The following is a 53,921-nucleotide window of genomic DNA, read 5'->3' on the forward strand; positions in this document are numbered from 1 at the left end:
CTGGGCAGCACAGTGTACAGGCACCATGGATATTGTTGCGATTAGAAAGTTTTGGAAAAGATTCAATAAGACCAACAACAGGCGGTTGATGACAGGTTTCTAAATTAGATGGAATTATAGTTTCCCTTTGAGCATCTATTACAAAAGTTTTTGAAATCTTATTTATGTCGACCGGGGGTGTGTTAGCCAAAGCAAATGGAACGATATTGCATCCCTAAAATGTGACAGGTTCTCCACAAACATCAATAAGTGCCGAAAATTCATGTTGAAAATCTCTTTCAATTACAATGTCATATGAAAGACCGTCTACAACTGAAGCGCTGCGCAATTAAGAATTATGCCCAAGAATCAATAGGAAAGTAACAGTCCCTGGAACACTAATAATAAAAAATTTTTCGAACCAGTTGTGTTATTTCCTTTTGAAAAACATAACACTTAAAAACCTCACTATTATAAGGTAGTTTGTATGTGGCACACTTACATTGAAAAAAAATATTACAAGTGCAAAGAAAAAAACGGTTTTACACAGCATAAATATAAGCATGATGTAATGATGGTGACGATGTTACAAATGCTTATGAGGATGACAAAGGTAGCAACAATGTTGATGATGGCAATAAAGATTGTAGTGATGGTAGATGATGGTAAGAATACTAGATGGAAAGAAGCTCTGAGTTAGGCCAAGGTTTGTTTCTACGGCAGAATACAAAGTAGGTGCATCGAATTATGACCTTTAATAAACCAAGATAGATGTAGCGACGAAGAGAATTTTGAACACCAAGATCGTCCAGCACATCTGTATGGGTAGAACATGATTGCCCAAAGATGCCAAGGGAACTAATTGAGAGGTTAACAAATTTAACAGACTTGTACGAACTGCTAAGAGTTTTTAAAAGAGATTCATACTTATATTTTTTGTGAGAACTATTAACATTAAAATTTGTGTCAAAGCCAACTGTAAGTTCAATGATGTAAATGATTTTCCTGGAAGCAATCAGTAGCATATCGAGGGGTGTATCACGAGCCAAAAAAGTGTACGAGATTTTCCGGATTTCTGAAATCCCTCAAAATTTTGCAAGGATTTCCGGATTTCTAGTGGGATTTCCCCAGATTTCAGGGATTTCCGAAAATAATCTTTTCGAGCTTTTTCACTGTGTTTTCAACGATTCCGTTCATCTACGAAAATTTCTATATCAACTATGAAGTATCAGGCACATTTAGGTATCTACTGTACAATAGTTATTGGTAATATTAGTTAACTCAAAACAAAAACCACCTCTAAGGAGAAGTTGCTAAATACCACATGAACACAGAATTCTCAACGTAGCTAATATTTTGTTGACAAAAGAAAACTCAAACAATAAAAACAGAACTTTGAGTCTACATTGAATCGAAAGTCATCTTTGACTGCCACAGAGATAGCACCTTTTTTAACACAGCAACTGAAATGGAAAATGAATATTCTGCGCTTTCTATCAAAGAAGAATCATCAATTGTAGCTACATAATTTTCCATAGAAACATATCCTGGAGCAAAAACCAAGTATAGTGGCTTGAAATTTATTATCTCAGCATTCTCCGTAGAAGTTTTACGGGTACCTTCAAACCAATTTGCAAGTACGCCTATTCCTTTGTATGACTCCTTCGTCATGTCCACGTACATAGAGTTGTACTGCCTCTCCCGTTTATTTCCGGTGAGGTAGGAAAATTGAATGAGCCTACCAATCAAGCACTTAGAACTGTCAACTCTTTTGAAAAGGCACAAATCTCCTGAACTCACTGCATTCTGAAGGCCAATTTTTCCATTTTCTGAGCTGCTGAATATGTGGCTTGGTTGCTGAGCACGTACACGTAGAAGACGGTCGTTTGAAACTACAAAGCTCTTATCAGCCTCGTTTTCATCCCAAAATGGCGCAATATGAGGCTGAAGATTTCGAAAATTTTGAAAAGATTTGAGAGATTTCCAGCAATTCGGGAAGATTTTTCTGGATTTCGTAAAAATCATAAGGATTTTGAAGATTTCATCAGGATTTCAGGGATTTGCTGGATTTAAGAAGGATTCAATGGATTTTCGAAATCTTGAAAAGATTTCCGGATTGGATTTTGGATTTCTGAGCAAGGTGTACGAGATCTCCACTCGTAATACACCCCTCGTAGCAAATCAGGTCGCAAAGAATCACCTGTTATAATTGATGGGGTATAATGAGACGGAAGATTAGCATATAAAAATGTGTTGGAGAGATGCTGTATCTTTTTTACCAGAAAGTTTACCTTTTCTGGAAGGAGGCCAAAAGAACACGTGGAGGTTAGCAGGAGTATTATAGTGGCTTGTGATGATAGATGTTTTAAAATCGGTGTAAAGGCTAGATATAAGAAGCTTTATGTTGTCAGTTTTGCAGTCCTAATACTTCCACCGTAATTAAAGCAAGCCGGACGCATAGAATTTCAATATAAAAATTTTCAATCACAACGATAATTACTGCACTAGAATCACCCAAAACTTTAAAAGACTGTTTTTCAACGACTTCCAACTAGAGAGGTTATATGCGGTTGACTGAAAATCGTAGCTAGTTAACCAAATCAAAAGAGTTTGTTGAGTTAAATCAACATTTTTATCGTCAGTAGAATGTTATGATGCCAGTTAATAAAACTAAAAGAAGCAGTGTCATTTTTCTTAATCGCATTGTCTACCTTTTTCCAAGAAATATTTGACATTGGTTTACGCTGTGCAGTCCATTTCTGCAAGTCAATATCCCTATCAAAATTAGATAAATTGGGGTTTCCACCAGAGTTGTTTGAAGGAACCTTCACTGACCCCACTGGAAAGGTCCTGACCCGTTTAAATTTGCATAAATGATAACAGTGGCATAATGACATTTGACTTGATTTGTGGTTTTTTGGCTTTGAAAATTGTTGGCTTTCAGCCTTGAAAGATTGCAAACGACAATTGCGTGCCACATGACACACACTGCCGCAATTATTGCAAACAGGTTGGCCATCTATCATGCTTACACGTGAAAGATGACGATTGTCTTTATGAGAAAAAACTTGGGCCTGGCATTTGGTTGTTCTGAGAAGAAAATTTTGCATCAATTGCTGCCAAAACATTGTTTTGAAAATCAAGCAGCTCACTTGATTTCATGCCCGCATGAAAGTGTCGTGTAAACAGATCAGTTTTTCATATCGGGAGGAATCAGTGATAAAATTGCCTCCGTTGCACAAATGCTGCACAGTGGATGCTATGGATTGATTTTTGCACCATTTCTCTATTTCAGCTCGTTGGTTGCAATCATGTCGGGGAAAAAACACTGGGAATCTAAAAATGTAAGCGCCAATTAAAATTGCTTCACTAACAGTAAAACAGAGACAACTAAAACAAGCAGATGTGTGCGCCTTTTAAACAAAAAGAAATATTACAATGTATGAAGAATTAAGAACCTATCATGCAAAAGAATGTGACAGTTTCGTGTCAGGTTTCATGTAACGGCAAGCAAACTTCACAGAATTTTCATGCCGGCATGAGTTCATTTTGGGTCTCATGTAAAGGGCCCCGTAGAGATTCCTTTCTGTTTTTCAATATGCACAGATTATGTTGTTACCTTTTTTCTCTCTTCCTCAATTCCATCTGGCTTCTCAGTTTGAAATAGTTCGGGCCATCCTTGTTCCCCTTGACTCAACCACTTAAGTGCTTGCCACCACAAGTCACTTTCCTTTAAACGCTGTAACTCCTGTGGTTTCCAAGTCTGCTGGGTTTTCTACTCATGGTACGTGGCCCCACTCCTCTTTCTTACTTAAACTTAGAATTTCATTAACCCTGTGCTGCACAAAGGTTTTCCATTCATTGTTATTCTGAATCCAGTACAAGGAGATTTTGTAGTGATAACATCTAAGCTTTTGTTTTGTTCCCGCTGTGTTTTTCATGCTACGCTTCGCTGCTTGTATATACCGCTGTGTTTATTTAGAAATAGTTAGTTGGTTCGAAATAAGATAATAACACGACGTACGTCTCTTACTATCGACTTCGCTCTTCAATAATTCGTCCTTCGAGACTGCTACGTTATTAACAACACAGGTTGTTAAATTGGTGACCACTTCGTTTATTTCTACGTCTACAATTCGACATGAATACAGACGCCAACACGCCACCGTCAGCCAGCACTACTGCAACTGCCGCCATCGCCACGACTTCAGAACCAGCACCAGTTGCTTCGGTAAGTGTCCAACTTCCACCTTTTTGGCCTAACGATCCCCTTGTTTGGTTTGCTCAAGTAGAGGCCCAGTTTTTCACAAGAAATATAACTTCACAGGCTACAAAGTTTGCTTATGTAATCTCCGCTCTCCAGCCTGAAATCGCACAGGAGGTACGCGACATTTTGATCCACCCCCCTCAAGCAACGCAGTACGATATACTCAAGGCCGAACTCATACAGCGTACTTCCGCATCTGAACAAAAGCGGCTTCACCAACTGCTGACTGCAGAAGAACTGGGTGACCGGAAGCCCTCTCAATTACTGCGCCATATGCGACAACTGCTTGGAGACAATACACTAGAAAACAACATTTTACGACAGTTGTTTTTGGGAAGGTTACCAACCAATGTCAGGCTGATTTTAGCCTCCACTGCTGACTCCCTTCCCGTTGAGCAGGTTGCTTTATTAGCAGACAAAATTTTAGAGGTTGCGACCCCTCTTGGCATCTCCTCTTTAACACCTACCGTGTCAGCGCCGGCCCCCACGCCTGTTACACCGCCTATCGCATCTGAAGTTCATGCTCTCAAATCTCAAGTAGAGGAACTGACTTTTCAAGTCCAAGCCCTCATAAGCCACACACAGTCAACCCATAATTTCCCAGGGCGTAGCCGAAGCCGCTCTATCAGCTGTAATCGCCGCACCAGCCCAGCACCCTCAAACTCTACCTACTGCTGGTACCATCAACGTTATGGTCGACTTGCTCGCAATTGCACTCCACCATGCAACTTTTCAAGCTTCACCTCAAACCAGGGAAACGACGCCACCAGCAACTAAGGGCGACTAGTTCTGCTGGTCCTGCTCCTTCCAGTCGCCTCTTTTATATTACCGACTGTATCACTGGTACACGCTTCTTGGTAGATACAGGTGCTGATGTAAGCGTTTTACCTCCTTCTTCTACTGACAGACAAACTTCTCAAAACATTTCTTTACAGGCTGTGAATAAGTCGCCAATTCGTACTTTCGGAGAAAAGTCTTTAACGATAGACCTCGGACTTCGCCGCACGTACAGGTGAATTTTTATTATTGCTGAAATACCGTTTCCTATTCTTGGCGCTGATTTCCTTGCTCATTTTGGCCTTAAAGTTGATGTTAAAAATCGGAAACTCATTGACACTACAACAAATTTGACCATTCAAGGTATTTTGTCCGCCGACAGCTCACCTCATCCTATGCTGGCAACCCCTGATACTACTTCGCCATACCAAACCTTACTTCAAAAGTATCCTGACATTGCCCGTCCTTCATACAACGAATCAAAGGTAAAGCATACAGTCACCCATCACATCACAACTTCAGGCCCTCCTGTATTTGCTCGTCCCCGTCGTCTTGCTTCTGAACATTTGACCATTGCCAAGGCTGAATTTGATCACATGTTACAACTTGGCATCATTCGACCGTCAAAAAGCAGTTGGTCTTCTCCGTTGCATATGGTTCCTAAGGCTACTCAAGGCGACTGGCGACCTTGCGGTGATTATCGTGGCTTGAACAATGCTACAGTTCCCGATCGCTACCCCATCCCACACATCCAAGATTTCTCTTCGTCTCTGCATGGAAAAACCATTTTCTCAAAAATTGATCTCGTGCGTGCCTATCATCAGATTCCAGTCGAACCTAGTGACATTCCTAAGACTGCTATAACAACTCCCTTTGGACTATTTGAATTCGTTCGCATGCCATTCGGCTTGCGTAATGCAGCACAGACCTTCCAGCGCTTCATGCACTAAGTACTTCGTGGTTTGGATTTCGTTTTTGCTTACATTGATGATTTACTTATCGCAAGCAATTCTGAAGCAGAACATTTGTTGCATCTTGAAATTTTATTCTCTCGTCTTTCCGATCATGGTATTGTCATTCATCCTACCAAATGCATTTTTGGCCAATCTCATATTGACTTCCTAGGACATCATGTTTCACCACAAGGAATCTCACCGCTTTCCACAAGAGTTCAAGCAATCGAAGATTTTCCTCCTCCTACTTCGCTCAAAAAGCTTCGCGAGTTCCTGGGATTGATCAACTTCTACCGTCGTTTTGTGCCTTGCTGTGCTCAATTAATACAGCCTCTCACCGACCTTCTCTCTGCCAAGTCTACCAAAGAACCGTTCCAACTAACTGTGGATTCGTTATCTGCATTCTCAGAGATCAAAACAGCACTTTCCCGGGCTACTCTTCTTGTTCACCCATCACCAGTAGCACCATGCAGTGTAGTTGTTGATGCTTCGAATGTGGCTGTAGGAGCAGTGCTTCAACAATTCCTCAACGGTGCCTGGCAACCTATTTCTTTCTTTTCAAAGCGCCTGCAACCAGCCGAAACGAAGTACAGCACATTTGGACGAGAACTACTCTCCGTCTACTTAGCTTTCAAGCACTTTCGGTACTTTTTGGAAGGACGCGCATTTCATGTTATGACAGACCACAAGCCATTGCTCCATGCACTGTCTTCTTCCTCTGATCGATATTCGCCACGGGAAATTCGCCATCTTGATTTTATCTCTCAATTCACCTCTGACATACGACACGTAAAAGGCCATCAGAATGTGGTTGCTGATGCTCTTTCTCGCATTGAGCTCAATTCCTTGCTCAATATTCCAAGCCTTGACTTTTTCACACTGTCTGCAGCTCAACAGCAAGATTCTGAATTCCACCAGGTACAGTCAAACACCTCTCTTAATCTGAAAGAGTTTCCTTTACCGGCAGATTCTGGAACCATCATTTGTGACATATCAACCGGCACTCCTCGCCCATATGTTCCTGTCTGTTATCGCCGCCTTGTGTTTAATCACCTCCACTCACTTGCACATCCCGGTATTCGTGCAACACAGCGACTTATCAGACAACATTACATCTGGCCTAGTATCAACAAAGACATCCGCAATTGGACTCGGTCCTGTATCCCATGCCAACAGGCTAAAGTCACCCGTCACACGTTTTCCCCCATTGGAACTTTTCCATCTACTGACACACGTTTCGATCACATACACATAGACCTTGTTGGCCCTCTACCACCATCAAACGGTTGTAGATATCTTCTTACTTGCATCGACCGCTACACTCGTTGGCCAGAGGCGATTCCAATTTCAGATGCTACCGCAGAAACCGTCGCTCAAGCTTTTGTTTCACGTTGGATGGCAGCTTTCGGTGTTCCTTCAACGATAACAACTGATAGAGGAGCTCAGTTTGAATCAGCTCTTATCCGTTCCCTCGCTGATTTACTGGGAATCAAACGTATTCATACTACTTCTTACCACCCTTGTGCCAATGGCATGGTTGAGCGTTTCCATCGACAGCTTAAAGCTTCAATCAAAGCTCAACCGGATTCCACAAGATGGATCGACCTTCTTCCACTCATTCTCCTCGGACTACGGACAACGATTAAAACTGACCTCGGTTGTTCACCCGCCCAACTTGTTTATGGTTCCACACTTCGTCTTCCAGGTCAATTCATATTTCCGACATTTGATGTCACAGCCCTTGATCCCTCTGTTTTCGTTGATCGTCTACAAAGTTTTATGCAACAACTAAAACCAACTCCTCCCCGTTCTCAAGAAGCTTACACATACATCCCCGCTAATCTTCCATCTTGTACGCACGTTTTTGTTCGCCATGATGCTGTTCGAAAGCCGTTTCAACCTCCCTACGACGGTCCTTTTAAGGTTCTCAAGCGCTCTGACAAACATTTCCTCGTAGATGTCAATGGAAAACAAAAAACAATAAGCATAGATCGTCTTAAAGTTGCTTATACCGATGCAGATAACCAACGTTCAACTGCCAAAAACACATCATTCCCATCAAACCATGCTTCAGCGAGGGCCAAGCCGGTAGAGAACCAAGTACCTGGTACTTCTTGGACACGTTCAGGGAGACAAGTTCATTTTCCCGACAGATATGGACATGCCTGAATATTCTTATATACGTTTAATTAACTTTTATCCCAAATGCTTTTCTCGAGCTTGCATTCTAGGGGGGAGGTACTGTAGTGATAACATCTAAGCTTTTGTTTTGTTCCCGCTGTGTTTTTCATGCTACGCTTCGCTGCTTGTATATACCGCTGTGTTTATTTAGAAATAGTTAGTTGGTTCGAAATAAGATAATAACACGACGTACGTCTCTTACTATCGACTTCGCTCTTCAATAATTCGTCCTTCGAGACTGCTACGTTATTAACAACACAGGTTGTTAAAATTTTACTGTCTATCCAATACCTCACTGTATCAATATAATCTCTGACTGAATTGCTTGTCTGACTGCATCTACCTTTGTGTAACTAAGATTCTAGTCGACATAAGCTCTAATCTTAGTATAGAGAGATTCTTCAATGGCGCTACTCTTGTTTTGGCACATAGAATTTTGCTATATACCCCTTTTGTGGTTTCAATAACAAGATAAACCACTGCACAATATGATTTTTCGCTCGCATCACCAAACCCGTGCAATGATGTTTTCAAGATTTAAACTTCAACTCCTGCTAAAATATTTCTTGGCACTGAAACGTGACTAGCTTCTTGCAAATCTTGTAACCATGCTTTCCATTTAGAAAATTTTTCTACAGGGAGAGGATCATCCCAGCCATAGTTGTCTATGCATAACTCGTTAAAAAGGATTTTCGCTGCTACAAAAAGTGAACTTATTAACCGCTGTTGGTCAAACAACGAAGCTACACTCCTGGCAAAAAATAGCTGAGCCATATGAACGAAAAGGGAATTTGCGTGCTATATCTTCATATAATGTGCGCTGGTGACCTGAGCCCCTTTCCCCCGTGGTCAATGTTGTTTAGAATGGTTACAGAATAAGTGGGGATTACAACATTAGTTACCAATCCAATCACAACATTGATTCAGGGGGAAAGGGGGTGGGTGATTTGTAAGTAGCTTCTTTTTTGCAATTGTCTCAGCATTTTTTGCCAAGATTGCAGTGCCTTTAAGATTCCTCTCTTGGTTGCAGCATAGTTTGTCTTTTCCACCTTCTCAAAGTCAATTTGAATAGTGTCAGTTTTAGCATCCCAAGGAATACCCAATACTTTTGTCTTTAATAATGGAATAAAAGTGTTTTCCCATAAAGAGTCCTTTTTCACTTGAAAAATTCTGCAGTCCACATTTGTTCAAACCACAAAATCTGCCCATGAAACTCAAGCTGCTGCCATTTCTCCTTGTACTTGATGCCAATATTCATGTCTTCTATTAAGCTCGTTTTTCGCTGTAAGGTAAAAGCTTTTGAGTTCACTTTTACCTTTCAGCTCAGCTTGAATCATCTCATCAAGACTGGAATTTCTGTATGCCCATGGAAATTTGATTTGTATGCCCATGGACAAAATTCCTTTTGTGTTTGTATCCTCCTCATAAATGATCCCATCTGGGCTACACCCCAAATATCTACAAGGAAACAGGAAAAGACCAGCTGGCTCAACTTTGTTTCCTGCTAGCTCTTTGTATTTTTCAGTTGCTACCTTCTCAAGCATTTTTCCCCACATAATCAAGTCTTTAGTGCCCAATTGATATTCTACTCTCAATTTCTTTAATAAGAAGGGGGGATGGGATTGCCTCCTGTCATCTTCCTCTGACATGCCTGAATAACGTGACCAAAATTACTGCCAGTTAATCCGGTTTTGAAACCCATGAATTGGGTAAGTCAGTTTTTGACATCCCTTTTTATTGGTATATATTGCTGCAGCTGTCATATGCCTACATATCCAATTTCCCCTAGGGCATTCACACCCCCCCCCTCTTTGACAATTCCTCCACTTCCATCTAACGTAAGCTTCACACTGCAACTCTTATCTTTCATGGAAGCTCTGACTTTAGCCATGATAGCATAGTCTATAACCCTCAAGTCCAATACAAAATCAGCCTTGCATTTAAGTCCTCCTTTATTTACTGTGTTGGTATATTCCAAATAAATCTGACAGAAAAATCTGACAATGCCAAAAATTTCCCAGTAGAAAGATCTTTATTACAAATTATTAATTCGCAAGATCAAAGAAAACTGAAAAAAGCAGTACAGCAAGCAACCAAGAACATCCTATCATTAAAAAGATTAGATTAGATTTGATAGCTGTCAAAATCAAAGGTATAATAGGCAATTTAGATACCTTCGACTTAGAAGAAATTCTCTTCGCACCCTTCAGAACCAAAGGAATTCGGCAACAGTCCAACAAAGGGTCAGGAAAACCATGCATAACATGAAGAAATATAACTGCAGAGAGGTAAACACAAATCGTAGACAGCTGACAAGAATTGCAAAGAGAACCAATAGAGCACTCCAAAACCATTTTGATTCAAGAGTTTGAACTGAATACAAAAATCCAAGAATTTTCTCTGTGCAGAAGCATAAGTTTTCTGTGTAGAATCTGGCAGTAAAATTTCAAAATTCAAGAAGTCCAAAACAAAACCAAGATAGGTTAATTTAGTAGACGGACCCTCTGTTTTTATGTCAGCCAATGATACAGCCAATAACTTTATGTCAGACCAGCATAGCGGTCAAATCTTTGATTGCCTGAGAGCTCTGTTCGCTACCATGTTCTAAGCCAATCAGCACACAGGATTCTCACAACAAAATCGCTTCGCAGCTAGAATTAGGCCCGATTTCGCCATTTCAGCGTGTTTTTACCACATTGTCTACAAAAAACATTGCACGCCTCTACAAAGCGAATTTCCACCTTATTTTTTGTCCAGTTCATCAGCATGCGTTGCTATTTAACCTATATTGGCGCCACTGTTGGATGGCAAAGAATAATATAAAATAACACCTTGCAAATGATCGATATATTTGGTGTCGAGATTCGGGTAAATTACTGTTTTTACCCCTCCCCACCCAAAGCACTTTAGACATTTAGACAAAATTAATTATATACTTACCTTAAAACTAGGAATGGTTCATAATCCCGTCATAGATGCACTCACTGTTCAGCCTTAGATTCGGCGGTGATCGTCTATGTAATTATTACAACGGCACGAAGGCTTTCATATTCACCTTCGAACTCAATAGATGTATCTTTCTCCTCTGGAATCATAATTGATTTCATAAAAGTGAAAAATTTCAGCAACAGCCCAAAGTAATTTCAATCATGATTGTCCAAAGACAATTGACCATTATTACTAATTTTATGTGATGAAAATGGCGAATACACTCACGCGGTAAGACTGGAACCTAATAAAATTTGAAAACGGCGGGATAATTTCGAGGATGTATTTTAGTCAATTTTTCCTGCCGTTTTCAAATTTTGTTAGATTCCAGTCTTACCGCGTGAGTGTATTCGCCATTTTCATCAGTTTCATCGTTACTCCAGTAGAAGATTGCTTGCTTATTCTGTAAGCTAAAAGAGCGTGTGGAAGCTGTTCATCCCAATCGTTTTTGTCCTGGTTTACTCTCATTCTCAACAACGCTTTTAATATTGCATTAAACCTTTCACATAGACCATCTGTTTGAGGATGATAAGCTGTCGTTCTCCTTTCTCTATTCCAAATAACTGACACATAGATGCAACTAGATGTGACTCGAAGTTTCTGCCCTTATCTGTAAGTAAAACAGAAGGCATACCATGACGGGAAAGATTTGTTCAAGAGCTCTGACGACTGTTTCTGCTTCTTGATTAGGAAGGGCCTCAGCTTCTGCATATTTTGTATAGTAGTCAATGACTGACATGATGTATTTGTTACCTGAACGTGTAGTTTTCAAAGGTCCGATTATATCTACACCAATCTTATGAAACGGAATGGGAACGACTTCAATTGGCTTTAAAGGCCACCGCAGTTTGGGAACTGTTTTGTTTTTGGCACATCGCTCGCAACTTGCACAATATTTCTCTACAGATTTGAAGAATGCAGCCCAATAAAATGTCCTCTGAATGGCATCAAAAGTCTTAGCTATGCCCTTATGACCAACTTGCTCGTGAGCTTCTTCCAAAAACCTAGGTGTAATAAACTTTGGTAATATGATCTGTAATCTCTCATCTCCAGTATCATCTATCCACTTCCTGCAAAGAAGATTATTATCAATGCACAGGGAATCAAATACATTGTACAAAGCATGCAGTACAGTCGAACTATCTTTTGGTCTTTGCTCAGGGCGAGAACCTTTCATAACCCAGCTCTTTGCTTTAGATAACTCCGCATCTAAATCTTGTAATTCTTCTAATTCACTCGCTGAATGTCTGGCAACCTGTATGCTGGAAATTGGATCACGGGAAAGTGCATCAATGAACTTTGTTTATGCTCCACAGAGTAATCATATTCCTCTAGTTTCATTATCCAACGCGCCAGTTTGCCATTAGGGTGCTTCATTCCCTTTAACCACTGTAGAGCTCTGTGGTCTGTAAAAACCTTAATTTGTCTTCCATAAAGGTATGGATGAAAATATTGCAAACTCCACACGATAGCAAAGGCTTCTTTTTCTGTTGTGCTCCAATTCTTTTCTGCACCTGAAAAGGCTTTTGAAGCATAAGAGATTACTCTTTCTGTGCCATTTTCATCATTCTGCGTCAGAATGGCTCCTATTCCAATATCACTTGCATCAGTGTATAGTGTATAGTTACGGTTTGTATCTGGAAATCCAAGTATAGGTGATGTAATTAGCTGTTCTTTTAGACTTTTGAAAGCATCTTGACAACCTTGGTTCCAGATAAATTTGACGTCTTTCTGTAGTAGACGGTGTAGTGGATGCACCATATCACTAAATCCAGATATGAATCTTGGTAATACGAGATCAAACCAAGGAATCTTCTGAGCTCTGTCAAATCAGTTCGTACTGGATATTCTCCAATCGCTTTGACTTTCTTTGGATCTGGAGAGAGACCTTCATTTGAAATCTGAATTCCGAGAAATTTTACATTTGCGTATCCAAAATGACATTTTGAGGGCTTTAATTTTAACCCAGCGTTTTTAATGGCACCCAAAACTTTTTTCAAATTACTCATATGCTCTTCAAAATTTCTGCCAACAATCAGTACAATGTCCAAATAGACGAGACATTTGTTCGGTAACAAACCCTCTAACACATTTGACATCAGCCTTTCAAACGTCCGAACAGCATTAGCTAGTCCAAAGGCCATTGGCTTGAATTGATATATATCACCCCCCAAAATTACGAAGGCAGTTTTCTCCTGGCTTGATTTTTCCATTGCTACTTGCCAATAACCAGAGGCTAAATCCAAGGTTGTTAAATATTTGTGACCAGAAAGTGTGTCTATTAAATCATTTACCTGGGGTAGTGGGTATGCATCCTTTATAGTAACCTTATTCAATTTCCGAAAGTCAATACCAAACCTCCAGGTACCGTCTTTTTTCTTGACTAACACAATGGGGCTTGCCCAGGGTGACTTACTTGGTTCAATTACGTCATTTTGCAGCATTTCGGTAATTTGTTCATCAACTACAGGTCTTAATGCATGTGGTAAACGACGGGGTAGCTGTTTTATTGGAGTAGCATCACCTGTTTCAATTTTGTGTTCTGTGACAGATGTCAGACCTAATTCGCTTAGGTTTGCTGGAAACAATCTCTGATATTCTTTTAAAACATTTGTCATTCGTTCCCTGTCCTTTGTTTCTAAATGTTCGAGATTAAACATGGTTTCACATTCACGTTTTTGAACTTGTTACCCCCTGAATCTAAAGCTGGATCATTCACTTCAACATCAACTTGTTGCAAACAACCTACATTTGTGCCCTTATACAACTTTACTGCATCGTGGCTGGGGTTTATGATTTGTATCGGAACTGTTTGTTCTTTAGGCCGTACAAGCACGCTAGCAACAATTACGCCTTTTGCGGCAAGCGCCAAATTTGGTTCTAGCACACTTTCTGTGCTAATTGGATTTCGAATACGTGCTGTTTGAATTATTTCATACCTGGCTGGTATTTCAATGTCATCACCTAGTATGACAGCAAAAGGGTCTTTTAAATAGCTTTGAAAAAAGCAAACAGCTCCCTACGTTTTGAAAGCCAAATAAAACAGGCCATAACAAATTATTCCTTCGCGGTTAACCCACGTGTTGTTTACAGTACAAAAAAGGCCCTTCCGTCCATTCAAAAGGACTGCGTTCCTGCCACAAAAAAAAAGTTCTGTTGTGTGTGAATTCACGTGCCAGTGTGATTCTGGCTACGTAGGACGCACCACCCAAAGATTGGAGGATAGGATAAAACAACACGTTCCATCTTATATTAGAAACAAAACACATCCCAAAAGAGAACAGCCACCTCGGTCTTGCAAATCAAAAATTACTAATAAAACCTGCGATTCTGCTATCGGGCAGCATTTGCTAGAAAACCCAGATTGTGCAAAAAACTATAATGGTGACATGTTTCGGATTATTGGTAAAGCCCGATCGTCGTTCCACCTAGCAGTTTTAGAATCTATCTACATAAGCACAAAAAAACCGCTACTGTGTAGACAAAAGGAGTTGGTTTTCACCTTAGGACTCCATTGGTAACATTCTGATAGGCAAGCGGCACTGATTGGTCAACCTTTACAGTCATGTGCTCGTGTTTCTGATTGGCCTATTTCGATCCACAACTGGGTATATATATTTCTTAGCGTAGAGTTTTCGATCTATGCTCTGACGTTTTAAACTCTGAAGAGTGTCAGACGAAAAGCTTTAGTTAACTAAATGTTTGCTTTTTTCAAAGCTATTTACAAGTTTTGTAGCACCAAAAAAAGGGTCTTTCAAAGATGCGTCATAAATTGTCAACGGTTGATGAGTTAAATCTGGAAATGTCAATAAAAGATTGGCTGTATGGATGGTTACTTTATTGTTTATGAGCCAATCTAAACCCAATATAACTTCAGAAATTACTTCATTTGCAACGTAAAACTCCTGATGCGTTTTGTGTGCCTCATTAAGCTCAAGCAATAAGTTAACTTTACCAAGTATGCCAATTGGCGCATCATTAGATTTCAAAGACTCCCATACATCTTTACTTATCAAATATATTGAGGCTCCTGTTTCAACAATACAAAGTTTGCTTTGTCCATTTATTTTTGCCTCGACTAAAAGTACTTTTCTTTGATGCAAAGGTGAAACAGCAGTTAACCTGATTTTATATTCCTTCTCAATCTTGTTTTTGTCATTTTGACCAAAATGTTTGCCTTGCCTCTGCCCCACAGCCTCTTTTGGTAATTCTTGTTTTTCTTGGCAGTACCTTGAGATATGATCTATACAACCGCAATGAAAACATGTTGGAGGCTGACGGGGTGGGGCATTTTGAACGTGCAACTTTTGACGTGAGCCACCATGAAAACAATCACAGGCAAGATGCCCAGGTTTACTACAAATAAAACAGGTTTTCTCAACATTACTTCTGCGTTTAAAATCAACAATTGAAGGACAATTTTTAGCCATATGGCCAAACCCACCACAACCAAAGCATGTCATTGTTGGCTGACCAGAACTTACTGCTCCTATTGGTGCTCTATTTTGCGTGTACCATGCCACATTTGTAGTTGCTTCGGCTCTCAAGGTTACAATCGTTGAATTTGCGGCTTCAAACCTCTGTGCTACCAAAACTGCTTCTTCTAACGTTGTTGGTGGCTCCTTTAAGAGCTTTGTTTGTGTCGACCGATCCCTCATACCAAGTATAAACTGATCTACAAGGCGAGTATTGTACTCCTCCCCTTGAAAGCCACATTTAGCTCCAAATTCACTGAGTGCAACAGTGAACGAATCGACTGTCTCTCCGACTTCTTGAACGAAAGTTATGTCGCTTTTCCGTCAATGTTTGATTCCTTTCAAATAACGATTTCAACTGTGTAATCCAAGTTTCGTAGCTGTTCTCTCCTTCAGGATATTCAACGGATTCGGCTAAACGGAAAGCATCCTCACTTAGGTTAAACAATAAAGCTAGTCTTTGCTTTCTTTTGTCTTTTAACTCAACCGCTTCAAAATAAAGGTTTGACTTTTTCACAAACAGGTCAATGTCATCTCCAATTTTATATTTTTCTTGTCCCTGAACAACGTCAGCGATAACCGATTCTGTTCCGAAGAATCTGCTGCTCCCTCTCCTTCTGTCGCCATAGTTTGTCGAATACAATTTACATACTATTTACAATAAACGCTCCAATCTAGTCCTTTCGTGGTCCTGGCAGGGTCGCCAAAATGTAACGAAGCATGCAAGAAGGAAAGCAAATATAAACAATATTTCAGTTTCTCTTCTTTTTCAATATTCTCCAAGTTAACTTTACAACATCTTCTGCTACCTATCCAACCTATATCTCCACTTCAACTTCCTTTCTCTCTCACTCACTAGTCACAACAACAATAACTCTCGTCCCAGTCTCTCATTACTCACATCCTTACATAGGCATAGCACGAATCAGTACAGGCCTATTTATACCGGCCCTTGCAGCGACAACAAATTGGGCAATACCGAAGAATTTTCTGCAAAAAAGCTCAAAACAGCTTCACAGTGAGCGATACAACCACTTTGAATACTTGAAACGAGCGTGTTTCGACATTATACAACTTGAAAAGCGCAAGAGTTGATGGTAAATAACTATCGGTGGTAATTCTTTGTACTGTATTTACTTATGGCTGGATTGTTGCCAATGTGTTGCTAAGGAGAATCGCACTGGCCAATCACAGGCCATTTCCGGTTTGGGAGTGTATATGCCAATCTGACACCACCATCACCTTTTTTAAATATGTAAATTTTTAGCCCGTTAACTTTTGCTCTGATGAAGCCCCGCATGCCAGGGCAAAATATTAGCCTTTTCTGATTTACGTGTTTTATTGTTGTTTATTCTTGGCGTATTGCGGTGTTTCATACTTGCTACATTTTTATCGACTTTCGCGGCAAGAGCAGCTTGATACAGTGGCCTTTTCTTCATTCACACAACAGAAATAATGTTAGTTTTTGCATATGTTTAAGCGATCCCTTCCATTGCTTGCTTTTATCTGCTGGTAGGGGATCATCCCAGCCTATCTTTTCCATACACAACTCTTGAAAGAGGATTTTCCCCATTACAGTTACAGGGCTGACTAGACAATGAGGGTCAAAGACGGAGGTCCAGGTACTTAGGATACCCCTCTTTGTGGCTTTGTGGCTCTTAACAATTTCCTTGCCAACCTTTCCTAAATCAATTTCTAGGTTATCTCTAGTGTTATCCTATATAATACCCAAAACCTTTGGCTTGTCTCCCTCAAAAAACTAATGGGCTTCTTTGGCAAAGAATTGTTCTTCATTTATTGTAGTCCCTTTCTCTCTTCCGTCACACTCTCTGTCGCCTATTTCTTGTGCTAATTCCTCCTTGTTTGTTTTCCACTTTTTCAGGATAAACCCACCATCCCTCAACCTGTCCTTAGCCTTCTCATAAAGGGTTAAGGCCTCTTGTGTATTGCTGCTACTAGATACAAGGTCATGGGCAAAGAATCCCCCAATAACTTATCAACAAAGACAGGGTCCTCCTCTTTATATCTCTCAATGTGAAAACCATCTTCCCGTCCACTGTCTTTGTCTGCCAACCTTAGAACTTCTATTGAGCACATCTTTTCAAATTCTCCCTTTGGGGATAGCATCGGGAAGATCTTCTCTGTTCCTCCCACAGTGTCCATGGTTCTTCCCGTCAGGATCCATCCAAGCATAGTGAATTCTGCCTGGGGTCGGCATCATAATTTGATCCAAGCACTGGAGGTTCTGTAGTCTTGATACGTTGAAAATCTGCAGCACCCAAGATGATATGGATTGGTAGCCTATCTTTTTCCATGTTTTCATCGCCGAAAGACAAACCTCTGAATCTGCTATACTTTGCCTTCAATGCCTTGATTCTTGGGTTGGGCAAGTATGTTAGAGTATCCTTTTCTCCGTTGATACACTTTAGGTCCAAGCAGAAACCATCAACCACATTGGACTGTACCTTGACCTTGAAGATTTGCACTCTTCTTTTTACGGTGCCATACATCTGCTCAATGTTCTTTTCTCAACACCCACTGTCTTCAACCATAGTTGTGATATGAGGCTGGTGCAGATATACAAACTTCTTGATCCACTGTCCATAATAATACGTGCTGGCATTCCATTTACTTTGGCCAAAATTGTCACATGAAGGGTAGTTGTGACATATAGTGCTCTCTTGCCCATCTCAGATTGCTGGCTCGCATTTTCTTCTCTACTCAGTGTTGTTGCATCGCATAAGGAAGTGTGGTATCGCCTATCACACTTTCTACACCCTCCGGATCTGCCCTTGGAAGCTGTGTGTCCATAGCCAGTGTAATTAAAACAGAGCCTTTTGTTCTTCACAATCTCTTGCCTTCGAGCCAAATCAAGTACCTTCTGACAGTCTGAACTCCTATGATTGTTGTAGTCGCAGTGGACACAACTGTTTTTTTCCCTTTGCTCTGTCCATTGTGTTTGATATCTCTGAATTTGATGCCTGAGAACACAATTAAGCAGGAACGGAGAAGCATTACAGCTAAAACACAATCTTCAGAATTTATACACCACAATTTCAGGATTATCGGCACCAATGCAATGTTTTCTAACCAACAAAATCATAGGCCATCCCCGTCCTGTGGATTAAATTCAATTTCAATATCAGTAATTTAAATATTGACTCATAAGTATGTTTCCAGCAGGGTATCGATTGAAGATCATTGGCTGGCTTTTCCACTGAAATGACCCACAACAGTCCTTGCAGGTCTGAGTCACAACAACCATTGTCCCATTCTCTCTTATCTTTACAGAGGGTTTTCCAGATTTGCAGATAAAACAAAACATGTTAAATAACTTTAACAGCATTGACTGAAATATAATGTATTTCTTTTCATACTGTTGGTCAGTGGCGGCTCGTGACTTTCACAGTTGAGAGGGCAGACCATCAATATTGCGATTATCGAAAGAAAGGTCGAGTTTGCATAGTTCGATGTTGATCGTCATGGAGCGCAGAAGAAAAAGCATATATAGATGTGGTTGTTGTTTAGCGATGATGTCATTTTATGGGCAAAATTTTTCTTGCCCCGAATTCCTGCAAATAAGCCAATCACAGGCCACGTTTCGCAATGCTCGAGGTCGAAAATTAGCTTGTGCGCATGTCGGCTAGGGGCAAAAAAAACTTTGCCCGTAAAATGACATCATCGCTCAAGGCACTAGCGGGCCAGAAGCAAGGCTAAGGACGAGACGGGATAGCAAGGAGCTTTTTCTAGAAGAGATACAAACTTATATAATTAACCACAGTAAGACTATCTTTAAAATTAAATATGAATATCATAGATTTCCTTTGAATCTTTTTGAGGGGGCATTGCCCCAGATGCCCATTAGCAAGAGCCGCCACTGCTGTTGGTTGCTTTTCTTATCATCGCTGAAAAATAAAAATGGATATCAGTAAGTACTTTACACATATTATATGTACAGAGTAGTATGACCTATTTCAAACCTATCAGAACTGTCAATTCAAAAGAAATTCATGCACTTTTGAAAATAAAATGCAGATATTGGAGCACATTACTACTGTATATGTTACTATGATCAAACAACCCACCTTTTGCATTCCTGTGAATTTTGTGTAACATCTTCCTTGTCATCATCAGCATCATCATCATCAGTCAAGTTTTCCATTGTTTCCCAGTCATCATCACTATCACTGTCACTTTCATCTGTTTCCTCTTCATCAGATGAAACATGCTGGTCTTCTTCAGGCGTTATATTTGGTTGGTTGACTTGTTCATCCACGCATATAACATCCTGTGGTAAACAACATTTACCACTTTTCATATTGACAAGTTACAAGCAGGCATCCATTACGAACAGTGCATGATCATGTCCACATATACAGAACGATGAGGTTAAATGTCAGATATATGCTACTGTACAGTATGTCTGTAAAAACTTAGAGAAGTAGCGAATTTTTCAAAAATCGTGTAATGTGCAATTTCACGCAATAGCTTTGATTACAAATAGGTATGTGGGTAGCAGGAATGATTTTTTAAGTAGACCTTATTTGCAAGTTTAATATGCTAGCATATACAGAAAGAATGTGACCAACTTACATGTCTCTTTTTGTGAAATTTTCTCCTTAAGTTTGAGACGATCTTCTGACAGTTATGCAGCCTCTTTTTCAAATTTGTACACTTAGTACAATGCAGGGTGATTTCATCAGACGTGCCTGTGCATTTGTCATTCTTGGTATCTGATTCTACCACTTCTCTTGAGCTGCTGACACCAACCTCTTCTTCAAGCAAGTTATCAGTTCCTATTTGTATCTCATCCGCCACAAGAGGTTGCAGTTTCACAGGGCTTTTCTGGTGCAACATGTTTCGAATGGTCTATGTGGAGTTAAAAAAGGAAACTGGCATGAGTAATGAAAACTATTATATCAATCAAGAGTTGAGAAAATAAAAAATAATGGTGTACCCTGACATAAGTTAAAACTGTTGCACAAGGTCCAGATGATGCTGGAGGACAGATTTCATAAATAAACATCATTAAAATTGGGAGGGATAGTAGCACAACATTTGCCATTTGATGGACTCTGCATTCTCCAATTGAGTCCTTGGGCTTGAGCATGAATAAGATCAGAGATGTGGGAACCAGGAGGCACGTGCCCCCGCCCCCCTCCCCCCAATTTTGCAACTAACAACAAAGTGCCCTTTTTTATTTTCAGGAAGTGCCCTGGACTTGCAACAACTCTCTCTCTCCTTTTAGTTCAAGTAGTCTGAAAAAAGCCCCCTTCAGCAATGAAAAAGTGCCCCCAGGTTTGAGATGTTTTCTACATCCTTGATAAAGATACAGTATACATATAAGACTTTCAAGTAAATACTGTTACTCTTCACGTTTACATCACTTTTTACAAACAGCATGTTAAAATCATCCAAGCTCTTTGTGATATCATTGTCTGCTGTTCTGCACTATTTCCTAAAAATGATTTGTTCTGTACTGAGAAAAACACAAGGAATCCCAACTTAGGCCGATTGCTACCTTCAAAGCTATCTTATCAGCAGGGGCAACTTCAAAAAAATAATTTCTTAAGAAAAGAATAATGAGTTTCGACTATACCTGTCTTCGTTCTCTTGGGGTCGAAATTTTCTTCTCCTCAAAACTATCACCGATAACTTTTTGTTTTTGGACTTGAGGGGCATTGTCAATCGTTGGCACTGCACCAGGTTCTAGCTTTCTTTGCCTAGGAATGTTGTTTCTTTGTGGGCTATTCTCTGCAACCAAAATGTCTGGACGTCTAAAGTAGCACGTTGGCTCAAAGTGCCCCGAGCAAAGATGAGACGATGTGGTTGGAGTGAAGTCTTTTCTGTGTCTTCGCACAAAGTTTGACCACAATTTCTGCACAGTCTTGTCGTTAGGAAACTTGTGCATGTTGACATTTGGGCTGAAACTACTATTCTTGCACGACCTTTTCCCAGGCAAACCAGCAACGCAGTATTTCTCTTCCCCTTTCTTCTTTTTATTCTGGCCATCTCGTGATTTCTTCGGGCTCGGCTTCATGTCTTCATTCGCATCGATTTCTTTTGTTTCCCTGCAAAGGCAGTGCAAGACTTCCAAATTGAAAGCGCGCGCTTTTCGAGAACAGCTCCATGACGTCACGCGGCCGTGTCGCTGTCATTCAAGAAAATTCACACACTTTCGCAGTCATTCAAATAGATATACAATTCTGCTCAGCATAAAAAATGCTTCAAAAAGTCATCTTTAGCTCAATTTTCAAAATTTCATTGCACTGGCACTTTAATGGATGCCAAATCAAATCAAATGCTTTTCACTGGAGATGGATGGAGGAGATAGCAGTGTTATTTTCCAAACCAACAGATTTGAGAGCTTAAACCTTCCAGACATTTAGCAGCATATTCAGAAACTGTTAAGCCCTTTAAGAGCATTGTTACCATATTATCATTAGGACAATGAGGTTGTAGTTAATGAATAGGGAATGCCAAAACTTGCTTAAAGTTATTCTTCAATTTCCTGTTTATTATCACATGCAATAACACTGTTTTTACACACAATTATAGTCAAACTCGAGCTCTTCTGATTTCACTTGTAGTTGAAAGTACCTTTTTACTACTTATAGCTGTTTAAATAAAATGACCAGAGACAAGTCAAGCATGTTACTCATCTTGTTAGTTAAACAGTTTTATTTCTTTATCATAACTTTTCATGTATTTGAAAATTTACAAGATCAAATTATTTCATTTAAAACCCTTGTTTGCTAAATTTGGTAAGGACAATCCAATCATGTGGATATTTACCAAAAAGATATGTGGAAATATCAACAATGTTTTTGTTAAGCTAAACTTATTTTGCAAGGTATTTTTATCTTACGTTTAACTTTGCAGAAAGCATTTTGCAACTAGGCCTATCCATTATTTTAGCTTCCTATATTTCATATCAATATTTACATTGCATATTTATTGGCCCATTTGTTTTATTCATCTATCAGTTCTATTAGGTTTGTTAGTTAATCGTGATGGCTTTAATATACCTAAAAGACTTTTTGTGGAAAAGATGACCAAAAAGCTTCCATTCAATTTCATGTGATTTATTGTTTCATTTTCAAATTTTAGCTTATCTCTAAACTTCACAAATGTATTTCAGCCTGCAAATTGAAAGAAATTAGGAGAATAACACAACTTTTAGTTTAAGCTAAGTTTATCTACTATAATAGGCTAAAGTTTTTAAATGTCTTTTGTGACAGCTATAAGACACAAAGCTCATTTCATGGTGTAACAAGATAATAAGAAAAGCTCATTCCAAAGGTTCATCAAAATTTTTTTAAAAGTTACAAGACTGAAAATTAAAATTTCCAAAAAGAACTTATCAACTCAAAAATTGGGCGTGGCAGAATATGGCCACACCTATATTTTTTCAAATTTGCAGGGAGGGCAAGACCACTGCTTTTTTGCTAGCTACGTCACTGGTTTCATCATGAAAGGATCGAAGGCATTGAACATTTCTCTCGCTGAACACTGGTGCGATACTAATCAATTCAATTCATTATTCGTATGACGTCTGCCCGTATGATAATATGTTTCTAATCAAAGCAACTGCCTCATCACAATCAGCTACTGCAAGTAAGAAACCTTTTGTAGCACTTCTTGCAGGCCCTTCCAAATAGCTACGAAGATTGTGTACAGAACTGCAAAAACTGTCCCAAAATTCTGGCCAGTCCTCAATTTTACCTTCAAATATTTTCATTTCAAGTTAAAGCAGTTTCACTTTCTGCGCTGACGTGTAGGGTTGTCCATTTTCGGTGAACAAAGGTTCAAACTTTCTTTCAATGCACTTTTGTTGGAACTCACTGATTCTCTCGATGCCATTAATTTTGTCGTTGAGGCTTGTGATCGTCTTGAAGAAAGCGCATAATTTTCTTTCTTCCAACGTCAAAATGTTGTAGGCATCTTTTTCCTTATACTCTGAGGATTCTTCGACTTCTCTGCCGCAGGTGCCTTCATCCCCATGCTCGATCGTAAGGGCAAAAATTTCCTCATCAGGACTCTTCCTCATCAAATATTTCCTCATCAAAACCGTTGCTTTCTCTTTCAAATATGTTTCAAACAAGTGTAATCTTCTCAAATCGATATCATCAGGCTCTTTATCGCTTTCAACATGTATCTTGTTAAGCAACTTTGTTGCGACTCCGCGGTGATATTTCCTAGTTTTCTTCCGTTTCTCCAGGTCTTCCATCTTCAACTGTAACACATGCGATTTTACTCTAACCTCCGTTCGGTGGACCATAATGTCTTGACTTGTACTGATTGAAAGTATGAGCTTCAAATCGTTGATTGATTAATACAGTTGACACACCCCCTGAGTTCTGACCAATCAGATATCAGAAAACTGTAAACAAATGCCACCAAAGGCCACTTTTACTCATTTTAGCGCTATAGATTCCAAAAGTTTTAATTGAATCATGTTCACAAAATGTAGGAGCATTTTTTTGTCGCATACTTTCTCCAAATTCTAAATACTCTTTAAATAAGAGCATCCTGAAGATGACGATTGCATTTCAACCCTAAGGTGAACATTTATCCAAAAATATCTACTCAAAAAACGTCATTCGAAAGTCCCTTTTGTTGATTGATCAGCTTGGTTTTTTATTAACTAGGCCAAATTTCTATCGCAAGCATTTGTAGCTAACTCACCTATCAACATAAGCACCAAAACATTTTATGATATACAGCTTGATGTTTCTGTTTCATTCCAAATTTGTCCATTATTGAATGACAAACTAAGTTTGTAACATCGAAAAGTTATTTCTTTCTCCTGTTTTCATATCTGCCGACTGGGATTCTGACGTGATTGCTTACTGGCGCGAAAAATCTTGTCACATGAGATGTTAAAGGGTCTCTCCAGCCAAAAAAATTTTTTTCTTATTTCTGTAGGTCGGAATGTGTCCACGCTGTGTCACGACTTTGTTTTGAACACCTGTGTTGGCCCACAAAGCTATGGCTTCCTGTTCCATCTCTTCCCTTGCGTATAATTAATCGAAATTTACACTTCAGTTGTTCTCCAGAAACAATGAACAAGGCTTCGAAATTGGTGTCTGTAATGCTGAAATTAACAGCCGTTGGAACAGAACTGAGACTTTCACTTGCAGTGTTCAATTTGCGAAACGTCGTCGTTTGACTCGGTTTGAGGCGAGACTAACGAAATGCACAGTGGCGATTTCCCTCTGTATTTGCATATGTCTGCTAGGCAAAATCGTCATTTCGCATTCAGGTTCTGTTTCATCGCTGGAATCATTTCCATCATCTTCTTTCTCGTCTTCTTTTTTTTTTGACCGACAAAGTTGGGTTTAAGATGGCATCAGATGCTTTGCTCGCAAGAGATTTCATGGCTTTTTCATACTCTTCGGTACAAATAGGACAGATATTCGGACCTAGTTTGATGCATTCATTGTGAACTGAATGGCCGCATCCAGTAAGAATCACATTGCTTGCAAATTGATCACTTTTTTCTTAATTAGAGGTTAATTATTATAGAAAAGCAAAGGCATGTGTTTTATCATAATTATTTCAAAAATGATATACAGATTATAACAATATCATAATTTATGTCAAAATTTGAATTGTAACACCAAACCTGTTCTGGGAAGGCTCTTTCCCGTGAAACTGAAAGCAAGCGGAAGGACTTGAGCTGACATGACATTCTCATCACCATAAAGCGTTGGCATTTTCCAGTACGACATGTTTTTAGGTTTACGTGGTGGTCTATCAACTTGCTCTGCTTTGCCTGGATTTTCTTTAATTTCCTTCAGGAGAGAGACAATAGAGAGTTTCCGATTCACGACGCGGGAAGTGAAGACGGCTCATAGGGATCTAGAAACTAGCGCGGTCAAGGGCAATCCCACTTTGCTTGAGTCGTCTTGTTCCTGAGGACGACTCAAATTTTCGATTTTTACGTTGCGAGCCTGACGCAGAAATAAAAGGTGAGTTTTCTTCAACACTTTTGTAATACATCGTTATAAACTTAGATAATTCATTGACAGTTACCTGATGATCGCATTAAGTGTGAAAATTGGAGTGTATTGATTGTGTTTTTGCTCAGAACCTTTCTTTTCTACACACCACGGAGTGTTCAGCTCTGCCTGTCATAATGGCACTGAGCATTATATGTTTTTCAAGTTGAATTGTTGGTACATATCTAAATTTTCAGTGCCACAATAGACATATAGTAACGTTGTTTTTACATCTTTATTCCAGGATACATTTAAATCGTTAAAAATGGCCGCCAATTGTGAAGATTCACACAAAAGAACACTCGTGTTTGTATTGATTCCACTATTAAACAAATGCTTATATTGAAACTTACTTAACCTGAAACCGAAATCAAGTGGCATTTAACGTTGAGAGACAGCAAAATAAAGGTCAAAAGCCTGCCAGATTTCCTGATGTTTTGTTGAAGTTATCAGTTCATACAAGGAGAAAGCCTGTGTATGATCAGTATCTGAATGGTCACCAACTTTGTATTCTTGAAGTACTCTTAAAGTAAAAGTTAACTTGCTGGAATTACTTGCTTTTGTACTTGATGCATTTTTAAATTTACATTTTGAATAAACTTTATTTAAATTGTAATCTGTTTTATGTTGTTTTGAGTAAAACAAGTGGTTAGTTTACCTTGCTGAAATAGTTGAAATTTTTTCCTGGTCTCTCCTGAAATGGATGGGCTTTAAGGTCTCAGCCACAACTTTCCTGTATATGTGTTGATATAAACTTATTTTGAATAGGCCTAAAATGACATGGACTAAAGATCATGATGTGCTGCTTTGCCGTGAAATTCTGGCAGAGGAGCCTTATCAATATAAGCATGGGTCAAGGGAAAGGGGGAAATGCTGGGACAAAATTGCAGATGCATTAAATGGAGTAGAAAGGCCAAAGTTCAGTGTTGATCAGAGAGCTGTTAGGGACAGATTTGTAAAATTAGAAACGGGGTTTAGAAGGAAAATGAACGAAGAAATGAGGGCTAGTGGGGTAGCACCAGAACCCAGTGAGCTAGATGAAGCAATGGAGGATTTTGGAAAGAAAAGACAGTGCAGAGCAGCAGCAAGCAAAGTGTGATGATGGTAAGAGACAGGCAACAGGGGCAGAGAAGGAAATGGCACAGGCTGTGAGGAAAATGGCTATGGAGAGTCTCTCAGAAACTAAGGCAAGAGAATGTGTGTGAGAGGAAAAAGGATGGTGAGACAAGTGAGTATGTTGGGTACCTGAGAGAGAAACGCGAATCAAACATGAAACTTAGAGAGAGTGAAGTCAATTTGGAAAGAAAGAAAGTTGAAATAAAGGAAAGAAAGTTGGACCAAGAAACTGAGTTGAGAAAGAGAGAACTTGAGTTGAGGGTGAGGGAGATAGAGGTGAGAGAGAAAAGTCAAGAATTGAAGGCAAAGGAGCATGAACAATTTGAAGAGAAGTTTAAAGTATACGAGGAACAGCAAAAGATGATGAATGCTCAAATAGCGTGCATAAAAAATAAATTGACAATTATTGAGGAACAAAATTTAACTATTTTAAAAATATTAGAAAGATTTGAAAAGTAATATTGTTTGCTGATATTTGCTTAATTGTATTAAAAAAGACAAAAGGTAAAAATTTTTTTATTCTAAATTCTTTTCCAACTCATCTCATAGAGAAATATTGGATAATTGATCTCAAATTTTAACTCTGTACAAATACAAATGTTTGGGTATCTTCTCATGCTCCACCCAAAAGCACAGAGTTGTAAATGAGCCCCCCCTTTAAAACACAGATTTGTATTAATATGGTACAGTAACATCACTTATGAAAGTTTTGATTATCTCTATTTATTTAATTGGTTGTTTCAAATTAGTTAATATTCAATTTCAGTTTAAAGAGCAGGTAGTTTTTGCCTGAAAAATATTTTTTTCTTGCCTGTGATTAACAATTTATTTTCCTGTTTGCCTTTTCACTTACACTATGCTACATGTCTTTTCAAAAGATTCTTTAAATTTGAGAAACAGGCAAACAAAACCAGGACCTTGATTTGAAAGTGAATATTTCTATAATTTTTTGTCATGTGGTCAAGAGATTGATGTTTAAAGTTTTAAGTGAAACCTAGGAACGATCAAGTCAAGTATTAATGGCTAAAAATATTCAAAATGACAAAATTTTGGAATCTGCTAAAGCTTTTGATTTTTTTACATACTTTGGTACCCAAAAGGTTTGATCATTACTTTTTAAATATTCTACAGCAGGAATGAATCCTATGGTAGTTACAAAAAATTTTCCTTTCCATAATTTCTTTAAAGAGAAAAACAAAACAGATAATCGTGTGCTGTGTGAAAGAATAGGAAAACTTAGAATTCTTGGTAGCTTTTAAAAAAGCTGTTTTTTAGATCTTTGATTGGTACAACCTACTGGAAATACTCTTCGATAGTTGGAGGATCGACATCAAAAAATTTTGAGGTGTTGTTGCCATATAACATGTCAATCCGTTGCGTAGCAATGCACACACCATGTAGATCTTGCCAACTGCGCTCAAACCAATTTTAAGATCTTTTTTGAAATCTGTGAATTTAAAGTAATTCACAATATCTCCAAATACCCACTCAACAGAAATTCTAACTTGACTCATTGATTGGTTAAATGCCTCTTCCTCTGGAGTAAGGTCAGCCCTTCTGGCAAATGGGCATTGGAGATGCACTCTGTTGGGATAAGCTGGGTCACCATAAAGACACAATGCTTGGCCAGTTGGGGAAAATGAATGATGTTCCAGATCATGCAAGAGGCCTGACATATTTAACATACCACTGTCTTCTTCCCTCAACTGGACCAAAAAGATTTGCAATGAGACCATTGGGAGTCACAACTGACTGGAACTTAAGGGCATGAACCCGTTTGTGTCCATTGTAAACTTCCCTCTGGTTGTCCTTGGGCCTACAAATCGGTCTTACTGTGCCATCAATGAATCCTCAGCAGTTATCCAATGCAGCACCCCTGTTGTGAATTGCCTGTGCATCTTCAGGTGTTGTGGTGAAAGCCATGGCTGGTTCAGGTTTTGAAGCCGGTCAGAAAATGAATCATATAAAAAATTTACCACAAGGTTAGTTATCATGCAGAGTTGAGGCACGGATCTTCCAAACCTTGGTATCAGGTCTGCATATCTGCATGGGTACGCAAAACGTTTCAGTTTCACATAGTGTTTCAGGCAAACACATAGTGCTTCAACTGGCTGGAAGGTGTAATGCAGCAGCGAGCCTAGCTATATCTTGTTTCTTAAACCGAAACTCGACCTCACACTCGTCCTCTCACATCCCATCCAGATCAAAACGTTCATATTTCCATTATGGAAGTCCAACATGCAGGTTTCCGTGTCTATTTGCCTCATGAAAAACAAGGAATTCGTCATCATCGATCTCGCTGTCATCGTGCATGAGAACTAACATTTCCTCCTCCATTTTCGATATAAAATCACTTTTGGCGCTTATTCTGAGTCGTCTTCCGCATTCGTAACTTAAATTGAACAAGCGAATAAGGGCGCCTCAACTCAGTTCGTACCCAGACCTCCATGAGCCGTCCTCACTTGAGTCGTCTTGAATCGGAAACTCTCTAAGAAACCCGGCTGCTCTCAATTTAAGGTATTCAGGCCTTCCTCTTCTGTATCTGTATCTGATTCTATAACATTCAAAACAGAAAAAACTGATCTGTATTCCTACTCTCTCCTAAGATGCTGGATAATGTTCTTCTGTTTCCGACATCATCACTACAGCAAGGCCCCTTTTGATTGGTTGAGCAACTTTTCATTTTCGAAAGATAAAAACCACCTTCTCTACGATTGCCTTCTTTGACACCTATGACATTTTGACGAGTACCCTGTCCAGAATTTTCATTCCATAATGCGATCACAGACATCAGAGGCAGACACTGCGCAAAAAGGCAGAGGCTTTGGATGGAAACAAATCATCCTATTCTGCTTTCTTCTCTGTGTATGCCACGTCAACCAAATGGAGGCATACCATGTTGGCCGTATTTATTCCACAGAAAATTCCGACATAGGCTCACCTCCTCCTGTAGAATTACATTATTTTCCAATGCACTTCTGATTTCAGGAAGTAGATGTCTTTTAATATATTTAAAATCCTCAGACACTTCCACTGGACCGACACCTTGGACTGTTTCAGTTTCTACTTGTGTGCATGGTATGTATTTTAGAAGACTTATAAGCACAAGGTAGTATGTTTCTCCAAATTTTGTTATAGCGGTTGTTGTTGTTGTAGCGGCAAATTTTGAACTTGAAGACTCTTGGAAAATTGATGTTATACCATTCTGATAAGCAGATTCTTCATCTATAACAGCCACATCATCTTCGTTGCTAATTGACTGATTAGACTTGCGCAACTCGGCAATGATATTCTGAAACTAAATGAAATAGTACATTCAATAATATCAGGGTATCTTATGAATCACGAAAATCAACATAATAATTTTTGGTTGCTTAACCTGATAAGGAAATTATCTTGTTTACCTTAATATTCAACTGAATAAGAATAATTTTCAATGATTCTACTTACCATTGCATATGATGGCCGACATTTAAAATTGTTTGGCAATCTTGCTGTGTAGGAACGAGCTGCTAAACACTTCATCAAACAGTCAACGCAAAACTTGTCTTTCAGCTTTTTCTTGCTCGTTTGTTAGAATGCTTTGTAAAAAACACTGCTACTTTCTAATTTTCCCTTCAAATTGAGAAGGTACGTAAATTTACTGTTCCAATTTCTGTGAACAAAATTTGACACGACTTCAGAAAAAAATTTTTATATGGCAACTGCTGACGCCATTCGTAAACATCCTTCAAGCTGTAAACTATTCCTCGAACAATAACCTTGCTATGTTAATATAAATTGATTTAATTAATTTGAAAATAGTTATAATTACAAACATAAGTATGAGATGTAACAAGGTAACAAAACGAGGGCGAATTCTTCATTACTGTTACTAAATTCTTCATCCTCACTTTTATCGCTGCTCTAATTATTGCTCTCTTCTCCAGCCAAAATTTGCTCTACCTCTTCAGAGAAAGCAGCATCTATCCATACTATTTTTCCGTCCGCAGACCATTCATTTTGCCCAATATCTGCAAAGTCAATGTTTGCTTGTAGGCAGGACCTCCACACTTCTGCGATGTAGTTTGATCGCTGGCAATGCAAATGCAATGATTGTCTACATTGAGGCAGCAAAGACAAATCTTGAATCTTCCTTTTATTTTCATAAACATTCTTAAAGATCTCGTAACTAACTGCATTTACGTCTTTCTTTTTCTTTCCAAAAATGTTACAGAAATACTCCTCCAATTTTGAAAGCAGATCGCCATCAATACTCCACTCTGCTCCTAGCTGCGAAAAAACATGAACGATCCTGTTATTTTTTTAAAGGATTTGCCAACAGTGACTCTTTGACTTGCGAAAGAACAAAAGACATAGTCATTTCCTGTGGAGGAGTGGAAGCCAATCAGAGTCTTTTAGTGTTCATCGCTTATATCAATAGAACTAAGCTGCAGAACCTTCCTAGAATTTCCTCTGCCATATTATGTTCTGTATATCATCATAGATATAGACCATAAAAAATATGTTCTTGATTCTAATCCATTCATCAATCAAGTTCCTCAAAATACATTGACAGCATTTCCCATATTAATTATACTAATTATGTTAATTATGCTTAAACATTATATATCCCCCTTACTTAAATTAAAACATCTCTTCTGGAACAGTAACAAAACAATAGTTAAATGTTTACAAATATAGTTGATCATGTCTCATAAATGTTTTGTCCGTATCTTCTAGCATTTCTCCTTTCCCGGACAAGGTATCTAGGAATCAAAACTTCAGCTTGAACGTTTGGACGGTTTGGCATATCCATAATATCTTCATCGTCTATGACAGAATCAATTTCAGTTTCTTTCTGAATAGGAAACCTTTTGAAATGAGAAATATTTCTTGTGATTGTATGATCTTTCCCTTCGTTATAAGCAGTTAGCATTGTTCCTTTCTTTTCAATTACGATGTAAGGATCTGGGTTGAAATTTGTAGATAATTTGTTCTGCTTAGGCTGTTTTACTAAGACAGTATCACCAATATCTATTCCTGATGCTTTGGCTCTTTGAGCTCTATCAGTGTTCTCTTTCATCTTCCCTTTTTCAATGAAATCACGATGGACAAGATGTTGATGTGTTTCTGATGTATTTTCAGTTGTAAGCTGCGGCAATTTAGTGTTTATAGATCAGTTAAATAGCAATTGAGCGGGTGAAAAATTGAGTTGTGCTGTGTGGGGTTGCACGATAATTGAGCAAAAAACTTGTTGCGATACAAAATTGACGTAGTCTTCTGCATTGTTATTATGCAAAGTTGTATCTTGAATTGGGTGTCGAGATAAGAAATCTGATGGGTTATCTTGTCCCTTTGTGTGTATAACATCAAAGTTATATTCTTGCAGGCGTAAGTTCCATCGTGCGATTCGAGCTGGAGGGTTGGATTTCGGATTGTTCAAGATCATTTCAATCGGTTTACAGTCTGTGTACAACTTGAATAATCCTCCATACAAATACGTGTGTAGTCTTTCAACTGCCCAAACAATTCCTAGGGCTTCACGTTCTGTCTATGAATATCGACGTTCTGTAGGTGTCAAGGCTCTGCTAACATATGCAACTACTCGTCTTTGTTTTGTTGGCGAAAGTTGCGATAAAATTGCAGAGAGGCCTACAGGCGATGATCAGTGATGACTTCTGTTTCTTTGTGTGGATCGATCTTTGTGTGGAAGGCTTTCTTTAATGCGTAAAATTCTTGTTGTTGTTTGTCTGACCAGCGGAATGGCGTGTTTTTCTTGGTAAGTTCACGTAATGAGTGTGTTAGATCACTGAAATGCGGAATGAACTTCGCACAATATGTAGCCATTCCAAGGAAACTGCGGACTTTGCCAGCTGATTGAGGTGCTGGTGCATTGTGGATTGACTTTACTTTTTCCGGATCTGCCGAAACACCTTTGTCAGAAAATACGAAACGGAAGAAAGTCAAAGACTTCTGAGCGAACAGACATTTCTCGCGATTCAGAGTTAGTCCGACTTTTATGAACTTCTCGATGACAGCTTTCAGTGCATTGTTGTGTTCTTCTGGAGTTTTTCCATAAATAATTACGTCATCGCTTATGTTAATCGCTCCAGGAATATCTCTTATTTGATCACTAATGACACGTTGGAATAGTTCTCCTGCTGAATTCGTGCCAAAATTTAATCTTTTGTAGCGACGCAGACAGCAAGTTTGGAAAACAATTCTGCTCCGTTGAGGGCGTGTATCAAATCATCAACTGTAGGACTTTGGTGACGTTCACGTTGTATCGCGCGATTCGGCATTCTCATGTCCACGCAAATTCGTACTTTGCCATCTTTCTTTGGGATAACAACAATTGGTGAGACATAGGGCGTTGGTCCTTCAACGGGTTCAATAATGTCCTGCGCTTCTAATTCTTGTAGCGCAGCGGCGACTTTCTGTCTCATGTGAAATGGAATTCTCCGCGCGTTTTGTGCGACAGGGGGCACTGTTTCATCAATATGTAATTTGACTTCAAAATCTTTTAATTTTCCAATACCATCAATAATCTGGGGATAGCGTGCGGCGATGTATTCACTGTTGAGCGGGCAATTATCCACAGTGTTTATATGCAGCGTTATTAACATCAAATCGCTGGCCGTTTTGTAGCTAAGTAAGCACCCTGCATTTCCAGAAATAACATGAATATCATCGACAGTAACTTTGTGCTTGGACTCAAAAGTCGCGGTAAATTTTCCAAGGGTTTTCAGAGGCGTGTCCATGTATTGCATTGTTTTCCTTGTGCAGGGCAGGGACTTTTAGTGTGAGGCCATGTATATCAACAGTTGTGACATTTTCCCGTTGGACGGCGATTTTGGGCTTGCGGCCTGTGCGGCTTTTGTTGCACGGCACGGTTTCTTGTCACAAAATGTGCTGTGTCCCTTGAGTGTAGAGGCTCTACTAATAGGAGATTTTGTTCCATATCGATGGCTTGTGATTCACTAACTTTGAGTGCGCGTGCGCGATTAGTCAGCAAGGCATCGAGGGTGAGCGTGTCTTCTCTAAGCGCGTAACGGCGGAGACGCGTCGAGAGGCAGTGCTGAATAATCATGGACTTGATTTCGGTGTCCACATTCCTAAATTAGCAATTTGAAGCCAGCTTTCTCAGACGTGTTGCAAATTGATCAATTGTTTCACCACGGTTTTGCGTTGCTTTTCTGAATTGAAATATTTCAAAATCAATGTTTTTCTTAGGGAGAAAATATTCATCTAGTTTCTCCAAAGCTGTCTCATAGTCATCATCTTCACCATTGTTCGGAATTGTATCAAAAATGTCCTGTGTGTCTTGACCAACTTGGTAGAGTAGTAGGGCTCTTTGCTGCGCTGGACTTGTAACATCAATTGCAGCTAGGTATGTTTGAAATCTTCGTCTCCAAGATTTCCATCTCTGGCCTACTAAGCTAGGATCAGTGTACACATCGAACGGTGGTAACGGAGGTAAATCGAGGGGAGCAGCCATAACTGTATAAGATAGTTAGGCGCATTTGCTAATATTAAAGTATCCTCGTCGCCATTATTATGTTCTGTATATCGTCATAGATATAGACCATAGAAAATATGTTCTTGATTCTAATCCATTCTTCAATCAAGTTCCTCAAAATACATTGACAGCATTTCCCATATTAATTATGCTAATTATGTTAATTATGCTTAAACATTATATGCCATGATCACTTATTACCTTCCCGGGACTCTCTAAAAAAACACTATGAAACAATATATTGTTATCAACATCTTCTGACAGTGAAGAACGAAGAACCACAGATGCATCGGCATTCTCGGAGAGCGAGTGTACAGCTTGCAGTAACAAATTGGTGTCTGCTTCTTCTTGATTGCTGCTTAATTGCTCAACAACAAAAACATCAGAGGTTGTGATCTGGTAGCATAATTGACCCAACGAGAACATTATTTGTCGGCACTGTAATTTCTGAAGCAATGCCTCTTTATTTGCAGTAAGCTCTTCCTTCACGATTTCTTTCAGCCGTGTCTTATTTTCTCCGCTTTTTAGGAAATTGGCAAAATCTTGAGGAAGTTTTGATTGGGTTGATTTTATAATGACTCTGTAAACAATACCACACTTTTCATCCTCTGGATCTTTTGATGATATTTCCCTGTATGTATCTGCCACAATGTCAATACGATTGTAACCAACTGGGAGCATACCAAAAAGGCTCATTGCTCAATGATTTGATGATTGTTTTGAGTTTTAAGCACATTTCTCTTTCCGGCATTTTTGAAAAGTGCCAACTTTTGGCGCTTGATTGCTTTGTGGATCTTTGTTTCTGTTGTTGCTTGATTGCTTCATGAATGCGTTCATTTACAAATTCGTCAAATAACTTTTCCCCTCTCTTCCATATCGTGAGGATGGATTCTGCTATTTCACCTTCAAGAGGCATTCTAGCCAGATCTTAGGTTATAAAGCTGATTGGCATCAATGCCTGGGTCGAATTGGTTTAGATATTCTTGGGTTATAACGTTATGAATCTTTACGAAGGATTCTCCAGACTTGATAATTTCAGTCTGGAGACGAATATGTAACGAATAACGAATATGTAAACAAAAATATCATCGTTGATTATTCGTACATCTTCTTTCTTTTTCTCCTCACACGGGGCATCAAAGTTAACCCTTTTTCTTAATCTAGCAGAAAACTAGTAACATCAAATAATTAAATCACCAAATCACTAAAATATAACAAGTAAGGTAACTCACAACCTTGAGATTATCTTTGCGGGCTTGAGAGCAGATGCTTGAAGGATCTTGAACTTGAGTCTGAACCTTGGGCACGGCAAGTGTTTCTGGACTTCTACTTCGACAAAAACGTCAAATCTCTTTCACCAACAAAGTTGCTCTCGTAGCGGCTGGCCCCTTAAGACTGACACCACTCTAAAGCTGGCATGCTAGATATAGGACTGTATAATTGGATTAAGCTAATGTCCAATTAGTGTCCTAAAATGATGATACACATAAAATTAACCAATTAACATTAAGACAAGGATCAAAGATCAACAGAACTGTTGAAAATTACCAAATAAGCAGCAAAGCAAGTATCAAGCAAACAAATGAAAATAAAATGATTAAAACGTGATCAAGTCAAAGGTCACTTCTAAAGTAACGGCGCTCCCATTGCGCAACAGTAGTCGTGAGCGTTGATTTCCACAAGCTACTTTGTCTTGTACCGTAAATCATCGAATTTGCCCTTATTCGAAAATGCCCCCCCTTCTCAAATAAGCCCCCACCCTAGAACTACAAGTTTTCATTAAGCCCTCGAATAAGCCACCACTGCTACCGTAAATTCTCGAACTGGACCCTTCAATTTGATAATTTTTGCCATCTGAAGTTGTCTATGGCTTTTTATTGAATTCCTCAAAAATTCAAACTTTTGTAAGTGATTAATTAAATGCTCATAAAGAAATTCCTACTAAAATAAACGAGGTCTTTTAACAATGTCTTCTTAATGTCTATAAAAATTTCATAAGCCCCCCCCCCCTCCTATAAGCCACTTGTGGAATAAGCCCCCATGTAAAAATATAATTAAGCTTCCAGGGGGCTAATTCGAGGATTTAGGGTTTCACTGCAGTGCTGCAACTAAACTTTGGCTATGATTCAGTAGTTTTCTTTCGAAGTTACTTCACTTGGAAGCTTGAACATATCTGGAAGTGTCGAGCAAGCGTAATATCCGAACATGTTTAACGAAAAGCCAGGAATCATACAAGAGTTTCTGCAGCTCAAGTAGAGACTCAGAGTAGAAAGGAAATTTTTTTGACAACCATTAAAATATTCAATTGAAAAACGGGAGCCCCATAAGTCATTAAAGAATTTTAGTGTATGGCCAGAAAATGTAAAAATTGGGCTCTTTGTGAATAGGAAAACTTCTGGGAGAAACCCGTGAAAATGTTCAACGTGGTTTGTGTGGTGAACAGATGGCGTGGTGAACAGAAATATATTTTTGGCAAATTTTACCTCAAATTCAAAATAAAAAAAAAACTTTTAGATCGGCCCGTAAATATTGAAACAAGTCTCAAGAGTCATCGAGGCTGTGGGGAAAATGCTGGCCTAAGTCACTCCGACTCGCCAATTATTATGTTCAAGATATTTGTGCAATTAAACGGCTTGAAAGGCCACAATCTCAAACACAATCTGGATGATCTGCCATTGTTGCAGAACCCGTTTCCAACTATAACGATCTTAACTAGAATTTTCTTTCCTCAAACGCGTGCAACCATAAAAAATCTTACTACCTAACTGACTAATCACGTGACCTTATGTCAACGGTAGCAAAACAAAACGCTATTTTCTACAGAGGGCTAAGCAAAATATATTGATCGGAAACTTAAACATTGAAATCAAAATAAACAGGAAAGTTTCAGAGGGTAAACCAATGAAAATATTTCAACGAAGATCATGAATAAACAAAGGCAAACAAAAAGTACTGGGGCAATTTTCAATCTTGCCTATCAAATTCTACTCCCCGCGCAGGAAATACGAATTTACAATACTTCTAACAAGGCAAGTTGAACGTAACGAATTGATTAAATACTAATTAGGATATAAACTCCACGACCTCCTCGTCCATAACCGGTGTTATTTGAGGTTCTGAAATATCGTTATTAATTAAATATCGTTTTCTGGTTCTTCGATTTCTTCCGTAAGTTCTACTGGGAACAACAGCTTGACAGAACGACACTGTTTCTGTATATTCTTACAACCGCTGTTCAAACTTTTTTGTCCTTTCCATGAACTATTTCAATGATTTTGCCAAGTTTCCACATCTGACGCGGACGTTTCTCTTCATGCGCTCCCATTGCGCATGACGCGGGCGCTCCCATTGCGCAACAGTAGTCGTGAGCGTTGATTTCCACAAGCTACTTTGTCTTGTACCGTAAATCATCGAATTTGCCCTTATTCGAAAATGCCCCCCCTTCTCAAATAAGCCCCCACCCTAGAACTACAAGTTTTCATTAAGCCCTCGAATAAGCCACCACTGCTACCGTAAATTCTCGAACTGGACCCTTCAATTTGATAATTTTTGCCATCTGAAGTTGTCTATGGCTTTTTATTGAATTCCTCAAAAATTCAAACTTTTGTAAGTGATTAATTAAATGCTCATAAAGAAATTCCTACTAAAATAAACGAGGTCTTTTAACAATGTCTTCTTAATGTCTATAAAAATTTCATAAGCCCCCCCCCCCCCTCCTATAAGCCACTTGTGGAATAAGCCCCCATGTAAAAATATAATTAAGCTTCCAGGGGGCTAATTCGAGGATTTAGGGTTTCACTGCAGTGCTGCAACTAAACTTTGGCTATGATTCAGTAGTTTTCTTTCGAAGTTACTTCACTTGGAAGCTTGAACATATCTGGAAGTGTCGAGCAAGCGTAATATCCGAACATGTTTAACGAAAAGCCAGGAATCATACAAGAGTTTCTGCAGCTCAAGTAGAGACTCAGAGTAGAAAGGAAATTTTTTTGACAACCATTAAAATATTCAATTGAGAAACGGGAGCCCCATAAGTCATTAAAGAATTTTAGTGTATGGCCAGAAAATGTAAAAATTGGGCTCTTTGTGAATAGGAAAACTTCTGGGAGAAACCCGTGAAAATGTTCAACGTGGTTTGTGTGGTGAACAGATGGCGTGGTGAACAGAAATATATTTTTGGCAAATTTTACCTCAAATTCAAAATAAAAAAAAAACTTTTAGATCGGCCCGTAAATATTGAAACAAGTCTCAAGAGTCATCGAGGCTGTGGGGAAAATGCTGGCCTAAGTCACTCCGACTCGCCAATTATTATGTTCAAGATATTTGTGCAATTAAACGGCTTGAAAGGCCACAATCTCAAACACAATCTGGATGATCTGCCATTGTTGCAGAACCCGTTTCCAACTATAACGATCTTAACTAGAATTTTCTTTCCTCAAACGCGTGCAACCATAAAAAATCTTACTACCTAACTGACTAATCACGTGACCTTATGTCAACGGTAGCAAAACAAAACGCTATTTTCTACAGAGGGCTAAGCAAAATATATTGATCGGAAACTTAAACATTGAAATCAAAATAAACAGGAAAGTTTCAGAGGGTAAACCAATGAAAATATTTCAACGAAGATCATGAATAAACAAAGGCAAACAAAAAGTACTGGGGCAATTTTCAATCTTGCCTATCAAATTCTACTCCCCGCGCAGGAAATACGAATTTACAATACTTCTAACAAGGCAAGTTGAACGTAACGAATTGATTAAATACTAATTAGGATATAAACTCCACGACCTCCTCGTCCATAACCGGTGTTATTTGAGGTTCTGAAATATCGTTATTAATTAAATATCGTTTTCTGGTTCTTCGATTTCTTCCGTAAGTTCTACTGGGAACAACAGCTTGACAGAACGACACTGTTTCTGTATATTCTTACAACCGCTGTTCAAACTTTTTTGTCCTTTCCATGAACTATTTCAATGATTTTGCCAAGTTTCCACATCTGACGCGGACGTTTCTCTTCATAAACTGTAACTACGTGTCCCTTACGAATCAAACGACTTTTCAATGATTTCTTTGCTGTATGAAACTCGCGCAAACTGGCTAAATATTCTTTGCTAAATCTTTTACGAAAATGTTCCAAAACGCGGTTCAAATATATTTCGCGTCTTTTTGGCGATCTATGTCACTACCGACGTCAGATAGTCCATTTTGCTTTGTCTTATCGAAAATTCTACACCCCATGATCAAATGTCTTGGGGTAAGGGGTTCCCCAATTTCATCGTAAAGATAAGTAAGGGGCTGCGAATTTAAACTCCTTCAACTTCAATTAACTGCGTATTTAGCTCTTCAAAGTTAAGCTTCGCATTTCACAAAGTTTTTCGAAGGCATTTCTTAACAGATTGAACGAGTCTTTCGTAAAATCCACCGAGCCACGGGGCACGCTCCGTAATGAAACTCCATTAGGTACCATTCTCGTTTATATACAGTTTAAATGACAAATCTTTAAATGTCTTTCCATTGTCGCTAATGATAAAATTTGGAATTCCACTTCTGGCCTGGAAACGCTTTAGAGCTCGAATCAAAGCATCAGCTCCCATATCTGGCGCGAGTTCTAAATGAATAGCACGTGTACTAGCGAAAGTAATTAGAATAATATACGATTTGAATATTGTATTTTCATTTCCAAAAATATTCTTCACGAAAATAGGTCCGGCATAATCAATTCCGATTTTTGCGAAGGGGTGTCCAACATCTGTCAGAAAATCGGGAAGATCGGGCTCGGTGGAAACGTTGTAAGTTTTCCCTTGAATTCGTTTGCACTTTACGCAGCTCCCTAAAAATTTTCTGACCTTTTCCCATTTACGTACAATCCCACATCGCGATCGCAGTTCCGTTAATATTTCTTTTACTCCAATATGACGCATGCATTCGTGGCATCGCGCTAAAATTAAGTCAGTAACGTGTCCTTCTCTTGGTGAAATCAATGGAAAACGCGTTTCAAATGACAAAGGCGCATTACCAATTCTACCTCTATAACGTAAAAGTTTATCTTCATCTTCAAAAAGACTAAAATTCGATTTCAATTTCCGAAAATTTTTATCCTGCCTTCGGACCCATAAGAGCCACTTTAACCTCGCATTTTCAAGTTCCTCACAAGTAAGTTCCTCAATTATCGGCTCAGTTTTAGCAATGTGCGCTCGAATTTTGTTTACGAAACGAAGCGCATAAGCAGTTACTCGAAGTAATTCATTCAACTCACTAAATCTTTCAGCGGCAATTATCGTATTTAAACTCGCTCTATTTTCAGTCACCAACCTCACTATAGTCGATTCGGCATTAATATCGGAATTCAAAGGCTCGGAGATTGAGTTATGTTCAGTTGTTGGCCAAAAGTAAGGAGGCATAACCAAAAAATTGGGGCCTCGCCACCAAAACCACTTCAGTTTCAATATCGACGCTTTTGCTCCCCTTGACAAAATATCAGAGGGATTTTGCTAGGAAGGGCAGTAACACCAATGTGAAGGCGCAGGAGTCTCCCTTATTTCAACTACACGATTTTGAACGAAAGGTTTTAACGTTTTGCTAACGCTCAGAACCCACCACAGTGTAATCTGCGAATCACACCAATAAACGCATTCCCGAACATGAATTTTCTTGCTTAACGCCTGCTTAACGCTGTTTATCAAACACGCGAAAATTAACGCTGCTAACAGTTCTTGAAGGTGGACGGTTTCCCCTCCGATAGGCGCGAAGCGTGTTTTGGATGAAACAAGACACGAAATTTTCTCGCCAGACTTCAGTGTATACACAATAAAAATATGTACGCATTTAAGAAGTCGTCGCGAAACCCATGTAATATCATCAGCAGGGGCGCAGTGGGAGTTACCTTTTTGGGGGGGGGGGGCAAAGCTGAAAATTTTCCGATAAAACTATGATTTAACCTTTTCTTAATACTCTTCTTGAAGGCTGTTTAAACTATCCATGCTGCATACAATGCAACACTTGATACTACAATATAACGAATGGATCCTTTGTTATACACCTTAAATATCAACCAACAGCCTTTATTGTAACAAGACTTATCAAATATAAAACGCTATGAACAAAACTACAACTAGTTATAGATTTACACCCTACAAATCACGTTAGTGTTTATAGCAAAAAAATGTTTTTCTAGGCACGTTTTAAATCCCATTAAAACTACTTTGCACTTATCTATGCTAAATCATAAATTAATACAACGCGTCCAAATGAACAGTTTTCCTTAAAATGATACTTATAAATATTACGTTACTAGAGCAGCATCTTCCTCAAAAGAGGTGTGGCAGTATACAAATCGATGATGTCACCATAGTCTATCGACTGTAAAATATCACTTTCGACGTTGATTATTATCAGAGAGGAAAGGCGGTCTTGTCCCATTGTTGACCGTAGCCGATTTTTTTACAATCCTCAGCTTTGAAAAATCTCTTTCATAGTTTGTTGAACCTATTGGCAAAGTGACGAGAACCTTGTAAAGAAGGACCAACTGTGGAAAGGCACTTTGCAGGTTGTACTTAACACCAACTGAAGAACTGAATGGAAGTTTTATCTTTCTCCAGCAACCGGCTGAGGGCCGCTCTCCTCTCTAACTTTTCTCAATTCGCGGTAATTGTTGGCGAAAGAGCTGTACCCATCTCTTAATTTTTCGTCATCCAAGCCGTAATTCTTCGCGACTGTCTTGAATGATTTTCAAAACATTCAGGGTTGAGCAAGGCGAAATCTGTCAAAATTGCCTTATGAGACGTGAATCTTCGATTCATTGAGCTGGTAGCTGTATCTACTGCAAAGATAAATGAACCACAATGATAAACGAATTCAATATTTTCTTCTAACACATCCATGCAATTTTCCTCTGGCATCCTTTTCTTTCTGCGTATTCGTCGCTCGGCAAAATTTTGCTCTTCCAAGTCTTGGCGAAAACAATAACTTTTTACGTCTTCTTAAACACCGGCGAATTCATTTTGAAATAAACTGATTTTAACTTCAGCTGTTTCCACAGGCCTTATTGCAGTTAGGATAAAGATTTTCTCTGACTAGAGGTATAAGGATGCAGGATTTGTTATTGCGAATATTTGATGGAAAAGATGAGCTGTTAGTACGGTTTAAAAGGAACATATCTTGTTTACCAGTGCTTTTGCATCTGTGATGGTTTCTCTGCTGTGCTCTGTTGACATGCACTTTTGTAATGCATCGACAAAACAATCGTACAGCAATTCCGAATTTCCATAAAAATATTGTCCGGAGCTTTTTGGTGTGTCCACCATCTGGTTGTAAAAACTCTTTGAGGGCGATATAGCTGTACAATGTTGTGATGCCTTTGAACTTCTTCCAGTACATTGCTTCTTTTCGTGACGCAGAAAAAAATGCATAAAGCTTTTCTAGGGTGCCAAATGAGCTTTTTGAAGCAAACGATGATCCACATGCTTCCATTATCACGAGGTTTTAGACTTGATCGAATGTCCATACAGATACTGCGGACTTTTCATTTGGATAAGGGATTTGTGTTGTTTGTATTTCCCCCTAATTACAGAAGCTCCATTATAGGACTGTCCAACTGCATCTTGTAAAGTTAAAGAAGCCTTTTTAATCGGGTTTTAATTATTTCAAAGAGACACTTTGCAGACGAATCTTCAACACGCTATACAGTGAGCAAGCGCTCCAATAAAAGTAATAAAAGAATAAAAGTTGACGGTCGCACAAAAACAGTACCCAGCAGGCGGTCTAGGGGGCCTCCCTCATGGTCAAGGGTAGTGCCATGATAGGGACCCAACCCCCCTTCCCTCGGAACCAGTGTAAAACCACTTAAAATGGGGGTTTTACAAACGTGAGTTCTTTGTAGGCAGAAATGCTCAAAAATACGGCAACGGCAGATAAGATCAAAATTCTTCTTTTTATAGCAATGATACGACTAACGGCTAACAGCAAGTTCGACAAATAACGACACGGCTTCAAATAACGACACGGCTTCAAATAACGACACGGCTTCAACAGGCACGACAAAACTAGCGACAGAGCTCCAAGCTGTACGACAAAACTTTCGACAAGACTACTCCTAACTTATGAAACAACCCTTTATATACCCTAAGCAAACCTTAAAATAATAACTACGTAATACAAAAAACATATTTACAGATGCTGATGCAATCACAGCGCAATGGTGCAATTGTCACGTGATACTGTCCGTAAGGGAACCCTGTGTCGTTACACCAGAACAACTAGGTTTAATTTCAAGGTCAAAAACCCTAAAGCTCACATTGTCGATTATTGCAACTACTATAAATAAAAGGAATAGTTTCGCCTTTTTTCAAGAAAGTCATCTTGATTGTTGGTCTAGAATATTATTTGCATGTCTTGTAAGCGTTTACTAACTGCGATTTGTCCCGCTAAACAAGACTGATACACTTTGATTGATAAAATGCCTTAATGGACGCCCTTATCTTTAGGAGTTGCCTCACCAACGAGGTTTGCCGGCCTTGTAGTAGTTTTGAGGGGACTGGGGCCCTGAAACGTTCAAATTGTTGAGTCAAAAAATTTTCCCTTTTAAAAGGTTTTCCAAATTTTCCAGCGAATCCAAACACGCAGTTGAGACAAAATATCTTGAGATTCAGAAGTGTACGCTTCCTGTGCACCTCTTCCGCATGAATAAAGAAAATTTGGATTCTTCTCCTTCACAACTTTCAACCTCGTCCACTTTCTTCCCTTGCCAGCAGTTGTGCGGCACAGTAATCTAACATTGTGTTTACAGACTTTTCGTGCCGCACAAATATGTGAAAACTTGAATTTTGATTGGTGAGATTTGGTAAAATATTTGCATAACAAAGAGCCCTGCATATTTGTGCGGCACGGGCGACATGCCTAAAAATCATACAGTTTACAGTCTAGGATGGTCTTTGAATTAAATCGTGGCATTGCGTGTGAGATCGACCAAGGTTCGGTCCTGTATTTATTGTGTAAAGAGAGGTAAATGTATTATCTGTAAGGAGGGAAATAAAAGATTGTGGTAAACATGATTGCCTTATTTTAATGACTGAAGACTAAAACTAAATTCTGAAAATCTGACGGTCTTCCGTGCGACCTGTGCGACACCCTGAATCCGTCCCTGTAATTCACCTATCGTAATATAAATGATAACTGATCTTTGTGTGAATTATCTGTGGTGCAATCCACTGCAATACTGAACATTCCTGCTTCCTTTACTTCTTTGATTATTGCTTCAGTTATTTTCGTGCTTGTGGCACTTATGATGTTATTTTTTAGTTTCCCAGCTTAGGAACGTAATAAGATTGCCTCTTCCACCAGAAATGTTCTTTTTCCCTTTCAATTTCATGCTTATTTCATTCCCTTTCATTCCCTTTCATGCTTATCGACGGGTGTGCTTGTGCAGAAGTTAATGAATCAGAGGCGGACTGGCAGCAAATCTCTCGGGTTGCTATATACAGAAAAGGGGCCCGAACTACGTATGATGTAAGCAACAGAGGCGTTGTGGCTCATAGGAAAGGACCGGGAGAAAATTATCATAAGGGGGACCACTCTTGTGTATGATATCTCCAATCACAAATCCAAGTCGCCAAAAATGATATGCACCTGGAAACCATGCACCTATGAAAGATACTGGTTTTTATCATTTTTAATGGTTAATCTGCTTCATTTTTTTGGGTTTATCTTTTTTCTCTGAACATAGTTACTTTAAGACCGCAGAAAATGAGGAGCAAATCCAATGCTGTAGTGCAAAGTTGATACTAGCGAAAATGCAAGAGAAGAACGATATGCACTGCGAGCGAAGTGAGCAGAAAATTGTTTCGGCCACGCCCTATAAATTAGCTTGAAACACGTTTCAGAATTTTTTTTAAGTCGTTTACCTCGTTTTACAAATTTTTAGGCATACTTTGTTGCGTCTGTCCCCTCAATGATTGGCTGATATGAACAATAGGTCTTCCTGCCTTAACGGATAACGGATGACGATGCTTCTTTGGCTGGCCTAGCTTCGGTAGTGGACGACATTTGAAACTGTGAGCAAAAAGCTTTGGGGAATGGCAAGAAGATTTAATAACTGGAAATGAATGATGATAATGGAAGCATTTCGTTTTTGCCGTTAGCATACCTGTTCCACAAACCAAACAGGGAATAAATTTGTTCTACCCCCCCAATTTCACTACAACGGCCATTTAATTCAAAAGCTCTGGAATCAAAGTTGTCTCAGATTGGTTTAAATCGTTTAATTATCGATCAAGCTCAACGATGCGTGAATTTAACTTCCATTAAGATAAAGTTGAGCACAAAAGGGGACAGACTGCCTTTAAGAGGACCCCTAGACCTCGAGGCCCTGGGACAGTTTGCTCTTCCTTGTCCCCCTCTCGGAAGCCCTGTTCATATTCAACGCATCTCTTTCACAGGGCCTGTTTGTAAATGTTGACCTCCTCTTATTCTGAACTGTGAACTTGAGTATAAATGTAAGTGAGGCTTTTACTCACCAAAGATTTTGTACATATTAGATATTTTCCTGGGTTTTACAAACTCACTTGAAAGGGGCCAACCGAAAAGTTTCCCGGTGTCCCGCGTAGCCACAACACCCCTGGTAAGCAATACTGAAATGTTTTCTTTCTAAGGATTTTGTCTTCATTCCTGTCACTTGTATTCTCCAGAACATAGATATCTTGGAAATTAACAGAGTTATTTTCTCGAATTTATCTACGGATTATGAAGTTGAGAGGGCCCGGGTTGCGATCGCAACCTAGCATCCCTGCCAGTCCGCCACTGAATGAAATCAATAGTGGCATCAATGTGACTTTGTGACTTTTCATGTTTTGGGAAGCATTCTCCTGCCTTTTTCCAATTTTGAAATCCTGTTTCCGTAAATGCTTTCTCTCTTCCATGTTGGCTAAAAAAGATGCAATAGTGACAAAACACGGCATCTTTAACTGGGGAGTACGACAGCCTTGTCCGTTTGGTTTGACTTTTGCCTATTCTGACTTCGTACCAGCATTCATTAAAAGATCTTTCGTATGATCCTTTTTTGATTTCGGAAAGCATTTACCTGGCAGTTCTTTTGCTTTTGGTTGATAAGCGCCCTTCAGCATCAAGTGCCTTTTTGTTAAAGAATCAAGTGGTTTATTGCCAAATAATGTCGCTGGGACATTGTCTTCGTTGCTTTGTAAATTGTCAGTTTTCATTCCCATGTATGTCCTTAGCTGTCTCATGGGTGAAATTGCCTTCATCGGAATTTTCTCCATTTTCATCCACAATATCAAATTGAAAGTCGTCTTCTTTGTCGCATTGAAAAAAGCAAACTTTTGTCGCTTCTTCAACATCATGATCCTTCTCAGGTGCTGAATTTTGCGTTCCTTTTTTGTATTTTTCCTCGGGTATAGATTCATTTATGGCCTGCAAATATCCATAAAAGGTAAATTTACGACTTACCTACATAAAAAACATTTCAATTTTGAAAACTTTTTAGCTTACATTGTATGTTTTGCTTGTGTCCCATTGGGAAGCGTTTCATTGAGGAAATTCCCTTCATATTTTGACTTGAGTTTTTGAGTTCTATCGGGCAACGTTAACAATACGTTTATCATGTTTTCTGGCTTCAATTTGGCCTGCAGTAGAAACCCGCATAAAAGAATTTAGGTTTTTCTCTGGCAGCCTGAATAGGTTCTCCATCAACAGGCCCAGTGGCGGACTGGCTACCTTTCAACCCACCGGGAAAGCAACCAAAAGGGCGCCAATAAGTGGTGGCGCTAGAAGTTCTCCGACGGAGGGGCTTGACCTTCCGACTGGGTGCTAGGCAATTGGAGAGAAATCATGGACGCACAAACATTACGATTATGACAGAACATACATTTAACAAACAATAAAGAGCAGCTACTTAGAGCGAGATTAATTTTTTTTTGTGGGGACTAGCTTTTGTAACAAAATGTCCCTAAAAGACAAAGGACATATATTAAGAAAGTTTTTGTAGATTATTTTCCGTGATTTCTCTAAATTTTCAACGTTCTAAACTTTTCTGAGCAACAAAAAAAGACGTCATTTATTCATTAAACAGAATAGGACGTGTCGCAATAAGCAAGTACACAAATGGAACTTCCTGAGGCCGCACCGTTGTTGCCACAAAGGGTGAGGAAATTTTCGAATTTTAATGATTCCAGTTCGCTGGAAAATGCACTCATTGATTCAATTTTTTCTACTTTTAAAATGCAGCCTTACTCTTGGAATCAATATCCGCATGCCGAACGCTGTTGGATGGTTCTTATAGATTTTTTGGAGATCATTCTCGTAACTCGTACACCAAAACCTGAAGCATTTTAATATGAACTCAACACAGGGAATATGCACATATTACGTTATCAAAAATAGGCAATATGGAAAAATCTCCTTCTCCCTAAATTATTATTATTCTAACAAAATTTAAAAGTTGGTCACAATAATGACCGTAAACGTTGATGTTAATCCATCTTTGAGTACAAAATATGTCAACGTTCCCATGCACAATTGCCAACACATCGATCATTTTATCCAACGCTAAATTAATTTTTCCAAAGTGTGAACCCTCTCAGTTTTTCGATATCAGGCACTTGAAAGAATTCGCATTAGTCATAAGTCAAAAAACTAATATGGTTATTCATAAGTCATTATTCAACTGAATAGTAATAATAATAATAATATAATAATAATAATAAATAATTTGTTTAAAGTTGGCGTACTAAATGAACGTCTAATAGCTATAAAGAAGCTTATCAAGGCCAACTATCTATAAAGAGTTAGTATGAAATAAAAATATATGATACAATATTAAAAATGTTTAAGGTATAATATTCTGAATAAAACCTAACCCAGCAATAAATATTTTACACAATCTACAGTCGTATTCTACAGGGTGTGCTCTTAATTCTCTTTTAAATGTTGCCAAAGATTAGGACTCTTGGGATTGTGATTGGGATTTGCAATAATGCCTATCAGATCATTCAATAGACTTTCTGGCCATTGTGCCTTTCTACCTGGCTTCTTCTTCCTTTTACTTTTCTTGCCTTTGAAGATATTAAGTATTTCATCTTCATCTCCACTTGCCAGACTCATCATCACTTTCATATTGAAGGGTTGCGGTATTTATCCTGAAGTGAAAGAAGATAATTTATCAATAAAAAAAATTCTTGATGCCAGTATATACTGTTAGTCTAATTTTATTTTTCGTGGCACTTATATAAACTCATTTATTGGTATAAAAATACCTTCAATTACGTCCAGGCTTGATATTCTTAAGAAATATCCTTGTTAGGCCTTATTATATTCTTAAATTATTGCTTGTTATTTCAAATCTGGTATGGTTTCAGATAGAAATGACATTCTTAAATGGATTTGTCTGCTAAATCCAAGCAATATCCTTAGGATTTTCTCAAAAATTGGATGATCCTGAGCTAGAATATTCTTATTATCCTAAAAAACCGAAGCCACGTTTCCTTTTAAAATAATTTTTTTGGACATATTATTCTTGGATACGTCTCTGGCTTTCTTCAAAATGTTTCTTTTTAACACTGCTTTATTCAAAATTGTCAGCAAGTGTGTATTATTTACACATAAACCACAAACCTGGGTGATGTTTTCGTGGCCCTTTTGTCCGGTATTTCGTTCTTTGCACCTTCTTCGTTGGAACATTCGCCGCAATATCCAACGCTTCTCCCGGACGACCATCCTGGAGTCTCTTCATTCTCTTCTGCATAACTGCACACGTTACAAATAGGAATTCTGCAATTCATGCAAACATATTTGGTCTCTTTTGTACACTTGGAACAGAAGTCGGTTTTGTGAATACACGATGCCATTTTATTCCTGCCTTGTAATTGGCGCCAAGTGACAAAAAATCATTCCTGCGCATGCACTGCCTCGTTTAAGCGGAAAATAAATTATTTTACAATATTTGTAATTTATGCATTGGGTTCGACGCATGAAAAAAGCAACGTTAAATTTGAAGTCGCTCCAGAGCCGCATAATGCGACAGGATCAGCCGCTCCAACTACATTCTGCTGCACTTAATCAAATCAGTCGAATTCAATCGAGTTAAACGTCACTCTTCTCATGCGCCTTATTCAAGTAATAGGATTCTTGTGCAAAACTCTATAATAACGACATGTTTCGGATAATTGGCAGAGCCCGGTCGTCCTTCCATCTAGCAGTTTTGGAATCGATCTACATAAAAACGAAAAAGCCGCCATTGTGCAGACAAAAGGAGTTCGTTTTCTCTCTGGTAAATTTGGACTCCAGTGGTAATTTTCTATAGGCACGCGGCACTGATTGGTCAACTATACCGGTCTTGTGCTTGCCTTTTTCTGATTGGCCTATTTCGATCCACAACTGGGTATATATTTTTCATCGTGTTCTTTCGGAACCTTATATTGACGTTTTATGCTCTGAGGAGTGTCAGACGAAAAAGCTTTTAGTATGTCGTAAAATGTTTGCTTCTTTCAAAGCCATTCTCAAATTCTGTACCGCAAAAAGATAAAAGAAGTTTCTTATGAAGGAAATATTCATATTTCATATCGTAAAAAACGCCTAATTTTGAAGATATTCGACGGCTGGGGGTCTTTAAGGAGGGGGCCCTGAGTAGTACCCCTGATACAACAATGGACAATGCGATTGAAAGTCCTGCCCTTGTGAAATTTTACTCTTCAGAAACTGTGGTCAAGGAAGACAAGCAAAATTAATTTTAACTCCATTCATTCAGGACATTCTAAATATACATTCACAATTTAAAAAACTATGCGATATTTTTATATACAAATAAAATTTACATTTATACACGTTTCGAATTCTATATAGAGCCATATTTACTTGTGTCATTCATGTTAAAGATGCTGAGGATAGTTAAAAACATATACTTGTATTTTGTTTAACACATTTTGAGGTCCTTTCCCTCTAAGGGTGACAGAATTAATCTCTTACGCTTAGAAAAGGGGATGACACGCGCATTAGGTAGGAAAAGACTTGCATGTCTTTATTTGCTCATGATCTTAAGTTCCTTGAGATAATGCGTGCCCTCATCTCAAAAAGGTTGCCAACCTGTTTTCTAATACGAACAAATGTTGGCGTTCTAACTGGGCCCTTTCGCTTCTTCTTATTCGACCTGTCTTTTACCAAGGCCCGTTTCATTCTCTGTAGAACTTCGAAAAGATTTCTTGGTTTAGTTTCAAATTCCTTATTTTCAAGAGCAGGTTCACGGGTCTGCCATTCACTTAAACCTGGCAATATTTCATTAAGATTTGGCCCGTCAAGTTGTTTGCAGGACGTTTGGGCTTTAGGACAAGGTGTAATATTCTTACTTAGAGGACATTCTAGTGCCGAAGGCTTCTTCGTAGTTTGTTGCACCATTTTTAGTTTCAATGGCTCAACCTTGTCTAAACAGGCAACTTGGGCAGAACAATTTCTATTATTCTTACTAAGAGAACTCGCTGTCAAGTTTTGACCTAAACACGAATCTTTGGAATGATCTCGTGTTGGCTGTTTCTTGGCTTCTCCAGTAGTATTTATTATCTCACATGTATAATAATTGTCACTACGTTTAACTAAACGCAATATGTTAATACTACTGCGAGAAGGATCTTTCCTTTTCGAAGGGAATTTGGCATGGTTTTCTGCACAGCCCGCTACAAAACTGTCATTATTCAAAGAAATTTCGTTTGTTTTAATCGTCCTAGCATTGTCTGAGACACTGGGCTTCATCTTTTTCTCTGGTTGCATGACATCACACTCTTGTGCTTGCACCTTCTCAGCAACCTCGTCATCACGCTTTCGCTTTCCTCCATTCGCATCAAATCGAGGAATATCCTCAGATTTGTCAACCAATTTATCAGCCTGAAGAAAGTCTTCCATCTTGAAGGAACTGGTCTTGAAAACTGCAGCCCCAGTTGTCATGGCAACGTTGAACTCTTCCTTGTTTCTCATGTTGCAGAGTGCGAGATTTTTCTTAAGTTCCTCCTTAACTGGAAGGAAGTTCCTTAAGCGCTCCTCCGCATCGACAGTAGAGAGTTCTAGCAAGAGTTGGATCTCGTTTGCCATGGTTGTTCGGAGATTTGAATTCTGGTGAAAAAACGAAACACAAACTCATAAAAAATAAACGGAATTTATGTAAAGATTAGAATTAGAAGATTTGAAGTTTAGAATCGAGGGCAAGGCAAAACTTACGGTAGAGGAACTATATTATTCTTTAAGACCCTTTCAACGTTTTTGAATTGAATTTCTAAGACTATTTGGCTTTTATTACTACTTTTCTTCAATAACAAAAAAAATCAAATCTTCAGCATTTTGATATAGAACATGCATGAACCAGAAATGAACATGCAATTAAAAATCATTTTAAAACTGGCGCAACAGAAAGTTAGGATGCAAAAAAGTAATCGTACATTAACTATTGCTTTTAGGAATATTAATTACCGAAAAAACTCAAATCTTCAGTCTTTTGATGTAGAGTATGCATAAATGAGTAATGTAAACGCCACTATAAATGATACTAAAACTTGCGAAAGAATAAAAATGGAAAGTCAATATGCCAAATTATCAAATAATCGTACCTTATCAATTGTCTCGACTGTCTCCAGCATTGTGTCCAATGATTTCATTGTCTTGCGCACAACTTTGCCAAACTTTTTAAGTCTGGAGTTAATCAATTCGTCATCTGCCTGAAAATTTTTAAAGTATTGCTATGAGATCTAAATAATACAAAAAGAAATTAAAGTGCCACTGAATTGAAAAAAATGAAATTTTTTTTATTGTTGATTCTGGTAGACTAATCATCGCTGATTTCGAAAAAAAGTTTAGTTTTTTAATTTGGAGCCCACAAATAGGGGTTTCTGGGGTTCTTTTGCGAGTAGGTCGTGCGAAAAGAGGCTGGGGCGAGTGACGCATTCAGATTTATATAGTAATTTCAGCCATAGTGAGGGCTGTAAGAAGATAAAAAGTTACAAATTGTGTAAAACATGATACAAGCATGAAACCTGATAGAGATAGGCAGTTTGATACGCTGAAAAAGATGGGGTGTGAATAGACGCTGACAAATATTCCCTTGTGCTATTTATAGAGTGGGGTACTAGGTTCCAAACCTCTAAGCAGTAATTGACATAATTTAGCCATTAGATCGCAAAACTAGCATGGAACGTGGTAGTAATAGGCAGTTTGATACGCTGAAAAAGATAGAATATGAATTGACCCTGAAAAATCCCCCTTGTGCTATTTATAGAGTGGGGTACTAGGTTCCAAACCTCTAAGCAGTAATTGACATAATTTAGCCATTAGATCGCGATACCAGCATGGAACTTGGTAGTAAAAGGCAGTTTGATACGCCGAAAAAGATAGGATATGAATTGACCCTGAAAAATCCCCCTTGTGCTATTTATAGACTGGGGTACCAGGTCCTAGACCTCTAAGCAGTAATTGACATAATTTAGCCATTAGATCGCGATACCAGCTTGGAACTTGGTAGTAAAAGGCAGTTTGATACGCCAAAAAAGATAGGAAGCGAATAGACGCTGAAAAATACCACTTATGCTATTTATAGACTGGGGTACCAGGTCCATAACCTCTAAGGAGTGATTGTCATAATTTAACTTTTAGATCGCGACATCAGCATGGAACTTTGTAGAGATGAGCAGTTTGATACGCTGAAAAGGATAGGATGCGAATAGACGCCGAAAAATTTCCCTTGTGCTATTTATAGACTGGGATACTAGATTCCAAACCTCTTGGCAGTAATTGTCACAATTTAACCATTAGATTGTGATACCAGCATGAAACTTGATAGAGATAGGCAGTTTGATACGCCAAAAAGATCGGGTATGAATAGAAGCTTAAAAATATCCCACCGTGCTACTTATGGACTTTTAATCAATTCCATTTAAAATGAACTTCTTTACTTTTTGAGGTCCCCTGACCACGAGGTTCTGGGGCAACTTATCCCATCTTGACGGCCCTGGCAATAACTGATGCTTTGACAGTGGCAACGCAAGTTGGAAAGTGGGAAAAGCGCCGAAAAATGTGCAATTTGTGTGGTTCTATAATAGATCAACTTTTTCCCTTGATCAGTTTTCTCACTTTTATTCATAATTTGTAAAGCTGTTCGTAAAAGCATTCTTATTTGACACGCTCAATAATTCACAAAAGGTAAATGATCGGCATGAAGTCTTGGTAAAAACTGCACGCAAAAAGTTTGCTTATTTCATATGGGTTCGAAATTTTCACAAGAAAATACCTTGCACATGTCTTGTAGTTAGATAGCTAGTGATATTTAGAGCACAAGTATCGCACTATTTCCATCCACTTCACGTTTTTTTGGTTTTTTATCGCACTCGAAATACAGTCTTCAGTACTGAAGCCCGCATCACTTCCGCGACTTATAAACGTTAATGCGTCACACATTCCTGAAATTCCTCACAGACCGCGCACAAATTTTCGCACACAAAGTCTTGAAAATCGCAACTTTGAAGCGTTGTAGCTTCAAAACACTTCACAATTCCGAAAAGCGAACTTCAGCATCGGATTCAGGAGCACCGACTTGACTTAGAACATCAATAAAAAAAATTTTGATTTTTTCAGTTCAGTGGCACTTTAAAGGAAATGGACTTATAGATGAAGGTAAACAATAAATACAGATGAATTGAGAAG

At 38.7% G+C, this 53,921-nt stretch overlaps 4 protein-coding genes and 1 pseudogene across 4 annotated transcripts; 1 reads left to right on the forward strand and 4 right to left on the reverse strand.

Moving 5' to 3' along the window:
- Positions 1 to 18,786: 18,786 nt before the first annotated feature.
- Positions 18,787 to 21,796, reverse strand: LOC148960612 (uncharacterized). Its single transcript, XM_089116080.1, has 4 exons — positions 21,220 to 21,796; positions 20,214 to 20,489; positions 19,706 to 19,908; positions 18,787 to 19,525 (listed from the first exon to the last, which is right to left on the reverse strand). The coding sequence occupies exons 1-4, from the start codon at positions 21,658 to 21,660 to the stop codon at positions 19,432 to 19,434; spliced, it is 1,014 nt and encodes a 337-aa protein (XP_088972206.1). The 5' UTR covers positions 21,661 to 21,796; the 3' UTR covers positions 18,787 to 19,431.
- Positions 21,797 to 23,996: 2,200 nt separating this feature from the next.
- LOC148960613 (uncharacterized) lies at positions 23,997 to 29,082 on the forward strand. The gene has a single exon (XM_089116083.1). It carries the CDS (start codon positions 26,400 to 26,402, stop codon positions 26,721 to 26,723), a length of 324 nt encoding a protein of 107 aa, XP_088972209.1. The 5' UTR covers positions 23,997 to 26,399; the 3' UTR covers positions 26,724 to 29,082.
- Positions 27,982 to 29,077, reverse strand: LOC135691389 (uncharacterized; annotated as a pseudogene).
- A 4,760-nt stretch (positions 29,083 to 33,842) lies between the features above and the next one.
- On the reverse strand, positions 33,843 to 34,220 carry LOC148960614 (uncharacterized). Its single transcript, XM_089116176.1, has one exon. The coding sequence runs from the start codon at positions 34,218 to 34,220 to the stop codon at positions 33,843 to 33,845; it is 378 nt and encodes a 125-aa protein (XP_088972302.1).
- A 5,477-nt stretch (positions 34,221 to 39,697) lies between these two features.
- Positions 39,698 to 40,642, reverse strand: LOC148960615 (uncharacterized). Its single transcript, XM_089116181.1, has one exon. It carries the CDS (start codon positions 40,640 to 40,642, stop codon positions 39,698 to 39,700), a length of 945 nt encoding a protein of 314 aa, XP_088972307.1.
- Between the last annotated feature and the right edge of the window lie 13,279 nt (positions 40,643 to 53,921).

The sequence above is a fragment of the Rhopilema esculentum genome, chromosome 1 (assembly GCF_057945365.1).
Source record: "Rhopilema esculentum isolate cy_ngs chromosome 1, ASM5794536v1, whole genome shotgun sequence".
Taxonomy (NCBI): Eukaryota; Metazoa; Cnidaria; class Scyphozoa; order Rhizostomeae; family Rhizostomatidae; genus Rhopilema; species Rhopilema esculentum.

Bases quoted from the DNA above. Each gene is read 5' to 3' on its own strand.
- LOC148960615 (XM_089116181.1), bottom strand. From the start codon at position 40,642: ATGCCTCCTTACTTTTGGCCAACAACTGAACATAACTCAATCTCCGAG.
- LOC148960614 (XM_089116176.1), bottom strand. From the start codon at position 34,220: ATGGCTGCTCCCCTCGATTTACCTCCGTTACCACCGTTCGATGTGTAC.
- LOC148960612 (XM_089116080.1), bottom strand. From the start codon at position 21,660: ATGAAGCCGAGCCCGAAGAAATCACGAGATGGCCAGAATAAAAAGAAG. The intron at 20,490-21,219 runs GTATAGTCGAAA...AACTCCACATAG, and splicing joins CCCCAAGAGAACGAAGACAG to ACCATTCGAAACATGTTGCA. The intron at 19,909-20,213 runs GTAAGTTGGTCA...TGTTTACCACAG, and splicing joins AATTTCACAAAAAGAGACAT to GATGTTATATGCGTGGATGA.
- LOC148960613 (XM_089116083.1), top strand. From the start codon at position 26,400: ATGACATGGACTAAAGATCATGATGTGCTGCTTTGCCGTGAAATTCTG.